The sequence below is a fragment of the Panthera tigris genome, chromosome B1 (genome assembly GCF_018350195.1).
Source record: "Panthera tigris isolate Pti1 chromosome B1, P.tigris_Pti1_mat1.1, whole genome shotgun sequence".
Taxonomy (NCBI): Eukaryota; Metazoa; Chordata; class Mammalia; order Carnivora; family Felidae; genus Panthera; species Panthera tigris.
The window spans coordinates 94,356,895-94,428,983 of NC_056663.1; the positions used below are offsets into that span (position 1 = coordinate 94,356,895).

Consider the following 72,089-nt stretch of genomic DNA (forward strand, 5'->3'; position numbering starts at 1 on the left):
GACAGCAGAGAATCTATTGCTACAGAGATCAAGGGACTAAGGAATAGTCAGGAGGAGCTAAAAATGCGATAACTGAGCTGCAAAATAAAATGGAAACGACCATGACTTGGATTGAAGAGGCAGAGGACAGAATAGGTGAACTAGAAGATAAAATTATGGAAAAAGAGGAAGGTGAGAAAAAGAGAGATAAAAAAATCCAGGAGTATGAAGGGAAGTTAGAGAACTAAGTGATGCACTAAAGAGAAATAATCTATGCATAATTTGTATTCCAGAGGAGGAAGAGAGAGGGAAAGGTGCTGAAGGTGTACTTGAAGAAATCATAGCTGGGAACTTCCCTGATCCGGAGAAGGAAAAAGGTATTGAAATCCAAGAGGCACAGAGAACTCCCTTCAGATGTAACTTGAATCGATCTTCTGCATGACATATCATAGTGAAACTGGCAAAATACAAGGATAAAGAGAAAATTCTGAAAGCAGCAAGGGATAAACATGCTCTAACTTATAAAGGGAGACCTATAAGACTCATGACCAATCTCTCTTCTGAAACTTGTCAGGCCAGAAAGGAATGGCAGGAGATCTTCGATGTGATGAACAGAAAAAATATGCAGTCGAGAATCCTTTATCCAGCAAGTCTGTCATTTAGAATAGAAGGAGAGATAAAGGTCTTCCCAAATAAACAAAAACTGAAGGAATCCGTCACCACTAAGCCAGCCCTACAAGAGATCCTAAGGGGGATCTTGTGAGACAAAGTACCAGAGACATCGCTACAAGCATGAAACCTACAGACATCACAATGACTCTAAACCCATATCTTTCTATAATAACACTGAATGTAAATGGACTAAATGCGCCAACCAAAAGACATAGGGTATCAGAATGGATAAAAAAAAAACAAGACCCATTTATTTGCTGTCTACAATGACTCATTTTAGACTTGACGACACCTTCAGATTGAGAGTGAGGGGATGGAGAACTATTTATCATGCTACGGAAAGTCAAAAGAAAGCTGGAGTAGCCATACTTATATCAGACAAACTAGACTTTAAATTAAAGGCTGTAATAAGAGATGAAGAAGGGCATTATATAATAATCACAGGGTCTATCCATCAGGAAGAGCTAACAATTATAAATGTCTATGCACTGAATACAGGAGCCCCCAAATATATAAAACTCTTGGAAAATGGAATTATTACAACCAATCCCTCAGAGATACAAGCAATTATCAGGGAATACTATGAAAAATTATATGCCAACAAATTGGACAACCTGGAAGAAAGGGACAAATTCCTAAACACCCACACGCTTCCAAAATTCAATCAGGAGGAAATAGAAAGCTTGAACAGACCCATAACCAGCGAAGAAATTGAATCAGTCATCAAAAATCTCCCAACAAATAAGAGTCCAGGACCAGATGGCTTCCCAGGGGAGTTCTACCAGACGTTTAAAGCAGAGATAATACCTATCCTTCTCAAGCTATCCCAAGAAATAGAAAGGGAAGGAAAACTTCCAGACTCATTCTATGAACCCAGTATTACTTTGATTCCTAAACCAGACAGAGACCCAGTAAAAAAAGAGAACTACAGGCCAATATCCCTGATGAATATGGATGCAAAAATTCTCAATAAGATACTAGCAAATCGAATTCAATGGCATATAAAAAGAATTATTCACCATGATCAAGTGGGATTCATTCCTGGGATGCAGGGCTGGTTCAACACTCACAAATCAATCAACGTGATACATCACATTAACAAAAAAAAAAAAGAGAAGAACCATATGATCCTGTCAATCGATGCAGAAAAGGCCTTTGACAAAATTCAGCAAAAAACCCTCTTCTTAAACCCTTTTTTTCTTAAAAAAAAAAACCCTCAAGAAAGTCGGGATAGAAGGAACATACTTAAAGATCATAAAAGCCATTTATGAAAAGCCCACAGCTAACATCATCCTCAATGGGGAAAAACTGAGAGCTTTTTCCCTGAGATCAAGAACACGACAGGGATGCCCACTCTCACCGCTGTTGTTTAACATAGTGTTGGAAGTGCTAGCATCAGCAATCAGACAACAAAAGGAAATCAAAGGCATCAAAATTGGCAAAGATGAAGTCAAGCTTTCACTTTTTGCAGATGACATGATATTATACATGGAAAATCTGATAGACTCCACCAGAAGTCTGCTAGAACTGATACATGAATTTAGCAAAGTTGCAGGATACAAAATCAATGTACAGAAATCAGTTGCATTCTTATACACTAATAATGAAGTAACAGAAAGACAAATAAAGAAACTGATCCCATTCACAATTGCACCAAGAAGCATAAAATACCTAGGAATAAATCTAACCAAAGATGTCAAAGATCTGTATGCTGAGAACTATAGAAAGCTTATGAAGGCAATTGAAGAAGATATAAAGAAATGGAAAGACATTCCCTGCTCATGGATTGGAAGAATAAATATTGTCAAAATGTCGATACTACCCAAAGCTATCTACACATTCAATGCAATCCCAATCAAAATTGCACCAGCATTCTTCTCGAAGCTAGAACAAGCAATCCTAAAATTCATATGGAACCACAAAAGGCCCCGAATAGCCAAAGTAATTTTGAAGAAGAAGACCAAAGCAGGAGGCATCACAATCCCAGACTTTAGCCTCTACTACAAAGCTGTATCATCAAGACAGCATGGTATTGGCACAAAAACAGACACATAGACCAATGGAATAAGATAGAAACCCCAGAACTAGACCCACAAACGTATGGCCAACTCATCTTTGACAAAGCAGGAAAGAATATCCAATGGAAAAAAGACAGTCTCTTTAACAAATGGTGCTGGGAGAACTGGACAGCAACATGCAGAAGGATGAAACTAGACCACTTTCTCACACCATTCACAAAAATAAACTCAAAATGGATAAAGGACCTGAATGTGAGACAGGAAACCATCAAAACCCTAGGGGAAAAAGCAGGAAAAAAACCTCTTTGACCTCAGCTGTAGCAATCTCTTACTTGACACATCCCCAAAGGCAAGGGAATTAAAAGCAAAAGTGAATTACTGGGACCTTATGAAGATAAAAAGCTTCTGCACAGCAAAGGAAACAACCAACAAAACTAAAAGGCAACCAACAGAATGGGAAAAGATATTTGCAAATGACGTATCAGACAAGGGCTAGTATCCAAAATCTATAAAGAGCTCACCAAACTCCACACCCGAAAAACAAATAACCCAGTGAAGAAATGGGCAGAAAACATGAATAGACACTTCTCTAAAGAAGACATCCGGATGGCCAACAGGCACATGAAAAGATGCTCAAAATCGCTCCTCATCAGGGAAATACAAATCAAAACCACACTCAGATATCACCTCACGCCAGTCAGAGTGGCCAAAATGAACAAATCAGGAGACTATAGATTCTGGAGAGGAGGTGGAGAAACTGGAACACTCTTGCACTGTTGGTGGCAATGCAAATTGGTGCAGCCACTCTGGAAAACAGTGTGGAGGTTCCTCAGAAAATTAAAAATAGACCTACCTTATGACCAGCAATAGCACTGCTAGGAATTTACCCAAGGGATACAGGAGTGCTGATGCATAGGGGCACTTGTACCCCAATGTTTATAGCAGCACTCTCAACAATAGCCAAATTATGGAAAGAGCCTAAATGTCAATCAACTGATGAATGGATAAAGAAATTGTGGTCTATATACACAATGGAGTATTACGTGGCAATGAGAAAGAATGAAATATGGCCCTTTGTAGCAACATGGATGGAACTGGAGAGTGTGATGCTAAGTGAAATAAGCCATACAGAGAAAGACAGATACCATATGTTTTCACTCTTGTGTGGATCCTGAGAAACTTAATAGAATCCCATGGGGGAGGGGAAGGACAAAAAAAAGAGGTTAGAGTGGGAGAGAGCCAAAGCATAAGAGACTCTTAAAAACTGAGAACAAGCTGAGGGTTGATGGGGGGTGGGAGGGAGGGGAGAGTGGGAGGGAGGGGAGGGTGGGTGATGGGTATTGAGGAGGGCACCTTTTGGGATGAGCACTGGGTGTTGTATGGAAACCAATTTGACAATAAATTTCATATATTGAAAAAAAATGAAATGAAATTAATTTACCCAGTTAGGTTCCCTGAATTTTTTTTCATCTTTTGATATAGGTACATCATAAACATAGTGTTTTAAGTGACTAATTTTAAGTGTGCAGCTCAAGGAAGAATTTGTACATGTACTTACCTACGTTATCACCACCCAGACCAAGATATGGAATATTTCCATTGCCCTATTCAGTTCCCTTGGTTCCCTTCTCAGTCTACATGTTCTCCAGGGCAACCACTATTCTAAATTTTACCATAATTAATTTTGTCCACTCTTGGACTTCATAAAGCTGAAACCATACAGTAGCACCCCTCCTTTTTTTGGCTTTTTTTTCACTTACTATAACATCTGTAAGATTAATCTATTTATATTTAGGGTTAGCAAATGTTGCCAAACAATGCTCCAAAGTGTATTTGTGTTTACACTGTTTAGACTCCTTCTAGATGACGGAATGTCCCAATTTCTCCACAAGCAGGGCAAAACTTGATTATTATCTGTCTTTTTAGTTTTAGATTTATCTGTCTTTTTAGTTTTCACAGTTTAGGTGGGTGCAGTGCTATCTCATTGTGGACTAATTTGCATGTCCTTATGATGAATCTTGATGTGCTTATTGGGTTCTTTGTTTGTTTGTTTTTGATACTCTCTCATGTGCAGTGAATTCTACTCTGTGATTGTGTGTGTGTGTGTGTGTGTGTGTGTGTGTGTGTTAACAGCATGGTTTACTTATTTATTTGTGGTTGTTCTGTATATATTCCTGATATATTTTCCAGAAATTTGTGGATATCATTCTTTTTCTATTGGCATTTTGCAATTCCCTCCCTTTTATGTGTCATTTGATAAAAAGAAGTTTGTTTTTGAAGTTCAGGTTATCCTTTGTTTTCCTTTTGAGGTTTGTTCTTATTGTACCTGACTTTAGAAATCTGTGTCTCCAGCAAGGTAAGAAAGACAATGTTTTCCTCTTAAAGCTTTTTGATTTACTTTTTTTCATTTAGGACTCTGATTCATCTTGCACTGATTTTGTGCATGATGTGAGGTTGAAGTCAAAGTCCATTTTTCCATGTGACTATCCAAATGCTCCAGCATCATTTCCCCTACTGAATTACAGAATCTCATCACTTTCTTTTTTAAAAATGTTTAATTAATTTATTTATTTTGAGAGAAAGAAAGAGGCAGAGAGAGAATGCCAAGCAGGCTCCTCACTGTCACTGCAGGGTCTCATGTGGGGCTTGAACTCATGAACCATGAGATCATGACCTGAGCCAACATCAAGAGTGAGACGTTTAACCAACTGAGCCATTAAGGCACCCTCATCACTTTTTTCTGCTGCTGCTGCAAAGCAAGTTTTCCCCCCACTTTTTATTTCTGTTGTTGTTTATAAAGAGTTGTTTTCAGTTCTTCCATCATTTCACTTACCAGCTGCATGATTTTAAATAAAGTAATTTACTTCCTTGTCCATCAGTTTCTTCTGCTAAAAAAGAAGATGCATGATTGAAGGGCATGATTTCTAAATACCTTCCATCTTTAATATTTTGTTTTTCTGTATGACCTTCAATAACAAATTGATGGCACACAAATAATTGGAAATACATAACTTCAGAATAGAATGGTTTAAAATCTCACCTTGATTTAAATAATACAAGTCCCAATTCTTTACTTAAAACCATAGGGGATAGGTGTGCTTCACAATTTAGAATTCGTCAAGTTTTGTAAGGTTAATTTGATGCATATATTGTATATTGTGTAATTCTCACAGCTGGGTTGGCATTCTACACAGTAATCAAACCTTAATATATATGCAGTAAAATGTATGAATATCCACTCTAAGAGAGACAAACACTACAAATAGCAATATCAGTTTGGGAAAGTTTTTATTAAAAATTAGCTCAAAAAATATTTGTGATAGCCATATTTTTGGATTTCAGCATTGTGGATAATATATTTTGGATCTGTAGTGTTGTAGACTCATGATGCATTTAATGAAACTATGTCATTCAAGGTATGAGTTCTGGGAATATCTTAGCTAATTTTCTTCTAATTTTGCAATGAAGATTTATTGTAGGTGGGTACCAGCACCATAGAATATTTTCTATTTGCCTATATAAATGTGTGTTAGAAAATGAGAATGGAAGCTATAAAAATATTTAACAATACACATAGAGTGACCTTTAAAATGAATAATGTAAATTGTAACAGTAGTAATGAAATCATAATGTAAATATTAGTTGTGGAAAGCATATCTGATTCAGATATGAATATCAATAATGTTATGATATTTATACTCATACATATATTTTAAAAATCTTTGCCCATTTCAGACATAGAAGTAGTAAATAGTTTCCAAGCATGCACAGATTTTCCTCTTATTTAAAGTGTTTCATTCTAATACATCCTTGTTTGCCATGCACCTGCTATCACTTCGTGTACTATTATTCAGCTATTTTCTCCCAAGACAAATACTTGTACATGAGGACCTTTCCTACCCAATCTTGAAAAAGGATAAACTTACTCCTAAGCTTTGGGAATAATAGGAACCTAGCTTATTGCCACCAGCCACCAATTGTTATTTTACATACATAAAAAAATAAAACAATTTATAAAACTGCTTAAAACCCTTCCCAGTAGGAACACTGGAGGAATTACAACAAACTCAGGAGCCAACCCCATTGGCTCTAAGGAATCCCCACAATGGTTCCTTAGAGCTCACAGTGCATAAAAATCCTAATAATTTTTTAGTTTGATCAATCCAATTTCCTTTTTATTTGCTATGGCTGCTATTAAAATAAGTTAGTTAGTCCTAAGTAAACAATTATTTCATCATTTGTAGCATGTTGATGACATATGAAACCAAGTTGTCCTCCATAAGATCAGAGCATAAAATGTCGTTGAAGATGTTCTGGAAAAGGAATGATCATACCATCATTATGGGTATACATCAATGCAAGAATAATTATTAAATATCTGAAATCACAACAATTATGCATTTAAAATACTCATTACTAAATACATAGATCTAACTTTTATCAAATGAAAATTATTTTGTTCCCAAAGAATATCTCACTTTAGAGAATTTTAAAATAAACATGGAAACACTGGAGTACTTAGTTTTCTGAAAAAAAATAGTGAGGCAGTATTAAATTTATTCATTTTATTCCCTTTATAAAAAGATGTTTTAAGTCAGAAAAAAATTAAAATTTAAACAAATTCCTTAGAAATGTAATATAATTACCACAATATGATTATAAATCAAGATATTATTTCAAAGCCAAGATATATCTTAAAATGTAAATTACGCATATTTACCTTCCAATGACTAAAATCATAGAAAATAAAAGAATTTACTTAGCCCAATAGAAAAGTCACAAGTTGAAGACACTTTGTTAACTTTCTTATCAACAAAATATATCAAAGAAGCTTTCATTAAATTCCATTCCATCTAAAAATAAGCAAAAAACATTTTTTTAAATAACAGATTTGGTTATATCAACAATTTCCTTAGACTCAGAGTTGCTACAAATTAAAACAGATTGTTACTTTTGAACGTATTCTTGGAATTATTCTCACATATCTGAGATAATGTAGTTCTGACTAAAGGGAAAAACCAACTAAAAGTTTCTTAGTATCCTTCCAACTCTTGTAAGAATAGGATTCCATTTAGCTTTCAGATTTTTAATCTTCAGCATTATATCAAATTACATCTGAAAATCTGAGTAAGTAAATCAGAGTAAGTATATGGAGAAATGAAAAAGCTTTTACTTTCACCAGTCTTATTTAGCACTCAGATATACCTGGTATAATATTTAGAACACTAAAGACATTAATCAATAAAGCTTGATTGCATGCAGAAAATATACTTGGTGTAAATCAGTGTTTAAATGTCAACCTCTTAAAAGTAATAAGTTTCACAATTGATTCATCATGGAATTTTCCAGAAGAAATAAGTATAGAAAATTTTCTGTATATCATTCCTCAAACAAGAGAGGCAAAAGATGTTTAATGCAAGTTGAGTCTCTTCCTTTAACCTTAGAGATTTTTATAATATAACATCTCTTCTGAAGACAGATTGGTAATAACTTATGACTTTGAGGTCTTAGGCCAGTCTATGATATTATTTCCAGTCTAAGGAAAATTGTCTTCTGAATGACGTCCACTCTAACCTTCAACACCTAATGATTTAGAAGTCCTGGATATTGTCGAGTTCAGATATTCAGAATACTCAGATTATACATGCTACTCCTTCACTTTCCTCTTCTTGAACAATCAAATCTATGCTTTAAGATTGATTTCCAAAGTCTATGATAGAATTGAAATTCGGTCAATGGGCTGTATTTTATGTCTCTGTATACAATTTTATAGCATACCTAGCAAGAATGATAGAAATTAGAAATGGATTAAGGATGGTTTATGGTTATTTTTTTATTTATTATAGTAAGAAAAATCTATGTTTTTAGAAGGAAGTTATGACTTTTATAAAGGAAAATTATATTTTTGTATTTTAATTGGTTTTTAACAAAATCTTGCAAAATTGAAGATGTATAACCTTCTATCCAAGCATTTGACTTAAAAATAATTATTAAAGTGTCACCTTCCAGAACAAGTTTTCTCACTCACATATATGTGATATTGGCAGATGGAGAAATATCCAATAAAACAAATGATTAAAGAAAGATGTTTCAAAAAATATATATGGTTCTCAATTATTTTAACATGTCTGCTTCCAAAGGAAATCCAAAAGTCTCTGCCTTATGTTTTCTTTGAAAAGAAGATTCTATTTTAAAAGAAAATGTACATAATTTGGGGTGTGGCTCAGTCCATTAAAAGTGTTTGCTTCCTTATTTTAAGACCTATTATACTTTCTCTGATAGCTTTCTTCTTTATGTATTGCTTGATTGCTTTATTTGAAAGTGGCATGATACAAGATGCACAATTATTTTCAATGAAGAATGAACCATCATGAAGATAAATTGCAACTATATCAATAAGAATTGGTAACCAGTATAAAAATCAGACTCTTCCTCAGAGAAATATGTAATGTTAAATTGAGTTGCTAGAAAGAAAATCCAAAGCAGGAAAATTAAATCTGAATTCTGGTTAAATACATTTGGGGAAATATAATTAAAAACAAAATCTCCCAACTTAGAATCCTTTCCACAAAGGTTGTAGAGAAAAAAAAAAAAAATGACTGAATAAGCATTACACCAAAATGTAATGAGCATCTCAGGCAATCAGCTAAGAGTATGCAAAGACAATAAGATATCTCACTCTTTTATATAGCCAAACAGACACAACCCATTACGTGAACATTGTTCAAGATAAACAATAACTGGTCTTCAGGTAAAAGGACTTGACCATACCATTTGTCACATATAATTCAACCTAACTTTTTTTGCTAATTGGAGTGACCAACTGTATTAGCTAACTAGCTTTATCTAGAAGAAAAACAAACTTCTCACCTTTATGACTAGAGGTAGTTTTGCATCTTGGAATAAGGTGGCCATCGTGAATTTAGTCTCCTATCCCCCACAGAAACTGAGATAGGAGGTCTATCTTCCTTGATGTTAGCATTCCAAAGAGATGGCTAGCAGGTTCTTGAGAAAGACTCTTAGGTCATAACGGTTAAAACAGGCCAAGTGACCAAAAGTCTTGAAAAAAATTTATATACATATCAAGGAGATGAGAACATACCACAGCTTCAAGTTTTCTAAGGTAAATGCTCTGATAAAAAGAATGGGAAGGTAGCTTCCTCCCCCATTTTCAACTGTGATAATTAACCTGTTGGTTGGATGGGTTATTTATTTATTTATAAAGATACAGAGAGAGCGCACACAAGTGGGGAGAGGGGCAGAGGGAGAGAAAGAGAGAGAGAGAAAGAGAATCTTAGGCAGGCTCTATGCTCAGGGCAGAGCCCAACGCTGGGCTCAATCCCATGACCCTGGGACTGTGACCTGAGCTGAAATCAAGAGTCAGCTGCTCAACTGACTGAGCCTCCCAGTCACTCACCCCAAGCCTCTTCTTTTTCATTTATATTTGTTCTTACTACTAAGGTTGTCAAAATAAATCATAAGTGAGAGCTACTGATCTTTTTCAAATTATAAAATAAAAAATCAAAGCAAGTTTACTATCTCCCTTATTTCTTCAGTGTATGTTAATATTAAATTGTATATTTATATAAGTGATATTAATCCCTACTTTTAAACACTAGCAAAATTATTCTTTAAATATATATCTATTTTTATAGATAGGATCCAAGGATCCTTTGTGGTTTATGGACTTTAATAGCCACATTCAAGAAGACTTCTTTTAGGAAATTATGGAAAGAAAGAATCCAGCCCTTAAAAATCCCAATTTCTGATATGTGAACTGATTAGTTCTAAGTTCATTTAGGATGGACTCTAAATAGGGTCTCAGTGATCGTAGACTGAATCAGATCCATATGTCTTGCTAATCAATATTGAGCAAAAGCGAGGCTAGAGTTTCAATCACTCACTAATCACAGCTGAAGAAACATTAGATATTGCAAGTTATTTTCATTCATTTTATGAATAAAATGGCAACCCATATAATTTAATTGACTCTCCTGGAGGTTAAACTATGGCAAGTAATCATATATTTTTTTAACTGATTAGTGCTAATCAGTGTTTCCCTGTTGTACCAGTTTCCCATTCACAGAATTCCATTCATGACACTATCTTCCTTTACCCTCATACATGCTAAAAGGAATCACAGGTTTAAGGCCCAATACAATTAAATCATTCTGTGGGGCTGAATAATATCTCTGTTTCTTCTGGTGGAATTATTCAAGAATTTTAACATATTTTTCCTTTTCTTGTAATTTCCACATTAGCCAAAACTCAAGTCCCAGAATTTCTCTCCAGAATATCTTATCCTTTTTTGGTTTTTATAACTTACAATGAATTCAGAAGCCATGGCCTCTTGAAGTATATTCAGACACCCTAAGAAGCTTTGACTTCTTAGGAATATTTAATATGGTACGTTACTATGTGAGTACTTCTATAAAACATCACTAAAAACAATAGAGGTGATTTATTTGGATCAGAAGAGAGTTGAAAGGATATAAGGAAAGATGAAAACAAACCAAAATAAAATTTTCAATGCAACATTATTGCTGAGTCTTGTAAGAAAAAGTCTACCAGTGGGCCATAGCTGGTCATAGTGCTTAAGTGAGAGCATAGTATGGATTTGCTAAAATTGCTTTAGTTTGAAATGAGGCTCCATAGTCCCTGGTTATTGATGGTATAGTTTTGTAACATTATTTTTATTCAACCATGACCAATGGAAAATTAAAACAACTTTGATCATTTTGGAAATTCTAGGCTTGACTTTTCATTTGTAACTATCAATTATTTAAAGAATAGTTTAAAATGGCTCTTGGAGCCCTTTTTGGGGGAAAATTACAGTAATTTAGGTAGCAAATGTGAATGATCTCAAGTTTTTAGTTCCAAATGGAATAAAAATGCCTTGTAAAACAGTCACATTGCCATCTACTGACAGTTTTTTGTAAGAACCTACATTTTCTCATTAGCCTAACTGTCTGACTATGCACTTTAATGATCTATTACTTGACATGTGGCAGCATAAAAAAGGGGGAATACAGCGTATGCGTTGCTCAGTGCATCTACTTGAAATAATCTCACTATTCACAGGAGCCATTTCAAGCCATTCAACATTTCACTTTTATATACTGCAATTAGATACATTTATTAATGGCATTATTGCATAGTATTTCATGGCTGGTAAAACTGTTTTCAGGAAAGTGACTACAGAGTGTATGCTAATCAATCTGCCCTGCATGTACAGTACATAGGGACTTGCTAATAGGATTTTCATAATAACAACATTTATCTCACAGCACATTTTATAATACCAATCACCATGTAACAGCAGTGTTGTTATTACATTATGTGAAAAATGGGATTTGAGTTAAGGACATGTATTATAACTTGAAATACAAAAGCACAATGGTAGTTGAAGCACCTGTGCGTTAAACCATTTCCATTCCAGTCCTTTTTTGCCTCTGCCAGAGGTAATATAAGAAAGACATCCTGTGCTATTGTAAATAAATCAAGAAGTCACGTCAGTATTTCCAATGAACTAGTGCTCTAGAGAGTAGCATCCTGATACACAGTGACTGTGATCCTATAGATGGCAATCATTAATTCTTCCAAAGTAAGTAGGAATCATCTCACACATCAAATGGAATTTATTCCCCAACTTATTTCCATGGAATCACATTACTGATTTCTTTCTGTCATGTTCTAGGACATGGAGTTTCTCTTCAAATTAAAATTTCATTTTTTGTAATGTTTATTTTTATTGGAGAGGGAGGGAGAGAGAGTATGTGTGCACAAGGAGGGAGAGGGCAGAGAGAAAGAGAGAAGATCCTAAGCGGGCTATGCACTGACTTCAGCGGGCTGGATGTGGGGCTCAAACTCACCAAATGTGTGATCATGACCCAAGCCAAAGTCAGACACTCAACTGACCGAGCTGCCCAGGTGCCCCGAATTAAAATTTACTTTTAGAGTATTTTTTTTTCACAAGTGAAAAATCACAAGTACTTGTATCAGTTTTCAGAGAACCATATGCCATGCATGTTTAAAACTTAAGCACAAAAGAAAAAAAACACGAATTTATAATAATATCTTTCAAAATAATCAATACACAAAACCTAAGCTCTGAGCTCCATATTACAATAACCAAGTAGCTCGTTTGTGACCCCTCACAAACAATAAAGAAAAATTTCAACCTAAAATTGTTTAGAAAAGCTTAACTATATGTAAAATCAACCCAAGGATATGTCATTTACCCATTGTTTTACATATTTTTGCCTGAAATAAATCAATGAATGGAGAATATACAATACGGCAGAATTGAAAGCTGTGCACTATTCAAGTAGGCACACCATCACATATTTGTCATAACTGGTTTTCCTAGATTTATTATTAAGCAGAGTAAATTAAAGGTTCCCTTGACTGGAGAGCCAAGAAAGCAGAACATTCTGCTTTCAGAACTCCAGCTGAGTTTGAATAAGAAATCATTCAAGAAGAGATGAGAGGCCTTATTTTCATGCCACCTTTCAACTAGGTCTAAATAAATGTTAAAGATTCTTGCTGTATTTCCTTGTCTTGAAAAATAGAACATTACCAAGTGATAATTCAGTTATAGCCACTATTAAAAAAAATCAAGATTGATAGGTATTTAGGTTTTCTTTTTACTTCATGAAACACACTTAAAAAAGACTGCAGAGAAATGCCTATAAGAATATGAAACATTTCCAATAATAGAACTATTATTTCATTTCACAGAAACTTTACAATAAAGTATTTATATTTGAACTATGAGCGTTTTTCACTTTACGTTTCTTGCTTCTATTATAAATTTGTGTATTGTGAGAAAAAGTATTATTTCAAGTTTTATATGACTTGAACAATAAAAGTAAGAAACAAATCAAAGAACTGGAAATATAATGTAAGAAAATCTTGTCTTGACAGCAAGAAGTTTGAACTGTCACCTGTGAGGGGGAGCTCTTGACTGAGCAAGGAGAGACCTGTGAGAACAGCAAATACGAGAGACCTATGCAACTTATTTCAGCCTCTCCCTTAGAACCATCTTGGGGCAAAGAGTGCCTGCCCAACCCCAGTGACTACTCAGAGTTCTGGTACAGGTAGGTGTCTTCAAGAATAAAATTAGAATAGCGCAGAAGCCCTGTGCTTATAGAAAGCTGACACAAAAAGGTGGAGGATACATTAGTCATCCACTTCCCCACACCGTCCCCAAACTCCTTGGATTGGCAGATTATAAACTACTGTAAGAATTGTCTGTCCTAATGCTGATTCTCCTTAGGAGGTAAAGGAGGAAGGCATTTAGCTAAGGATTTGTTTAATGGAGGCAGTCATTACTAATGGTTTATTGGTGCCTGGGATTTTCCACTCTGGGACTGACTTCATCTATCCCTCATCCCCCAAAATCCCTTTAGCACATCGGAGTTGACAGAGTCTGCCTTTCCCTCATAAGCATTGAAAGACAGAGTAGTTTATATTCCTAAAGGAAAATGAACTCACAGGTACAAACAGCCAAGACCCTTGAGACATACAACTACTGATTCTGTTAAAAGGAGAAATATTAAAACACATTTATCAAATGTAAAGTCAGCCAAACAAAAGTAAACTAAAAGAAAAAGGGAATATATTATCAAGATAAAACAAAGGAAGAAAAACATAAAAAATCAACAGAATATGTAATATATATATAAATATATAATCATGCAATCATATATATATGTAATTATATATTATATATATATATAATATATGAATATTCTGAGGAAATAACAAAGAAATGCAAAAGATTAAAAGGTAAGCTTAGATATAGAGAGACTAGAAGCAAAGGTGCCAATATATGAAAAATAATATTTATTTATCTATTTCAAAAGTAGAAGAAATAAAAGTGGAGTGATAATTATTTTCACAGTATAAATATTTTACCTCAAATATTATTACCTCATAATGAATAAATATTTTCCGGGTTGTTTTCTTACAAATGATATCTCCAGTTAAAGGCCTTTCAGAATGCTAAAGAGGAATGAGAAAGAAAAACCTACACTCATACTTTTTAAGGAAATTATGCAACATGAGGGAGTGAGGAAGGCAGAAATAGGAAGAGAATGATAAAGGAGCCTCAGGGTAGAAATGACATCAGAGCTTCAGGCAAATCATCAGGAATTGGGTTGATAATTTGGTAAAGAAAAATTATTGAAAATATGCAAATAAGGCCAAGAAACTGCAGAGACATTATTTATTGAGCTCACTCAAAGATTATTTCATCCTCTAGGGAGGATGCTTTTGTTTGGCTTTTACTGTTAATTAAGGGCTTAGACTCTGGAAGTTACACATTAACTTGTTACTGTTAGTAAAGATGTAAATGATGTCCATTAGAAAAAAATAACCTCCAGTTTTGGGTTTTTACTGCTCTCTTGGGCCTTAGCCAGTTCTAGCCCTTTAAATGCCCATAAACACCTGGTTACTCAAAATGTTCTTTGCAAAATCTTTACTCTTACTAGCTCAATCATTAATGACTTAAACCTTTGACAAACATGAATTTGATGTCAGTAATAATTTTAACTTGATTTGACACCTAGAATCTGGAAGTAGTATTTTGTAAGAAAAGATATTTATAGAGCATTCTGTATGTCTATACCATTGAATACTTTTCTTGAAAATAACTATGTTTAAGATCTAAGATATTTGACTCTGGAATGAGAAAGAAACATATTTGGATCCAGCTGAATGACCCAGGTAGGGTAAATTAAGTAATGGTACTACACCTCAGTTTGCTGAACTGAAAATGGGAATGATATTCATAACTTCTTCATGAAGTTGTGAAAATTGAATAAAATAATCCAAAGAGAGCATTTTTTTGCCACAATACATAGCTAAATATGCACAAAATAGATGTTTGTAACTTTCACTCTTGAAAACTAGCAAGATAAATATGTAGGTTAGCCTAAAAATCATTTATGTAACATAAATGTCTTAGAAGGAGACATGTCCTTGAGAATCAGCGCGAATATGTATTTATGGAAATCCCTGCCTTATATGACTTTTACTTCCTTATGCATCCTTCAATACCTGTGAAAATAATGTTGCATTTGAATTACTTACATTTGAACATTTTTAAATCATTCAGTTAACAATCTTCCAGGCATCAAAAGGAACATAATGTTTGTTATCTTTGTAATTTTCTCCTGGAGTTTAAATGAATTAATTGATGTCTTCTGGCTATCCCAGAGAACAGTTTTCTTTATTTTATTATTTCATTATTTTATTTTATTTTAATTATTTTACTTCATTTTTTGGCTTGTAAATTAGAGGGTTAAGAAATGTAAAGATTCATTCTTTATAATAAGGAGGAAATCATATTTTTAGGAAACAAATCAGAATTGTACCTCAAAAAAAAAAAAAGAAAGTTAAAGATTGCATTAGCTATTTATTAATCCATTAATAAGCTAGCTATCTATTAATATCTATCAATTATAATCTATTAATATGAATTAGATAAACCATCAGATAAGCCTGAAGGAGAATGTCCAGTTTGCTTGTTTTTATTTTCTGAAGAATATTTGAACCCTTCACTTCTCAAGTAACACAAGTATTGCTTGTCTCTTCATATGGGTCTATGATATTCAGCTTTAAATCTATTAAGTCATATGTGTAATTAAAGTGTTGCTGAATAAGTATACTGTCAATACTTTTTTTAAATTTTTTAATGTTTATTTCTGATAGAGAGAGAGAGAGAGAGAGAGAGAGAGATCATGAGGGGGGAAGGGGCAGAGAGAGAGGGAGCCACAGAATCCGAAGCAGGCTCCAGGCTCTGAGCTGTCAGCACAGAGCCCATCGTGGGGCTTGAACTCACAAACTGCGAGATCATGACCTGATCAGAAGTCGAATACTCATCTATCTGAGCCACCCAGGCACCCCACTTCTAAAAATTACTTTAATACTGAGGATACAGTGTAAATAGTACAGTATATAATGGTGACTATTATATGAAATTACTAAGCAAAAATCATGTTTGATTTTTATTCCAGGATCGATCAGTATATTTTAGTGGCTAAAAATTAAATCATTAATAAAACCAAGAAGGAACTCAAAAGGCATACAAATGGGGTAAAACTGTCTTTACAGATGAATATATATGTGTGTATATACGTATATATGAATATATATGTGTGAATAAACGTATATATGTGTGTATATACGTTTCTATTTGGTTATGAATAGATATAAGATAACATAGGACAAGTAATTGAGGTGGGTAGTCTTTTCAAGTATGTTCTATGAATTTACCCTCATAAAGTAAAAGTCTCCTTTGATTTTGATGACATATTAAATAAATGTCAGAAAGTAATTTTACCTTTGTTGCAATTAATTTTTTTTTAGGCATAAGAGTAGAAAGCATAATGGGTCATGTTTCAGAGACAGCAACAAGAAAACAAAAACAAAGGTTTAGTATCAGCAAAGTGTCTCTTCAGTTCTTATATTACCTGTGAACAGAGACCAGATTTGGCTCATCAGCTAAAGCACCACATGTCACTGTTAAAGTGACAGAGAGGGCAAATTGTTTCCAGTTGCAATCAATCCTAGAAGACCATTTTTTTGAAGGTCATAAATATGCTGTACATCTTATTTCAATAATTTATATTGTTATATTTGGATTATAATTCATTTGCATGTCTTCTTTCATCAAAATGAATTTCAGATTCTAGATAGGAGAAAAGAAATTGCTTGCTGTGAAAAAACACAACATATCTTTAGTATTTAATTGGATATATAATGATAATATCTGTAAAACTAATAGCAAAATCCAAATATGCTTTTATTGAAAAGTTCTTTAGCACTCTCTCTTATCATCTCTCATTTTCTCTGATGTACTAGACCTAAATTGCCACTTATAATGTGTGATGAACATACAGAAACTTACATGTTGCCTTTTGTTTTATCTAGGAGCAAGTAGATTGTACAAATAAGCTTGATTGCTCTGTGATAGAAAATGTGACCATCTGTAACAATTCATATTGTGAACTTATTACATAGATAATTATTATGATTAGTGTTACAATTCAGCAATCAGAAATCTGTACAGGATCCAAAAGAACACAGCAGGATAATACTCCATCTAAATGGGCTCAGGAAAAATGCAATTTATTTGACACACTCCACAAGAGAGGCAGAATCAATTGGATATATAGCATAATCATTTTTCTCTCCTTCAGTAGTTTGGCACAGGAGAGAGCATCACGCACGGAAGGGAGCTTGTGATACAGAACCATGGTTATTGCATCTGCTTAAGGATAGATCAGTCCTTGGGTACATTCAAGTTATTACTAGAGTTCCCTTTATCTGAACAGGACAGGATTTCCTAAAGACATGTTCCTGGGGTGGCTGGGTGTCTCAATCGGTTAAGCGTCCCACTTCAGCTCCAATCATGATCTTGCAGTTTGTGGGTTCGAGCCCCGTGTCAAGCTCTAACAACAGCTCAGAGCCTGGAGCATGCTTCTGATTCTGTGTCTACCTCTCTCTCCGCCCCTCCCCTGCTCATGCTCTGTCTTTTTCTCTCAAAAATAAACATTTAAAAAATGTTTAAAGAAAGACATGCTCCTTATTTTACATAGGACACCTCTTTGGCCTTTGAATGCTGTCTCTATGTCACTCAGGAAACCAAACCTCCCCATCTCTCTAACCCTACTTGGTTTCAAATGCAGCAATTAAGTTTAGATTGGACCATGTATTTTAGAAGAAAAACCCATCCCCCTTCTGAAGTTCTTGCAGCTGTCATATGAACTATTTTTTGAAAGACCACTGAATCTTAATGTGAGAATTATAAACTTATTTAAATCTTTTCTAGCACCCAATGGTTTTTTGAGTTTCAAAGACATGATAACTTTTATTACCATGCTGATAAAATCTGTAATTGTTCGATTTTAAAAAGCTGTTGTACATCTCTAGTTAATCCACATCTGCTACATTAAATAAGATATGACAGAAGGGAACTTGGCGGGAGGTAGAGAGGAAGAAGGCAAAGGAATCCTAAAGACATGCAGGTGGAAAGTTGTTATCCGAAACATCTGGACTTATTTACTAGGTAGTTGCTATCGTGGGATAGATACACGTTCTATTTACAAACTCCCTTGGTGGAATACAAATAATATAAAAAATGAATGTCTTTGAAAATGTTAATTTTTTAAAATATTGAGTTATGAAATCATAAAGATGGAGCATCACTTGTTTCTATTTAACAGAAAGCCATGAAGATAAGCAACTGTCCACTAACAATTTTTGAAGAAAGATTAATTTGGTATTTATTCCCTATTGCTAAATGTTATATTCATAATGAAATAACATTTAGTTGGAAAGAGAGAACTTTATTATATACCATTTTCTTCAAAGTATTCCATACATACTTGTTGTCTATTTTGTGACCAGTCTCTTGTGCCTATATTTCAGTCATTATTTCAGGAAAATGATGTATGTTTGGGGGCGTTATTACATATCACAGTAGTACTTGGGTTTCTTTTTTTTCCTTTTTGTATCACATTACTGATTTTTGAAGAGATTATACATGCACGGGACACGCTTTTTTTATAGGTACGAAATAATTGACAAATTAAAAGCAACACTGCTTCCACAGACATTCTCTTTCTTTACTTGAAGACTAATAAATACAAGCTTGTCTTTTGTTTTCAGGAATAAGTTATCTATTGATTTGTTTCTTTAGTTTTCATTTTATCAAAATTATACCAGCTATTGTTGAAAGAGTTCAATAATTTAATGAATCTTGTACCAAACAACAGTCTCTTTCTTGTTCTACTCTTCCATATCTCGGTTATCAGTCCCCAGAGTTATCACGTTCAACATTTAGCTGTTTCTTTTGTTATTTACCTCTGTTTTCTAAATTTCATGTGTATTCAACTGTCTCTTGATTACTCAATCATAAACAGTATCTATGGGCTTCCCAAAATGGACAATAGAAGAGAAACCCTGGGCTTTACCCTTCTCTCTTTCTACCAAAGCACATATTACAGAAACGTATGCATTAACATACATATATTTATACACACACACACACACACACACACACACACTTTCATCCAATAGAATGATATGTCAGGTTGTTACTGTTTAGTGGTTAAGTCAATAGAATTTGCATTATTGTGACTATGTAAATATTATTCATAGCTAAGCCATTTAGACTATTCCATGTAGTTTATTAAAATTACATTTCATATTTTACTCAATTCTTTGTAGCTCTAGAGTTTAATTTTTCATTTGGTCACCTTTCAGTGTGGCTATCATTAGTTCATCTTCAAACAATCTTTAAATATGTTCTCAAAGGACCTAAACACATTCACATTCAGTTTAACTTTTTCTTGGAGGCATTCATCCTGAAGTCCTCTGTCCTCCAGCATGAATCTGAACCATTTGGTCTCTAGACTCATTGCCTACTGGTCATCCTGGGACTTCCTTCCTTTGCCCATCATCTTGCAAATTCCTTTCACTTCTCTTGTGTGGGAAAGCCCTCTTTCTAGTGTTCCCGCTCTTTCTCTTTCTTGTTTTTCTCACTCAACTAACTATTCAGGGCACAAACTCCAGTAGCTTCCTGAGGATATGTATGTGCATCAAGACCTTAAATATCTAAAAAATCTTTTTTACAAACTTCACACATGATTGGTAGTCTGGCAGGATGTATACACTATCTTGTCTCAGAATTTTGAAGACATTATCCCACATGCTCCTAGCTTCCAGTGAGAAGTATAGGGGCATTCTGTATCATGAGTCCTTATAGGTGGCCTGTTTTCTTTTTTAACCCTCCTTAAGAATTTAGGATATTTATATCCACTTTTTTGAAATTTTAAGATGACTGGTTTTGGTATAGATATTTTTTTTTTCCAGTCAGTGCTGTGGATACTCTTTGAATGCTTCTGGAGACTATTATTCAATTGTGGGAAATTTGCATGACTGTTAAATACAAATTTCAATTTTTTTCTCTTATATTTTTCTCAAATTCCTGTTATTAGATATTGGTACTTATGAATCCTTTAAACTTGACAAATTTTTCTTATAGCTTTCCTTACCTTTTGTTTTTTAAACTTTCTGGAAATATTCATTAACTATATCTTTGTATCTAGCAATACATGTCCAGAGTTAATTGTTTTTAAATATGTCCTTTATTATAGAATCCTACGTTGTTTCATACAGCAATACTTAAAAATTTTCTCTCTGAGATTTCTGTTTATGAAATATTCTCTACTTCCCCCAAATTCCTCCTTTCCCCTTTCTTTGTTAAGATTTTTTTTATGTTAGAGGGTTTCTTCAAATGTCTGATAATTCTTTTTCAACTCCTTATATGTAATAGTGAAATACTAAAATTTTTAGGATGTAAACCGAGGTTTTCAACTACTCTTACGTGCAAATTCTGAAATTAAATGAAATGAACTTATTTTTATGTACCGGTCAACATCTTGCCTTTTCAAATCTTTGTGGGAAGTGGATAACTCAATGTATTTTCTGACATGAAGAGATTACCTTAGTAGAGAAAACAGAGGCATGCATAATTAACAACTACATGGGGTAAGATAAAACAAAATTTTTATTTTGTTTTGATTCTTTTGCTTATCAATTGGAAGCTACTTAGGTGCTAATCCAGAGTGCAAGTTTCCTCTTGCCTCTCAATGTAAGTATAAGAACTTCAGAAGCTTGTATTTTTATGTTAAGATTTATGCATATGATGGCAATTTACATGAGAATAATGAAACAGTGCACAATTAAGGTGATTTTTGTGATTGACTTTCCAACATCGTTTCACCCTAAATGATTTATCATAGCCAATATGGCAATCTTATTCCCATGGGCAGTGATTTGCATACAACCCTATCCTGGCAAATGAATTGTGAACAAAAGTCCTATAAGGAGTTTCAAGTCTCCATATAGAATATGGAAAGAGATAATCCTTATTTCACTGGGTATTTTTGTATCTTAATATTTCATCCGAATCTACTACAGTCTTCTTGCAACTATGAACATAAAATCAAACAGAACATGGTAGAGAAGGTGAAAAGAACCTCATGTCTTCAAGTACATCATCGGACCAATATGTCAAACCATCCTGAACCAATGGCACAATATAGTTATATTAGATAATAAATGTTCTTTTAGCAATTTGAGTTGTGTATTCAATTACAAGCATCTCCCATAATACAATAAGTTGGTTTATACTTAACATGCAGATTATAGTTATTGATAGACAACTTACTGTATGAGTATGCTTATTTTCAATGTGAATGGCAAAAGATTATTCATATGTTGTGGTACAATAAAAGTAATTTAGTTAATTGAAGAAAAGAGATATTTCAGGCTATGATAATATTTCTGATTATACATAAATTTGAAAATGTACAGTTGAATGAGCTTTCTTTCAGGGAGATTCGAAAACACAATCCTACATATAAAATCTGGGAGAAAGAACTTCTAGATGGTAGAATTATTATAAATGTAAAATGTAGTACATTATGCTAATGTTTTAAAAATAGAGCCACTTTCTTTCGTCTTTTGTAGTGTCTACCACTTTGAAATAAAGTTACATAAACTATTTTTGTCAGAGTTTTTAGAGGACTGCACTGTTGCATTTTTAAATTAATAAAAAATAGTAGTTGTTAAAATTTATTACATTATTTTTATTTTGCAAGTGTTTTTGAATATTACATATATTACACTTTTAATTAAATATTGCATATTTAATCTTCATTATATATATAAAATGAAGCTGAGGAATTATATTATGATTAATATTATATAGATTAAAAAATCATGCAGAAAGTAATTAAGATATTTATACTAAATGGAAAAGTCATGCTTCGAACCAGCTTATGTGGTGATGATCTATTCCAAAGCTTGATAAACTTCAATGATGTTTTCAGTAATTTTTAATGATTCTCCCTATAATACTCTTTTCAAATAAATCTTCATATTAAATACAACATTTTGCCCTGTATTTGCTTCTCCCTCCTCTTTTCAGGTTTAGATTAATTTTCAGAGGGAATCTGGATTAGATAGTAACCCAGCAAATCCACTTAGAGTGGCACAGGTTTTGATTGCAGTAAATAAGTTGTCTTCAAAAAAAAATCTACATTATTGTTAGTAATAAAATCACAAAGATATAGATGAATAGAAATGCTGATTCTGTATCCAGGAATCAGTCATTTTGAGGGATTATACCATGATGTAATTTCTTGCCAACCAATTCAGGACTTTACTTAATATCTTCTTAATATAGAAAAGAAAATCCAGTTTCATGAAGAAATGGCAAACATGTCTTTGTGTATTTCAATATATCCTCTATCAGTAGTGCTTTCATTTGTTTAAGCCACACAAAGTTGTCAGTATTTGACCATTTGGGCTTACAAAATGACACTCGCACTGTGTTCAAACGGGCACATTTGGGCCTTTATTTTTGCCAAATCATCTGAAAAGAAAGATACTCAGAGTATCTAAGTCAAATTATCAGCCTAATTTATACTCATAACACTTTTAAAAATAATGATATTTATGTACACAAAACCTAATTTAATTTGGCATATTTAGTTTATGAACTTCTCTCTAATGGAAGACTCATACCGCAGTCTCATAACTGTAAGTAACAAAAGCTTGCTCAAGTACTTTTACCTGTGTAGATGATAAGGTTGTTATGAGAATATCACATCAATTTTTTTTGAGAAATTTAAGGAAGAACATTAGCATCACAATTTAATAATGCAGATATTTACTTTATAGTATAATGTCAGAAAATCCATAAATAACATATTTTCTAATTAAATGGCTCATTATGTAAAGAACCCAGGAAAATAACAAAAATAAATCCAGAAAACAACTTTTTAATTAAAACCTAAGTATTAAAATTTTCTTCAATTTTGAAGGCAGAGACCTTGTCCTAATCAGCAGTATATTCCTATCCTTCTCCTACTACCTGTACTTTGTATTTATTATGCACTTCACAGAGCTCTTGTATTATGTTTTGTATAAAAATGTTATTATGTTGTTAGTGATTCACCATAAATGGAAGTTGGGGCAGGCGGTGGGGAGCCTAGATAATAGATAAATATGTTAACAGTATATTTAATACTTTGCAAGTCATAAACTTCACCCATTTGCTTAATATAATAATATGCTTTTTTTGTAGTGTTTTATGTTTCTCTATGACTTTAAGTCACATTATTTTGCTTAGTTTTATTTTAAGGTTTTATACTGCATTTACTTGAAAACTATGTCAAAATCAGTTTTAGGAAAGCATTTCAAAATTCTGCATAAAACAAATAATTACAAAAACATTTTTCTTTATTGTTCATATATCCAGACATTAAAAGTTGGAAATTAAATATATATATGTATATATATATATATATATATAATTCCTTACAATATATTTCTCACAATAACATTAAAAATTCTTCAAATTTTAAATAAAAGCTTTATATAAAGATTAATTCTCCTACCTGAAAATTCATCCTCATAATATAATTTAGTGGTTTTTAGTATATTCGCAGAATAGTGTAGATATTACTATTATCTAATTCTGGAATGTTTCATCATCCCCAATTAGCAGTCTAGGGTTCTAATTTTTTTTTAATTTGAATTTGAATTTTTGTTTTTATTTTTGAGAGAGAGAGAGAATGCAGACTCCATACAGAGCTTGATCCGGGGCTCATTTCCAAGACCCTGAGATCATGACCTGAGCCAAAATCAAGAGTCAGATGCTCAATCAACTAAGCCACCCAGGCACTCCTGTAATATTTTTTTAAACCAAAAACAAACTACACATACAGATGGTTCCCGACTTAACAATGGTTCAACTTTTGACTTTTTGACTTTATGATGGTATGAAAGCAATACACATTCAGTTAGAAACAGTACTTAAAATTTTAATTTTGATCTTCTCCTGGGCTGGTGATAAGGCAGTGAAATACTCTTCCAGATGCTGGGCAGCAGCGGGCGAGCTGCACTCTGTTAGCCACTTGATCATGAGGGTAAAGCAACCAATACACTTACAACCTTTCCATACCCATACAACCATTCCATTTCTTACTTACTTTCAGTACAGTATTCAAAAGGTTACATAAGATATTCAGCAGTTTATTATAAAATAAGCTTTGTGTTAGATGATTTTGTCCAATTGTAGGTTAACCTAAGTGTTCTTGTTACCAAAACCCAAGTTCGTCTGCCTCTCGCTGGAAAGGCCAATACTCAAGAGATGAGTTTTGATTGGGAAAGAATATGAGTTTTATTCTGGAAGCTGAGACTTCATCTGGGGAGAAGTTGGGCTCTTGTCCAAAGGCCAACTCTCAGGTTTCTGCCTGGCCCAGAGATTTTTAAAGGTGTTCAATCGGTTAAGGGAGTGTAGTGATCTGTGACATTTCTTCATTTCCTGCAGACTTAACACCAGGTACAGCATCATCTCGGTGCTCAGAGGTTGTGCAAGAAAGTCTGTTTCCTTGGTACCCAGAAGTTGTACAAGAGTACTCTGTTCTTTCTACAAAAGAGGGCAAGGTCTACAGATGTACAAAGGGAAGCCAGTAAAGTCATTTGTGCGATCTTAAAAAAGAAAAACATTTTGCTAAAAGATTATTGAGTTAATCAGAAAGCTAAGGGGGATTGAAACAGACTTGCTGGCCTCTGTGGCCTGGCAACATTCTGGTCCTTTATTCCCCAAGGCCCGTAGTCTGCAAATCTCAAAGAAAGTAAATTCAGTCTGTTACAGATCAAGGATCTTAATGCAACAAGCAAGGACTGTGTTAACATGAAGCAAGTTAACCCCTGAGACCAGTGAGGTTGCTGTAATATTCTGTGTACATTTAAGGTAGGCCATGCTAAGCTATGGTGTTTGATCAGTTAGGTACAGTAAATACATTATAAAATTGGGTCATTTTCAATTTATGATGAATTATTGGAAATAATCTTATCATAATTTGCAGAAAATCTATACTTTGTTCTGAAAACAGAGCTAATACAAAAACTTAGGTCATCTTGATTTCCTAACAGAAAGCAATTCATGGGAGTAGCAATTTTCCCTCAGATATGTCTCTTCACCAACTGTACCAGCAGTTTTGACTTCGCTTAGAAGAAGACTTCCAAGAGGTAATACTACAAATTTTTTTTCTGAATGTTTTATACTATTTGGACTTGCAATGTCCATCTCCTTAAATATCTTCCTTCTATGTGTACAATAAATGTGGTAATTTAATGCATTAATGTCCCTGACTCTTTACCCTTTCTGTGTCTAAGGATTTTGTCATGTAACTTTGTAGTGTCCTCCCACTCAGCTCTTGAATTGCCATGTTGTTTGCTTTGAACAAAAAGATTTTAGCATATGCAATATAAGCAGAGGCATGAAATGAGCTTGGACTTTAGAGATATTTTCTTTTGTTATCTGCCATTCCCATAAACAAACAAACAAGCAAGCAAACAAACTAAAACATAAGTCTGCCCTAACCTACTGTTCCTCAGAGGAAGATGAATCATATTGATCAGAACCAATCCACAGACTCATGAGTCAGCCAGCTGACCTACAAGTGTATGAGCAAATCCAGCCAAGGTCATCCTAAACTGTCCAGCAGCCTATTGACACCACCTATGAAAGAGCCCAGCCAAGATAAGTAGTCTTCTAACCTGATCAATTCAGGAATATGAGCAATGCATGCTTGTTGCTGTATATGCTCTATTGAGATTCTGTAGTTGCTTCTTATGGAGTAGTATGGTGACAGCAGGTAACTGAAACAGTGAATAACTAATGAGAAATAAAAAGAATATGATATCACTTTAGAAATTCAATAATTTCCCAATCTATGGAAACTTTATATGGATAGAATTTTCTTAAATCATCATAATCAAAATCCTTTCTTGCTATAGCCACAGCAGTATGATTCTGCTGTCAGCACAGATGGAGTGAGCTGCTTAGAGAAGGGGATTAAGGAATTCCCTTAGTAGTTGGCTTAAGAGAAGGACAAATCTTCTCCCTTCAACCAGCAAAATAGCATCGAGTGGGGATATTTTCTTTTGGAGCTGAAAGACAAAATACACAGAAAATAACCACCCTAGAATCAAAGAAGACTTAAAATAAATGAATACTGGCATGGTTGTTATTTATAAAGATAAAAACATGTAGACTACTTTGGATAGTTTCAATGCATTTGACTATACTTCTGGGTGCTTCAATTTCAGCCACATGGGATGAAACATAATACCTACAATGTTAACAATTGTCAAAGCTTAGGTTCTGAGAAATCAGAGTATGGAAGTATCTTAGGCAACCAGAAGCAGAAAAATTAAGGGGTCAATTTGACTCTAAATTACTTAGAGTATAAGCCTCAAGCTGAGGACACAATACCAGTCAAGAAGTACAAAACACTTGCAAGAATGAAAGTAGGAAGCTGAGATAGGAGTTCTAAGCAGTGGAGACCCGGAACCAATGAACGAGACTATCTGGGGTGAAGCAAGATCTCTTGGGCTATTGGCACAAAGGAGAGACTGAAAACTCCATGGCTTTCTTTCATAAAACTCTAAGTGTTTGGTATATGCTGGTCTAAAATCGCAATTATGCCAAAGTATTTCTTCAAATGACATAATTCAGTTGCAGCAATTTTCACCCATGCATATAAATATGAGCATTTAGAAGGCCTTGATCTTCACAGTTCTGGATGGTCTAATACATATTAGAACTATCCTGGCCACTGTCCACGGAAGTGGACATATGTTTATAGAGGGTCTGAGATCCTAAATGAAACAAACTCCATAGCGACAGTAAGAAAAAAATAGGAAATTAATATTATAATTCAGCTACAATGTAGGTTAATTTTTTAAGAGTCAGTTGGGGAACAAATCTTTATTGTTGCACTGTTTCAGAATCAAAAAATATGCTGGAAGCAAAATTAATATTTTGCAATGCAGCCTATTTGTAAGTTGGACTGTAAATATATAGCTCTGTCCACTAATGCTTTCTACCTTACTGAGTACATGGTGTTGTATCCTGGCTGTGTTTTCTGTCCTCTGGGAGGACAGTACAGTAATTACTAAGGCCACTTAAGGACCATAAATGAAAGTCATTCAGTTATGATATTGATTCACTCATTAGTTCATTAATGCTATGAATATTGCCTGAGTATATACTATGTGCCTACTATCATAAATTACGTGATGTCAGTATTCTAGAACTAGGAATATCATCCTATGAAAGGTATATGTAGTGGAAAGATTAATAATGGCAACATATATATAATTTAAGAAAGGATAAGTACTACAAAGAAAAACACAATGAAAGTGAGTAGGTACCTGGAAAATACAGTTTTATGCATAATGATCCAGGAAAGCCTCTCAGAGGAATTAATATTTTGACATAAATTTGCAGAAAGTAGGATAATGATGGAATTGATCCTAGAAAAATAGTATACTAGTCAGAAGAAACAGTAAACCCAAATACCCTAGTAGGAACACATGTGGTTTTTCTGAGGAACACTTAAAAAGCCAGAAAGTCATTCAGGGCCCAATATCCTCCCTCAATTTTTGAAGTACAATATTCTCATCTAAAAGAAAGGATGAATCAAAGGAAAGATTCAGACATTAAAGTATATATCCAATTTAGAATTACTTGTCTTTAAAAAAAATTATTTCTATTTTGTCCTATAATAATGAAACTATCTTAACAAGCAGTTCAATATTCAGGTCCCATTTTTCATTAAAATGATTATAATGCCAATCCTATTTAAGACATTTGGCCACTCCAATGTTTGGGAAAGCGCAATCTCAAATGCCATGCTCACCCACAACAACGAATTACTCCATAAATATAAATGTTGGATTTTTGAGCAGTGATTAACTCATAGTATGGTTCTGTATGCTTTGATTACATATACTAACATATAGCCCTATAAAAATGATGTCTATTTTCCTCATATAACCAATTCCAAATTCCTCCTAATTAAAGACAAAACTTCACAAAATGGCAGTTAAAGCAACAATTAATCCATCTCCAAAATAAAAGTAAATAGATTACTTAACCAAGAGAACAATAGATTTAAACTGAATGACAGTTCAGAGTTAACATATTTTGCTACTAGAAATATACTCCTACAAAAGGTATGAAACATGTCTTCTTTCCTAACTCTTTATTCTTCCAACCCCACCAAAATAGACAGTACCACACACTCACCTGCCCTCTGGTTCAAAGAACCAGAGACTCTACCAATCAAAAGCCTGTGCATTAGTCTTCCCACTCTATGACTAATGTGCTATGCAAAACATCCGTTCATATCCTCTTATCAGTTTGAACTCAATGATTGTCATGAGACCACACACACACACACACACACACACACACACAGGGCTTACATTGTATCTTAGGAGACATTATCTCAACAATGAAAGTACTATAGGTAGAGGAAAAGATAAAAGGGACTGTGATAGTTTTTCATATTAACCAAAAGTTCAAACTGCCAGAAAACTAAGCTATGGTTTTTGTTTGTTATTATTATTCTTTGTGTTCTTTTCTTGTTTTCCACTTCATCTCAAACAAACAAAAAAAGCTACACTAGTTGTTTGGCTATTAGACCATGTATACTGGACTAAGAAGTATTTGGGAAGAGAAGTAGATATATGTGAAAAATGATTATGAGTATCATCAAGGTTAGTCATCTTACATGCTGGTAAATGGCTGGTAAAGTGATCTCTTTTTACTAGTAATGTATAGAGAGAAACAAATACATGTGCCTGAGAAAAAGGAAAAAAGTGAGATGTATTACCCTGCAGATGGGCATAACTCTGGATAGAACCTGAGGAATATTAGACTTGAACCACCCATTTAGATGTTAAAAGACCATTCAATTTCTAATACTGTTGGGCGGAGCATCTTAAAAATAGTCTGGGGAGGATAGAGTGGTGGGTGAGAGATGAGGCAGAATGCAGGAGACCAAAAATAGTAGAAGTAACACTTACATTGTAGACAGCAAGATATGGGACTGACACTGTGGGCAATCTGAAGAGAGGGTGGAGGAAAAGCTGAGAACAATTGAAAAACCCTTCTTTGAACACACACAAAAAAAGATTAAAACCAATCAAAAGTAAACTATGTATAGAGGATGAACAAAATAAGTCTAAACTGGAAATAATTCCAGTCTAAATGGGAAAATAAGTCTAAACTACAAGAATTATTGGTCAATTAGAACAAAAGCAAAATTATAATCAAGAAGAAAAGCTTTTTCCACCCAAAGAAAAGAAAATGTGGATGAGTCACGCTAATTCTAATTTTGATTAAATACGGTGGACTAAACATACGTTTCTGCTTCTATTCACAAAGAGCCACTGATATTATAGATAATTTGGGAAAGGGAAACAACACAAGAGGAAGTGAAACCTCCAACGTTCTGAAGGTCGGAAAAAGACAACCACCTGATGTTCTGGGAATACCTGGAAATCAAAAAGCAGAATGGATTGAATAGCTGGAGAATGATCTGAGGAAACCAAAATACTAGTTGTGAGAGTCCTCCCAGTCAAGCCCAGAAAGGCAAAACATTGAAAATGGCAGCACATACTAGATTTTTTAATTTTCTCCAATTTTGAATGGATCATATATTGCCCATTTATTTGTTTTAAATGAAAATTTCTTACCATGAATTAAATCAAAATGTCCTGGGCTTTGGAACTTGAAAACTCTTTTGGGGGAGCTCTGCAAGTGCATGTGCATATTTAAATTCCTCAGGTGATACTGAAGGACATTCCTGGTTATAGTTCATTACCTTCATGAGCAGTTGGAGTTGCTTACCACCAGCCCCTATCTTGAAGTAAGCTAATTAATCATTTGTTGAGTAGTATGTGAGTTTAGGTGAGGTCACGAGTTAAATATTTTTATTTACTGTGGGGAATAAGCTTAGGAATTCCCTGAGCTTGCACCGATGGGTTAACAAGGCATAAAGAAATAGAAAGCCACAAGATGAATGCATCCAAGATTAGGCAAACAATATTAGGTAAAAATAATGGTCTGTATATTCAAAAATATACAAATAATGAAATGTACTTTGACATCTGTCAAATACAAATTAAAGAGAAACTCAGTTGAAAAATCTATATTTTATTTTTTTTTCAACGTTTTTTTTTTTTTTTTTTTTTTTTTATTTATTTTTGGGACAGAGAGAGACAGAGCATGAACGGGGGAGGGGCAGAGAGAGAGGGAGACACAGAATCGGAAACAGGCTCCAGGCTCCGAGCCATCAGCCCAGAGCCTGACGCGGGGCTCGAACTCACAGACCGCAAGATCGTGACCTGGCTGAAGTCGGACGCTTAACCGACTGCGCCACCCAGGCGCCCCGAAAAATCTATATTTTAAAAGTTTTAAAAAATAACCTTCCATATTAACAAATTTTTATAAAACATATAGTTTCATAATACAAATATAGATATTCATAGGATTTAAATTACTAACAGCTTTAGTTTTCCTTATATATGCAAAAAAATGGAATGAGTTTAAATTCCTCTTTCCCTGCCCACCCCAAAACACACACACACACACACACACACACACACACACACACAACATAGCAACAAGAAAAAACAAAGACAGATACAAGGTGAGTATCCATTTTGAACCATAAAGGAGATGCTGGCCATTAAATTACACAATTGGAGTCATGGCTAAGATATAAAAGTGCAATGCATTATTATCTTCTGTTCATTATCAGTCAGAGTTAAAGAACCCCAAAATGAACAGAACTTCAAACTGTATTTAGACATTAGGAATCCCTTACCTTCTAACTATTGTTTACAGGATTCAAATAAGGAAAAGTCTTTGCAGTGGTGTTACTGACACATATGTCATAGTTGGGAGGAAAATTCTAAAATAGCAATCCTCATTTTGCTTTAGAATTGAAAACTAATAAAAACAGGTCCACATATGAAAAATTCAAAGAACTAATCTCCAGAATTTATTGAGATCAAATCATGTGAACCCCCACCCTGGTTTTTCCAATTCCCTAGAGAATCCCCCTACCACTGGCTTTGTACCTGAGTTTTAAAATTCAAGATTTGAATTTAATTCACTGAGCTTAAAAACAAAAGCTGTTATAATCTTTGCTTTGAGGATTTTAAAGAATTTGAGTTTTGTGGGAAGATTCTTCAACATTCAAGATTTGAAAAGTGTGAGAATTGCCACCTTTATTAGTGGGACCCTTTTCCCAGTGTTGGCTTAGGACAACGTTTCTCTTTCTTGAGTATGGATCAGAATCATTTGGAAAGCTGGCTGAAACCTAGATTGCTGGCTCAGATCCTGTGAGTTTCTAATTCAGGAGATCTGGGGTGGGCCCATAAATTTGCATTTGTAACAAGTTTCAAGGGCTGCTTATACACTTGATACACAGAACAAACTTTGAGAATCACTGGTTTAGGGTATGTATCCTTTAATTTATCAGCTCAAATTACAGACACAAGAAAAATAATTTGGGCTGATTTGATCTATATTTCCATCTCCAAAGAGACATATAGGTCCACATACTCTTATATTATAGAATAACAAATTTTACTTCTACTAGCAAGTATATGTTATGGTACGTATGTGCTTCTTGTAGAAAATGAAGTAAACCTGTGAATATTATCAGTGCTATTATACTCTAAAATAAGGCAATATTTTAGATTAGTAAATTGCTAGTTTTTAATTTTCTGTGTACTTTTAACTTCAAATGAAAATCTTACCTAAGATGATCTCCTGGGACTTTCCATTGACATCCTTTAAAGTGACTCATTGGCTGAAAATGCAGAGGTTAATCATTTTGATTAATTTCTAATTAGATCTACCTGTATTCCAGAGGAAATGATCAATGTTACCATTTGAAGAGGGCAGGCTAAGATCCAGCAACACTTCTAGAACATTTGCAGTTAATTTCTGATGGTTCAGTTTATGGACCTCACTGAAAAATGGTAAAACTCTCTTATTCCATCACAACTCATTAGAAAGTTTTTTTTAATAGAGAAAGCAAATATTTAATACTTTACCATTGTATCTTATTTTTTACTTTTTTGAAAATAGTGTTTAAAATCACTCAAGTTTGTAATTACTGTGAAAATTATTACTGAATACAGTGAAAGATAATCTCAACCATATGTACCAAATTTTTGAAAAAATCAAGAATTTCACTTGCAGATTAAATTTTAACAAGTTTGGGATACTGAAAGTAGAGCTGGAATGGTTTTGAAATCTGAAATTGATTTACTTTCAAGCAACTTTCAGTTTGATTCTCCTAGGCAATTTACAACAATTTAGGGATGTGGTTATACCAAGTATTACTGCAGAGACTGGGGGAAATGCCAGAAAACAATTGAATTCCATTTTGGGGGTAAGGGGAGTATTTTTACTAAGAAAAATAAAATCAACCTAGGACAATATTGTATTTCCCCAGTGCTGCAACATGGAGAATGAGATCCCATGAATAAAATCTTGTCAATCATTCCAGTTAAATATTGTAGTTTTGATTATTTTGATTTTTAAAAAATATAACATATAAATATATGAAACATACCATAGGATACATGGTGTTTTCTAGTTTTACATAGAATTCCAAATTTAAAAAAATGAGAATAAAAATAGTTTTGTAAAATTTTACAATGTGCCCCAGTAAATGTAAACAAACTCAGAATTAAAATATGGCTTCCATAACCAGGTAATAAACTAAGCATGATGATATTATTGTTACATATTTCTACAGGAAGGAACATTGAAGATATGACTAGCAGAAATTAATTCTAAAACCTCCAAATATTAAACCCATACCAAAAAGTCTCATTTGTATCTGTATTTCCTATATATTTACAACTCTACTCTTCCATCATTTCCTTTAGTCTGGCTATTGATAACTTTAATTTTATTTATCAAAGAGTTAAAATTTCAGTTCTTGTTAACAATGGATTTAAATCCTCATCCACAAAATACTACAAAATTCTTCCAAAAATCTCAAATATAGAAAAATTGTCTACCTTTACACAATGACCCTTCTGCCATGTTGACTAAAACAGTTTCTGCACACACTTGACAAATCTGGATTTTATGTGTTGTCTATGCTTAACACAATTTCCCAGTAGAAAAATGTAGTGGTACATTTGAGTGAATTTATTATATGTTAAATTCCCCTTCCAAGGTTTCTGAGCCAGCTGATGGGTCTTGTGAAATATACTGATCAGATATGCCTTGAATCAAAATCACGATCCTCTTGTCAGATGCAATATAACTTTTTCATATACTTTGAATTACTGTGATTGAGACTTTTCTGTTTTGACGAATCTGTTTGTGCCTTTCTCAAGGAGTAGTTGGTGTCTCTTTAATTGATACTATCTTACAAACTAGAGGTCAGGGCCTCACCTTCTACCCACTGATCATAATTGTCTTTCCATCCATCAACATGTATCCTCAAGAGAAAATGCATAATTCAAGTTACTGTGACTACACATACTAATTGTGGTCTCATAAAAATCTATCCCTTTTAATGTTATTCCCATGTGATAGCTATAATTTGAAACTTCTGTTTGAAAACAGTGTTGATGGTTCTGTGATGGACCCAGTTTCTTTAAAGTGTTTAAAACATTCAAAAAGAGTTTTTGTATAACTTCTGAGTAGAATAAACTCAATTATGTTAATATCACAGGAGCCAAGAGAGAAAATAGAAAGGTAAGGTGCATATGACAAAACCAATTAGACTATTGATCCCAATCACAAGAATCCATCAGCCTGCACATTTCTAATGGTTTACAAAACATACCACAAAAAGATTTACTGAGTCCATATTTTTCTATATTATTTATTCTTTAAACCAGTTTTACTATGTTCTACTTATTCTGTCTTAAGAAATAAATGTTTCAAAATGTCCATCCTATTTCTTAATAATATCATATATGTTGAATCAATGGTCTATATCTCAAGATCAGCCAAAATGACAAATTAATTGGCCATATATATGGTTTCAGTTTTATCTTCACTTTATTTTGCATGGGTGTACATCTTTCTTCAATTACACTTTCACCTTTATTACTCATGTTTGACTTAAAGTGCCTTGTCAACCATTTGAACTCTCATTCAAAGACTGAAAGTCTTGCACACTTTCTGAAACTCTTTTTTGAAAAGTCAGGCAGAAGCATTTGGCATCATTAAGTCATTCCACTAGAAAAGCTTTCTAATTTGTGTACTTTTATTAAATTGTTCTAGGGTGGACAAGATTTTCCCGCACTCCCAACACATGAACCAACGTGAAGAAAGTCATAACTACGTATATTGTATCAGACATCCAAGTTCAGTTCATTTCCAATGACTAATATCTTAATAGATCAATAAAATTAACAAATTTCTTACTTACAAAAGTCCAAAACATTGTGGTATGTAAGGAAAACTCTACACGGCTTTTCTCATGCTTTCTGAGCTATTCCATTGGCAAATCCTATTGGTGTGTGTTTAACGCAAGTAACAATTTGATAAGGCTACTGCTAAAGCTCTTATATAATCAGAAGTACCATGGAGACTGATGTTGCTTTAGTTTTCACTGGATTCTGCAAGGTGGCATGATATTGAGCATACGCTGCTAACTTAGCAACTAGGCCTGTTTCCGAGGAAGTCTTGCTTTCTTTGATGGATGCTTACCTGTTATCTGAAGTCTGGCCAAAACTCTTGGGAGTTTGATGAATATATTCTTGAACATGAAACACTGCAAGAATACTTTGTTTTAGAAGAAAAACATTCTGTACACCAGCTATTCTACACAGTGTGCTAGCAGCTTTGCCAGATCTATCATCTGGATATGTATAGGTTGTCAGTTAATGTTTTATAATTGTGATTAAAAGGTAAAGAAGCAACTTCTTCGTCCTTCTCATCAGAGCTTGAGCTGCTACTTGAATCCTCCCACAGCTACCACATAACTTTCAAAAATCTTAGGTAAATCTCTTCCTTACAGATCCTTTCAGTCACTTTTCAAAAGGCTACAGGGGAGATGGTTGCTTTGGGTAAACTTATATAACTCTTAACATCTCTTCTGACTCTAATCCTTTATGTTTTCTGATGGTGTCTCAAGAGTAGGGATTGTCCATGCCAGGGCCACTGACCCTTCTCCCCATTCAGGGGGCAGACTCTTCTCCTCAAGACTGTATGACTTCAGCAGAGTTCTGCTGGACCCCTCTAACTTCTTTGATTGTTTCAAGACAATGAATCATATAAATATTATTTTTATATTAGAAAGTCATTTATTAGTTATCTATTGATACATAACAATTTAACCCCAAAACTTAGCTTAAGCCAACATTTATTATCTCACACAGTTTCTACAGGTCAGGAATTTGGAAGAAGCTTAGCTACGTGTCTCTGAGGTGAGTCTCAAATAAGGCTGTGAACAAGCTGTCTACTAGGGCTATAGTTACCAAAAGACTTACGTGAGGATGAGGGATTTACTTCCAAACTCACTTGACTGCCGGCAGTAGGTCTCAGTTTCCACTGGCTTTGGACAGTAGTCTCAGTCCAGTTGCCACATGGACTTCTCTGTAGAGTTTCTTATCTCATGGTGGAAATGAATCAAGAGGAAAAGGCATGAGAAAAGGCATGGCCAGGATGGAAACTGTAGTGTCTTTTATGACAGAATCTCAGAAGTGACACACAATCAATTCTGCTGAGTTCTACTTACCACTCAAACTTAGCCTAATGAAACATGGAAACAAATCACATAAGGACATGAACATAAGATGTGGATAGCATTGGGAGCCATCTTGGAGGCTGGCCATTATATCATTTAAGCATAAGTTTAAGATGTTAATATTCCCAGTTTTTAAATATAATTCTTCAACCATTCTAGGAAAAAGAAATTTTAAGAGCATTATAAGCAAAAAATAAGAACCAATAATTGATTGAATTAGATGAAGAAAAGTAGGAAATTTTAAACCTAGAAGATATAGAGATTTTGCATCTATGTTTAGGACTGTGATGATATAAAAACATCAAGAAAGCTGATTTGGACAGACATAAATGAATTCTGTTCTGACAATGGTGTCACGTAACAATAGCTACTCAGGTAATATATATTTGTATTTGGAGATTTAACACTGTGTCCTTCAGACACAAAAATGAAACTTTGGGTATTTTTATAGTATGGACTCTAAAGTGGGTGGAATATAATCTATAAACAGAGGTGGGAACCAAATAATTAAGAAACAGAAGGAAAATTATTGGAAGAAAAGAAAAGGCCAAAAAAAGAAAAAAAAAGACAACACATCTCATGGATGAGACGGAAAAAGGCAAATCACTACATTTTGGTTCATGGTGTCATGAGAAGAAAGGAAGTTCCAAGAACCAGTTTATAAACATCAAGGACAGACTCACATCCCCAAATAAGAAAACTGGTCCCTTGTCAAGCTGTCATGAACTGAGTGCTACTTACCTCTGGCATCCAGGGTTCCCACAATATTATTAACTGAGATTAATATTTATGAAGCTTTCATTCCCAGTTTGAAAAGAAAATAATTTCTCCAAACTTTTAGAGCAGTAAACAGCAAATGTAATCATAAAGCAGATCGCGTAGCATTCACCTTCTGTCAGCACGTCACTGCCTTCAGCTGTAAAACTGATTGACGCGATTCCAAATGGAAAAAGGTATGGGAGTCTGAATATAAAAGGAAAACATTTGACTGTGGATTCAAAATATATGAGATGAGAAAATATCTGAATATATATACTTCTGCTTAACATTTATTGAAACAAGCTAAGATATTAATAACATTTTGATTTAAATGTCAAGTGTCTTTTTATGCTATGTTACAAAGGGCTGCTATTTATTTTATCTTTTTCTTACCCAAAGTCAACTTGAAGAGGCAGGTGTGAAATTGTCTCTCCTCTTGGCCATTGCAGGATTACTTGTGGAATGTCTTCAAGCAGCCCTTTCCCCCTAACTCCCAGACCCTCTGGAGACATAACTGGGAGCGTGGAGTGAGGAGTTGCCCTGCAGGAAAGTGACAAGCTGTGTGAGCAAAATCCACTAGTCCCGGACAAAGGAGGGGACAACTGAGCATTTAAGCCATTCAATATCAAGATATCAAGATATCTCAGAAATCTCAGAGTTCCTGAACCTAAATACAGAGTAACTAGTAAGTTATATGGCTGGTTTCAAACCCAGGTATACCTGATTCCAAAGTGCATGCTTTTGGCCCCCACCTGACAAAGGATAAACATTTAAATAATCACTGCTAAGGGTGTCTGTGTGGCTCAGTGGGTTCAGCATCTGACTCTTGGTTTCAGCTCAGGTCTTGCTCTCAAAATTTGTGAGATCAAGCCCCCAGTCAGGCTCTGTGCTGATAGCATGGAGCCTCCTTGGGATTCTCTCTCTCCTTCTCTCTCTCTCTCTCTCTCTCTCTCCTCTCCCTTCCCTCTTACCCACCTTGCATGCTTTCACTCTCCCTTTCAAAATAAATAAATAAACATAAATAAATAAATAAATAAATATTCACTGCTAACATGATTAAAATTAAAAAGTGAAAACTGGAAAAACACAAAATTATTAATGACAAAAATAATAATTACTGCCATCATTGCTTTAATAACAATAAATATGCATTAAGTACCAGTATATGACCAGGGCTCTTCCATAAATGATCTCTTCCTATAGTCAAACATTCATATAAGGCTAGAATAACCTCATTAGGGTAATAATTAATAATCCTTATTAGAATAATAGTAATAGTTACTTATAATTAATTATCCTTATCATCCCAGAATTACAGATGAGCAAAGTGAGGTACAGAATGTCGAAATAATGGACCCACAGTCACATAACTAGTAAACAGAGGAGCTAAAATTCAAAACCATGCCTGTATGACTGCAGTTCCTACATATTTGAGCCCTAATCTGTAGAATTCTACTGCCTGCCACCACTTGAACCCAACTGTTTTCTTTCTCAACGAGGCTCTTATATTTTTTTTTGTTTCTCTGTATGTGTACTCAAATAATCGTATTCATATTAAAATATTCAAAAGTAGTATTCATAATGTACTTAACATTTTGTGCTGCTTTTTTCTTCTAGCCTTCTCTCATAAGCTTTTCCTACATTCTCCTTCAATTGTCATAATTATATTTTATTTTATTCATGCATAACATTCTATACAGTAATGTTCTAAGACTGAAAAAGCCATTCTTCTATGATTTGACATTTCATTTAGCTCGCATTCAATTTTTGCCTGACATAAACAATTCCATAATAAATTTATACATGTAACTTTTTTTAGTTATCAAATTATTTTCCACGCTAAATTTTCAGGAGAGAGTCTTAAGTTAAAGTATATGAACGTTTGTGCGACTTCTTATACATAACAAAATGCTTTCTTGAAACCTCACTGCAGCATTCTCCAACACTAACACCAAAGAGAAATATGAATAAAACAACTATTAAGAGAAGTAGTTTTGTTTTTATTCATGACTATATATATCCCGATGTTGCTGGAATGGGCCCTGAAATGCATATAGTTTGAGAGTGTGCATCCAGTAGAAATTACGGGTATATAGAGTTGCCATGTTTGCTCTGTACCCTGAGCCTGAGCAGCACATGTGACTAGCTTGCCAAGTCTTTCTTGTAATCAGAGGCCACTGAAGAGCACACCTAACTGACCCTGAAGTCAATGGGGAATACTCAACCTTGGGCTCATTAGCATCATGCCATAACCAATAGAGCTAATTTTCCAACTAATGCATCACAGCAGGTACTTAATAAGTTCTTGTTTACCATCTAAGGTCTTTTGCTCGATCCCATATGCCCACATTCTCTCCTGCTCCTCAGAGTCCCCAGTAACCTCAAACTACAAATCTTACAAACACATTTTCATTTTCTCTAAGAGCTTCACAAAGGCCCAACTCTCTTAAAGATATTTTCATTTTGGAAAGTACAATGCATGGATTTTATTTTGCCAACATTTTCTAAGCTAGTATTTTTATGATTTTATGACCTTTTATCCATGGCATTTTACCTCATCTCTCTTGAATTTCTGAATTTGAAACTAATTCTCAGTACTGCAAACTCGGACACCATTCTAATTAGTGAGTATATGCAATAAAATGTAAGTATTTCATATACTTTGACAACTTAGTTTTGGAATCAGTCTTACTTTGGTTATTTTCTTAGGTAACATCATTTTCTCTTTCTTAGTTGAGTCACTGCAGCTTTGGGGGCACAAAGAACGTGCTCTCTTGATTGGACATTGACCTTCTCTGCAGAGTGCTGATAGAGTATTGGAAAGATATTGCTGTCAACCAGCTATTCAGAGAACAACCAGTGAGGAAAGAGCCTGAGCAGAACATGAAGAGACTATAAATGCTGTTGAGAAATCGTGAAAAACTGCAGAAATAATTTAGGCATTTTTGCAGAAGGCTGAGTTCCTATATTGTGTGGGCAGATTCAGGGGCCAGGTACATTTTGTTTATTGCTGCTAACATGGGGACTCATTTGAGGTACAGACACAGCTGTAATATTAATGTAGATGTCAATATGTAGACAAAGTATATAAAAGATGTCGACTGATGACATTAAGTATACATCTGGTAGTAAGCTGAAATCTGATCTCTACTTCTACATTTGTATGGACTTGCTCATAATATGGGGACTACAAGTGCTTTTTTCTCATTGAAAAATAAAATATTTTTCTTGTTTTTGACACATGTGAACTAAATATAAGCAGCATTTAATTATGGTGAATTGATATTTTTAATACTTACCTGAAAAAATCTGATTTGAAATGGTCTTCAATGATATACTCAGACCAAACAATCTGTTTCCAGGACTATTTTATATTCAGTTCCTACAAGGAAGCAAGCAAGGTATCAATTTCAATGCAGAATCTTCTACACCACTGTGATCTTATTACATCACCTCTTGATTATCCACAGATTACACATGTTATAAATAAGTTATGACCATTTGTGGTTTAATCCTCTTACCTCTGAGTTCTGGTCTTAGGCATCTAAAAAAAAGGGGGGGGGTGTTGAGAAAAGAAGACAGAGGATAGAGAGAGAAACAGAAGAAGGGACAGGAGAAGAAATATTTATTTATTATAAATATTTTTATAATAGTTCATATGTGTTTTCACATGTTATTATATTGGCTGTAGTATAGTATTCATCTAAGAATTACTTGAAGTTCACACAGATTTGAACTCTAACATGAATTTGTGGGTATTTATTATTATATCATGGTGTGAAATATATTGGTAAAGTCTCCAAACAACAACAGAAGACCCCTAACACATGGTAGTCTGAGAAGTTGATATGCCTGCTCTCAGTATATAACAGTTACATAGAAATGTAGAAAAATTTTGGTGATCAGATTATTTAGGCTTTTGCAATTCAAAGTATGTTCCATGGACCAGCAGCATTACATTACCCAGGAGCTGGTTAGAAGTACAGAATCACAGGCCCTGTCCCAAATTGACTAAATCAGGAATAGCACTTTAATAAGATCTCCCAGATGATTCATATGCTTATTAAATCTGAAGAAGAATTTATCTGGGTGGATCTCCTTATTTCTAAGCTGAAGACACCAAAGGTCAGAGAGAGTAGATCAGTTGTGCAAGTAATGCCATTTAACAACACAGTGAAGGATCAAAATACAATCTATTCTCACGAAGCCAAACCCAGGTTCTTTCCGCTAAATTGCACTTGTCCTCTGAACTACTTTAACACACACACGGACATACACCCTTTCCTTTCTCCAAAGTTGTACCAATGAAACTGATTTATAACTGACCCCGTTTTACAGAGAAATCAGAAGCCATCCGTGGCAAACAGACTTATATTTGTCCTTACCTCTCCTCCCTCTTTTAGGCAACATTAGACCTGGTGTCTCTCTTCTTACCCAATCCACTTCACCTATCTGTATTCAGAAGCCCATCCTCCCCAACTTCTCAGGAATTTATGCTCAGAAAGTCTTCTTCATACAGACTCCATAGCTCACTCACAACAACCTCCTTCCCATTTCAACTTCCTTCTTCTTGTAACAAACTATGTCTTCATTTCCTTTGGCAACTAAGCCTTTTGAAATATGTTTTTTCCATGTTTATTACTTTCATGAGCAAGAAAACTACATGTTCATATACCAAAGTCAAGCTTACCAAACAATAATTCAATTATATGTCATTGTTTCAAACACAGAATACTGCTATCTTGTGGATGCCAATTGATAGCACAGAATTTTCCAAAACGGGTGCCGCAACACATTTGTTCTGGGAAAAGCCAATGTGTTCCTCTCAAAAAGGCCAACTACCTGCATGGTAGGTGGTAACTACCCCCAAACACCTCCACAAAATGCAACTCACTATAGCATCCATATAGACATTAACACTGACTTTAGCATGTTCTAGGATTTGTGCAGTACTGTGATAAACCTTTTAAACTTTGTTTTCTCAGCATACCCCACACTTATTTAATCATTGTTAGTTTGCTGTTTTGTTTCACTTAGCTTTTTATTTCCAAGGGACACTTCATGAGACAATGTTCTGTGAAATATCAATTTTCTAAAACTGTATTACAAGTCTATAGAATATTTTTCAAATCATATCTGTGTATAAAATGTTTGGCTTATTTGCTGCTACAATCTTTCTTATTGAATGTTGACATTGTCATGAATATATAGAAGATTTAAAAAACATTTTTTTTTACATTTATTTATTTTTGAGAGACAGAGAGAGACAGAGCACAAGTGGGGGAGGGGAAGAAAGAGACACAGAATCTGAAGCAGGCTTCAGGCTCTGAGCTGTCAGCACAGAGCCCAACGCGGGGCTCAAACCCATAAACTCTGAGATCTTAACCTGAGTTGAAGTCGGCCTCTTAACTGACTGAGCCACCCAGGTGCCCCTAGAAGATTTTCATATAGCAAATCTAAGGGCTCATTTTAGTACATATGAAGTATCAGTAATCCAGATACAGTAAAATCTTGGTTTGCGAGCAGAATTCATTCCAGGAACATGCTTGTAATCCAAAGCACTAGTATATCAAAGCGAATTGCAAAAACCAATCAGTCATTCGTGATAATGTGACACTGGCATCACATACTATTACTCATATTGCAATACAGCACTCATTTATCAAGTTAAAATTTATTAGAAATATCTGCTCATCTTGCAGAACACTTGCAGAACAAGTTACTCGCAATCCAAGGTTTTTACTGTATTTTATTTAAATTATTTACAAATAATGTAAAAATAGAGTGCATGTTAGTATCAGGTAATATGTTTTATTTACAGCTTTGTGTAATTCACTTAAACTCTTGTAAATGACTAACTTCAATTTATGAATTTTCTCACTTAGTGACACATGAGTGCATCTTTTTAAAAAACTAAAACTTAAAGCAAGCTTTATATCTTTAATGTGATAGTGTCATTTTGACTTGCTTTTATACTCTAAGGTAAAATAAATGCGCTTGTTTGAATGGATGGAAAAATACCCCAGAGTAAATGTTAATTTGATTAGTCCATTTACAGGTCCTTTTAGGTTTTACATATGACAAAATTAATCACAAGGCAAAGTTCGATCTTGTCCATGACATAGTCATTCAAAAACACTCCATTATCAATGGGTGTTTTTAAAAAAAATTTTTCAGTTCTTTAAACTCTTATTAAGGAGCTATTGTGAAGCAGATATTTGTTCCAGGTGCTGATGAAACGAGGATAAATAAGACATTGTTTTTTCCTTTAGAGGTTTATAATACAGTAAACAAAATATAAGCATCTCATCACAGCCCGGTGTGATAAGTACTAAAACAGAAGTATGCAGAAAGATTTTACAAGTGTTTCCATTGTGTCCTTTAATTACTTTCTATAACACTAGCATTTGCAATTTTCTTCAGTGTATGAAACAATACAGTCTTCCACTTTTCTATTTTTTATAAGGCCCTCTTGCTCTCCAAGCTAAGCTTATGAAAAAGCCAATGTTAAATTTTCCTTCCCTGTAATGATGTTACTATCATTAACAGAGAGTTGAGGAGAGTACATTTATTAACTTGCTTTGAACTAAAGCAAAAATAGGAGTTTTTACAAAGGCATTGCTTGTTTTGATCTAGGGACCCTGCACTTTGATCTGTCCTTACTTTGAAGATGATTCTAAAAGGAAATTTCAGATATACTCAGGTAACACTATTTGCATAAAAGACTCAGAACTCCCAGCTGAAAGATATCATTCCAGTACAAAAGAAAACAAAACAAAACAAAAAATAAATAAAACATATTTTAAACTGATTCATGTTTTCACAGACAATGATGACAACCCAAACTTTAGTCTTCTCCAAGAGGTATAGAAGTCCCTTTCCAATATGTAATTAACTGAATGTTGTTTGGCAATTTATTAAGCTTCCAAGGAGGTTTTTAGTAATGAGTCAAGAGGCAATACTTACATAGATTTGCACACTTGTTAGTTTTTCACATTGATAACTTTTTATGTTAAGAATATAGATTTATAATTGTCAATTCAGATTCTCCCGTCTAAAAACTATACAAAATGAGCTTGCCTAATTATTTTGCATTGCTTTCAGAAAAGCTTAGATACTGTTCTTGCCAGATACTTTAACTATAAAAATTATTTTAAAAATATGATGATCAAACTCAATATCCAAAAACAAATAATCCAGTGAAGAAATGGGCAAAAAACATGAATAGACACTTTTCCAAAGAAGACATCCAGATGGCCAACAGACACATGGAAAGATGCTCAACAATTCATCACCAAGCAAATACAAATCAAAACTATAATGAGATGCCACCTCACACCAGTCAGAGTGGCTAAAATTAATAACTCAGGGGACAACAGATGTTGGTGAGGGTGTGGAGAAAGGGGAATCCTTTTGGGTTGCTCGTGGGAATGCAAACTGGTTCAGTGACTCTGGAAAATGGTATGTAGTGTCCTCAAAAAATTAAAATAGAATTACCCTATGACTCACAATTGCACTACTAGGTATTTATCCAAAGGATACAAAAATGCTTATTCAAAGGGGCATATGCACCCCAATGTTTATAACAGTGCTATCAACAATAGTTAAATTATAGAAAGAGACCAAATGTCCATTGACTGTTGAATGCATTTAGATGTGGTGTATGTATATATATACCACATATATACATACAACGGAATATTACTTGGTCATCAAAAAGAATGAAATCTTGCTATTTACAACGATGTGGATAGAACTAGAGTGTATTATGGTAAGCAAAATAAGTCAGAGAAAGACAAATATCTTATGATTTCACTCATACATGGAATTTAAGAAACAAAACAGATGAACATAGGAGAAAGGAAGAAAAAATGAGATAAAAACAGAAAAGGAGACAAACCATAAAAGACTCTTACATACAGAGAACAAACAGGATTGCTGGAGGTGTGTTGGGTGGGGGGATTGACTAAATGGGTGATGGGCATTAAGGAGGACACTTGTTGGGATGAGCACTGGGTGTTATATGTAAGTGATGAATCATTAAATTCTATTCCTGAAATCATTATTATACTATATGTTAACTAACTTGGATTTAAATTAAAAAAAAATAAAAATAAATTTTAAAAAATATGACAAATCTTCCCTTACCTATAAAGCAAATTTTTATCTAAGTCATAGACCACAGCTACTTGTTACAGCAGCTTCCCAGATATCATTCCCTAAAATGAAAGCCCACACAAAGAAAATAAAGATCTTTTATCTTTACATACTTTACATATCTTTGTTAATCCTGATTTTGAAGTATGTAATAAATTTTAGCTTGTGTGGCTGCTCATACCTCTAAACTGGGCTTCAGTACTTTGCATAATACCATAGTGATTGTTGTACTGCACTGCAATGAAACTAATATATATTAATTATATTAGTGAATGAATATATAATCAAGATATTAAAATAGTAGGGGCGCCTGGGTGGCTCAGTCGGTTAAGCACCTGACTTTGGCTCAGGTCATGATCTCGCAGTCCGTGAGTTTGAGCCCCACATCGGGCTCTGTGCTGACAGCTCAGAGCCTGGAGTCTGCTTCAGATTCTGTATCTTCCTCTTTCTCTGGCCCTTCCTCTCTCTCTCTCTCTCTCTCAAAAAATAAACATTTAAAAAAATTTTTAAAAAGATATTAAAATAGTAAATTTAACAAATTTAAAACTAGAAAATCTCTTCATATCCTGTTCACTTCTTTTATGTAAAATGGGGTGATTAGAGTCCAGAAAAGGAATTTTAAGTTTAACTATAATAACAGAGGACATTTTTTTAAAGAAAGAAGATGGTTCTTTTGTACTTACTGTGATGTCATTAAATTACAAAATAAGCCAACAGGCATACAAAACCACAGAAGAAGTTCTGGGGTTTTTCTCATTAGCTTTGCTATGCTCATTAGTCTTTGAATTAGGACTTTGCTCCAGTCTTTTTTTAAACAAAGATTTAGTTGCAATTTATAGAAGTGAAGAGGAAATGGGATACAGTGAGAATTGATGAGGGAGATTGCACTGCTAAGAACCTTGGTTTATAGTGGTGATAAACATAAGTCAAAGAGTCCAACAATCTTGAAATTGATTTTTATGCAGTGAACAGATGGTGAACCACATAAAAATACTTAAAAGTAAATACTGTAATACAGAGAAATACTTATGCTATTATGTTAATTGCAAAAGGAGGATACACACTTTTATGATCATTACTCATACATGGAATGAGTATTTATCAACCCTACTATGTGCACAGTACTTTATTAGCTGTTAGGAATACAGTGACAGGTAAGACAGAAAGAGTCTTCTTTTTTAGAGTCTACAACCTTGTTGAGGGGTGGGGAGGCAAGGGTGGGAAAGTAAATTAATGCAGACAATTAAAAAGATATTCAATGCAAAATGTTTTAAGTCTTAGAAGGGGGAATTACATGGTGCCTCAAGACTAGAAATGGGTCTAAATTCAAAAACCCAAAGAAGGCTCCTAGGAGGAAAAACTCAAATGCATTTGGATTAAATTTTAAAAATAGGTGGGATGTCAAGCAACCTAATTGTGATTGGGTTGGGGAATAAGACATACAAGTAGAGAGCATTGTTTTCTTTTTTAAAATTGTATGTTTGAAATTGTACTCAGTATATATAACTTTTATAATGGGAAAAATAAATTGAAGATTGAAATAACAAAACAACAATAAGGGGATAAAGTTAATTTAGGTACAAAGACAAATACTTAAGGTATTTATTAACTGAATAAAAGATAGGAATTTACAAAGGAAGAATTTCCAGTAGAGCTAAGTTAGGTACTGGGTAAAGTGTGTATACATGTATGTTGATTTTACGTAGCAGGACAGGGTGCAACAAGGGATTTAGCCAAAAGAGAACATTAAAATAACTCCTAGATGCCAAAGTCAAGAAGTCCAGTGTCCCTCTTCACAGCTGGTTTCCTTCTGTCAGTCTATCTGCTGTCCTTCCACACTTTTAACATCTTATATTCACATCACTCCTTTTCATTTTCCTCTGAAGAATATTGTTATGGGCCAGTTTTGTGTATGTATTTCTAATGCAATTTCTTTAATAGCTCTTATTCTCATTTTTATTTGTGATATTTAGTATAGGAAATGTGCTTGATTAACTTTTTAGAAAATGGAAACTTTCCTCAAATGCTAGATGTATTTAAGTGTTTTAAAGATCAATTTCTAATTCAAATTGAAAAACAGAAACAATAACTTTCTAAATGAGAATTGTATAATTACGAAATGTTCTACATCCCTATTTCCCACTGCAATTTTTGCCTACTACATAGTAGACATCGAGTAAGTTAGTTCTTAATGACTGTGGAATACATACATATATACATACATAAAAGCTTACGTATCATTTTTACATACATTAAAACTTTTTCCAGATAAAAACTTACCCTTTAACTTCAAAATAATAATGACTCTAATGTTAAGTTTATTTGGCAAAATCATCCACAGTGATGTTGAGTTTATCTTAGTCCATTGTATATAATTATGTAAAAGATGTTTAATCTAGTTGTGTGCCCTTTGGCATTACTAAACCAATGAAAGATATTGAGGTGAAAACTTCACTACGGTACAATTTTATGTGTTTTAAAATCATGGAATCATGGTAAAAAAAATGAATGAGTTATTTTATCTCTTCAGGAATGTTGCTTTATCTGCCTATAAAGCAGGGAAGTCATCTCAGGGACTGGTAAATGAATGAACTCATTGTGGTGCATACAATTGACTTGAACTGTGGTCTCGCCTTTATATAATACAAAGATTTCACCTTTTTATGTGACCCTGTATGGATATCTGAAAGATGCTCTCTACATTGTACCATCCTTGTTAGGAAACGGAAGCAGGAAATGAATGGCTAAAGTGATCCTGAAGTCAGAACAGTATTAGAAAACTAGAGTTAAGAAGAAAGTACTCCAAAAACAAATTATGGGAAGAAGTGAGAAAAGAGGGAACCACATTTACTCAGCACTCTTTTGGGTTGTTACCTCATCATCATAGAGAAGTCAAACGCATCCAGTAAAATAAGAGTCATCATTATAGTAAAAATTAATTGGATTTTTACATTACCAAAACAATTAACAAGATAAATATCTGTATTTTATTAATTTTAGAAGATCTTGTGTCTAATCCTAATGCTTCTTTAAGGTTGTGTATATGCCACATTCATTTTAATGAATATCTGGAAGCCGTGTGATACATATGTATGTAATTAGATAACACAGATCATAAAATTATTTCTAATTTTTGAGTATTGATTTGAGCAAATCAAATTCAACAATACTTTAGAGCTTTACCTCTAAATTCAAATATTAAACCAGTACCTAACACAAATATTTTGTGTGGATATTATAAATGTGAACCATATGAAAATGCTGTTTTCATAGGTCAAAATTAGGTGAAATTTATCATTTTTATATGGCATAATGCATTTTTTAGTTAACAGACTTTTTAGTACAGTTTTAGATTTATAAAAAGAAAATAGAGTCGATAACACAGAGAGCTCCCATATACCCCTTCCACCAACCACAGTTTCCCTATTATTAACATCCTGCATTGGTGTGGTATATTTGTTACAATTAATGAACTGATATCGACACATTATTATTAACTACAGTTCATAGTTTACACTAAGGTTTACTCTTGATGTTGTACAGTTCCTTGTGTTTGATAAACACATGTCATGTATCCACCATTAGAATGTCATACAAAATAGTTTCAGTACCCTAAAAATCACCTGTGTTTCACCTCTTAATCGTAAACTATCTCTCCCCACAACCGTACCAGCAACCGATCTTTTTACTCTAAGTTTTATCTTGCCAGAATGCCATGTAACTATAATCATACAGTATGTGGTCTTTTCAGACTGCTTTTATTAAGTTATTAATATGCTTTTAACATTCTTTCATGCCTTGTTGTGGCTTGATAGCTCATCTCTTCTTTTATTGCTGAATGATATCCCACTGTGTGGATATATACAATTTGCTTTTCCTCTCAACCTGATGTAGGATATCTTGTTTGCTTCTAATTTTTGGCAATTACGTATAAAATTGCTCTAAACATTCATTTGCATGTCCAAGTGTGGATAGAAGTTTTCAAAGCCATTGGAAAAATATCTAGGAATGAGATTGTTGCATCATATAGTAAGACTATGTTTATCTTTGTAAGAAATTACCACACTCTACCAAAATGGCTGTAACATTTTTGCAATTCCACCAGCAATGAAGGAGAGTTCTTGTTGCTCCACCTTCTCATCCGCATTTGATATTGCCAATTGTTTGGATCTTTGTCATTCTAATAGATATGTAGTGATATGTCATTACTGTTTAAATTTCCTTGATGACATATGGTATTGAGCAGTGCTTTATATACTTATTTGCCATCAGTATACCTTCTTTGGTGAGATGTCTATTCAGACTTTTTGCTAATTTTTTAAGCAGGTTTTTTTCTTATAGTTCATTTTTAAGAGCTCTTTATATATTTTTTAAAGAAGTCCTTTACCTGCTCCATCAGTTTCCAGATATAAGCTAATTAAAACCCAAATTCCCTTGGTAGCAGCTGGGAAAGTATAGAGTCAAACCCCTTCAAAAGAGAATCGTGGGGCAGAGCATTTTTGCCTGTTCCCTCTGTACTGAGCTCAAAGGGATAGCAAAGTAATCAAAACAGTCTTTTCATTTTCAGTGGTCTTGGGATACTCACAAGTCAGTCATTCTATTGACTTTACAAACTGGATGATTGGGAAGTCAGCCCCTTGGGTGGCAGCCATAAAAGTTAGGGTGCTAGATGTGTGAACAGTCTCCTTGCAGGAAGAAGTCAGAGACTTAGTTTTATCTCTGGAGCTGGCCAGCAGTGGGGAAGGCATGGTAAGTGCCTACAAACTGATTTGGTCTCCCAGAATCCCATCAGCTCTCAGATGCAAGGAAATTGGAAGTTAAACCTCAGGCTACAGCTGGAAAAGTGCACAAACCTCTTCCATGGAGAAACTGGGAGCTTATCATTTTTGTCTATTCCCTGTGTGCTAAGCCAAGGGGGATAGCTATGGGAAGTGCTTCCTCATCCTTTTAAAACTGCCTCTATGTTTTCTGTTATCCTGGGAGTATTTCAAATGTTAAGCCCCATTGGCTCACATCTTGGTGATTTGGGACTCAGTCCCTCAGGTGGCAGTTGTAAAATCTGCAACACTAGATATGTGAGGCAAACCCTTCTCTTCCCAGGGAGACCCTGAGAGTTGGGGATGATTGTAAGGTGTTGTGCCAGGCGTGGGGTTTATGATGTGAATGTGTCTCAGCTTCTCCTACTCAATTTGATGTATTTTCTCAGTCACCTGGTGTTTAGAAGTGCCTTGAACAATTTCTTGACTTCCCTCAGAGGCAACTGATCTATACAAAGTTGTTTATTTGGTACATATGTAGAACGAGGAAGAGTCCAGAGCCTCCTACTCTGCCATCTTGCTCACATCCTATAACTTTCTTCAATTACACAATCTTACAGTGCCAGAGTTCCAGAAACCTACTGATCATACTTTTCACCAAAAAATGTCATAGGCATTCTCCTCAAAAAGTTTCGGATAGAGAGTTATTTTCTTAAATGTACAGATAGTGCCAATTGCCAGTAAATTTTCTTTATTATTGAATAAAATTATCATTTCTTTCTTGAGTAGTCTTTGCCATTTTCTTTGTCTATTTCACACTGCAAAGTTCCCAGAACTTACTTTACTCATACCACAATCTTGTGAACAAATTTCTTTCCCAACCTTTTTTAAGTCTGTGCATTATGTGTCTTATCGGTTCTGAAAATTCCTAGTCATTATTTCTAAAAACATTGCCTCTCTTCTACTCTCTCCCTATTCTTTCTTTCTGAAAGATTGATTAGATATTCTTATTGTGATCTTTTTCTAATTTCTCTCTGATAGTTTTCATAAGCTATTCTGTTTGTATATTTCCTTAAGATAGATATATCTATAGATAAATATATTGATATATAAACATATATAGATATATAGATAGAGATAGATCTTTACATATAGATATAGGTAGATATAGATATATAGATATATATCTATATAAGCTATTATCTATTCAGGTATATAGGTTCCTTGTAAATCTGTGTATCAAGTTTTTGCTTCTAGTAATCATATTTTTATTTCTGGAACTTCTATTTGTTTCTTTTTCAATATGCTAGTCATCCTTAATAGTCACTTGTCACATATTCATATGTTTTACTTCATCTATTTAAAAAAAAACATTTTATTCACAACTATTCTATAGCCTGTATCTGAAAGTCCCAATATCTACAGCCTGGGATGTGAATGGGGGGATATAGAACCATGTTAGTTGTCTCTGATGAGATGTACTTGTGGTGACTTCCCTTCTTATATGCTTGGTCATCTCTATAAGCTCTTTATTAATCTCAATTTTAAGAGTCTTATGAACCTAACTGGCAATACTTTCTTCTAGACAAGACTTATACAGTCTAGAAGACAAAAGTTGCCTCTGATGTGGAAGTATCCAATCCCATTTAAAGGTCCAGATCAATAATAGATGTTTCAACCTCAGCTCAAAACCCTTGTTCTGGCCTGAGGATCAGTGCTCGAATGCAGAACTGCTTTTGGAATCTGTTCCCAGGACAACTCCTTTTCTTCATGTCTCACTACTCTGTTTCAACTCAGACACCAGATCTCAGATGGTAATTATAAGAAGGAGAAGAAGAAAGAAGAATTTGAATTTGCAAGGTCCATGGAGACCTCTCTTATACTTTCATGTCATCATCAAAAGACATTTATTTTGAAAGTAGTTTTCTGATGTAGGAGGTCCTATCAAAATATCTAGTCTACCAGAAGCAGATATCCCCCAAAGATTTTTTCAGAAACCACATTGCATTATCTCATACTAGACACGTTGATCAACTACTCCCAATAATTTAATACAAAGTACCTTTAATCCTTGCATATTCCATTGCTTGACAATAGAAATGTCGATTGCCAATGTAATACTTTACATTTGAGTTTATGCTAAATTGAGTTTTGACCATTTCATCTGAGTCAACATGTTTTTTGAATTGTAATTCTTTCATAGAATGAATTGGTAATTCCTCTCAGCATTTGATCATCTGCAAAGTTGACTCAGTTAATAAAGAAAGGGGAAAACTGACTGAGGCTTCTGAGACCCTCCCACAGTTCAGCAAAAGAATGCTATAGAATTAGAAAATGAGCTCTGAAACAACTAGAATAAAGGCTGTGAAAATTGTTGGGGGAGGGTTGTGACCAAGTGCCCTCAGGCAGGGAGGGGCAGATTTCCAAGAGAGCATGGGATGGAGGATTTGATTTATGTTTTTCATTTTTTTGCCATATAGCCTTTAGTGGATTATTTTCTAGATTTATGCGACTATAATACAGAAAAAAAAGAAAGAAAACTGAATTTCTTAATATATTAAAAATGGTATACTATAGTTATGTTCAGTGTTTTTCAGGAATGTAATAAAGATTCAGCATCACCAATGTACTTCACCATTAAAAAACACTATTCTAGGCACTGGGCTTAAAATGGTAAATAAAGAGAAATGTACCCTCATGGAGTTTACATTTTGATAAATAAACTGATAATGATAGTGACATTTAAATAGGGTTTATAATGAGCCAGTCATGGTTTTGAGTGCTTTTATTTATCTGTGTGAACATAATTTTCACAGCACCAATAAGAGTTCTGTGCCATGTTTCTCCTTCACCAATGAAGATCTGAAGGACAAAGAGATTAAGAAACTTGCTCGAAGTCATGCAGTTTGTGGTGGTAGAGTCCAGATGCCAACTGTGCAGTCTCCTCTGGAACTGTGCTTGGAACAGGGAAATAAATTGATGTGTTATCACTTACTCCCATCAGAATACAAAAATTAAAGAGGAGAATGACAGTACACGCTTCTGCAGAAGAGGGGAACATAAGAATTCTAGAGCAACCAAACAGGTCCAGCCATTTTGTGAAGCTATAGTGAAGGTTTTAGGAACCTTAAACGTGTGTAGACACTGGAATTCAGAGTGCTTGAACTCTGATGTTCACACAGGGTTCTGCTAGATATTGATCATGGGTTGGAGGTGGGCGAAGGAAGTTGAGGATAACTCGGATGTCTACCCATAAAGTAATGATGATAACAATGAGCAGAAAGTTGCTAAAGGTGCATTCAGCAATAATATTCAGGCCTCAAAATCATACTGTTGAGTTAGGAGAGTGGTAAACAGAATAATGCATCATTTAGTTAATTTAAAATACATATAAACATGTAGATAGATATTTAAAGGAAACTTTTAAGGGTTTGCTTCATACATATAAGCAAGTTTTTGAGTAGGATGAGAATGGACATCAGGGAAAGAAGGAAAAGCAAAATGAAACAAAAGTATGATTTCCTCAGACTGAGGAGAACAATAAGCCATGAACTAATAAAAAAAAAAAAATGTGATTAGCTCGACTCTGCATGTGAAGACCAAATGAATCGATCAATCAACCAGTCAAGAAAATAAGATCCCTTGGCTGGAGTCAATTAGAGAATAAGTACATCAAATTTTTTTCCCCCAAAGTCGACTAGAAATTCAACATTTTCCTTTTTTTACCATAGTTCTTTTTGCAGCCTATTCCTCTTTCACACTTTTAATCCCTCCTTAAGGCTGATAGGGTTAACTCCATAACTCAAAATAATTCAGAAAGAAAGTGTCATTGAAATATAAAAAGGAAACATCCTGCATCACTCAGAATTTTTTTATGGCAATGTAAATTCTCTTCATTCAAAAAGCATCTTTTAATATTTTAATTAGGATACTGTTTTATATGAAAGGAACATCTGATTTTAGAAATGCAAATGAGGGTATGCTAGGAAACAAAGGTACAGAATTAAAAAGGTAATATGCAGTTCAGCAACCAGCAATGAAGAGAAAGAATGTGGGGAAGGATCAAGGAAATAACCTGATATTTGAAGTGAAAATTGTACTAACATTTTTCAAATTTAGCAATTTGACAAGGTTAATGACAGTTTTAATATACTTTATGCTTTAAAATGCAATAATTATCTGTGGCTAATAAACTTGAAATCAGTCAAACTGCATATATTTATTGACAGCAAGGGGAAGTACTTACCCACCCTGTACAGGTTCCTGATAGCGCCCCCCAGCTGGCTGAGTCGTCATCAACAGCCGTTCACTTAATGTCAGGGCTCCCTTTTCCCCTTTCCCTTTTTGCTCACTGCTACAAAACAAAGAAGACATTAATTGTAGACCATGCTATGAAATACAGCTGAATTTTACAGCTTTCTCATTTTAGACATGAGGGATTTGAGCCTCTGAAAGGTTAAACCAGCTGACCAAGTAACAAAAAAGAACTGGGACTAAAATCCAGGTCTTTACTCAGAGTTCATGCTCTCAACAACTAGACCACAGTGGCCAGGGACTCAGGACTACTTCACTCCTACAGGAGAAATTTAGCCGTATCTTTTCTTTTCGTTCTTTCTTTTTTTTTCAAATAAACTTATGTTGTTCTTTGTTGCTAACAGGAAAGGAAACCTGTCTAAAAGAAAAGCTTCAACAGAGCCACAAATAACTGAGACCACATTATTCAGGAGAGACATCTTAGTAAGAAGTAGCAACAGAGGTGGAAAAAGAAAGAGAAAGGCATCCTGAAGCCATAAGAAGTAAAGAAAGGAGGTTAATGGAGAGCTGCATAGCCAAAGACAGAAAATTTTCCCTGGAATGGATTCATATTAACAACAATACTGAGCCCACTGTTCTACATGGTCTGCAGATCTGTGGCTGTGTTGTTCACTCATCAACAAAATCCTTTATGCCCAACCCCACATCCATTATCCAGCCTCCATTAGCTGAGGAAAACAAGAAAGAACAGAATGGGGTAATGGAAACATGCTTCACAAGTTGGAAAGGGATGCACTCAGATAATGGGTTAAGAAACTGTACAAGTTTAACAAGGGAATGATCTATCATCTCACATTTCAGTTTCAAATTCTGAATTGCTTTCTCTCAGGATCATTGATCTTCACGGCTAACTTACATATTGAATCTTGAATTAGTTATTAAGAAAAAAAGAATTGGGGTGCCTGGGTGGCTCAGTCAGTCAAGCATCTGACTTTTGATTTACACTCAGGTCATGATATCACAGTTAATGGGTTCAAGCCCCACATCAGCCTCCACGCTGTCAGTGTGGAGCCTGCTTAGGATTCTCTCTCTTTCTTTATCCCACCCATGTGCTCACTCACTCTCTCTCACTCTCTCTCTCTCACAAAAATAGGTAAAATAAACTTGAAAACAATTTTAAAAAAGAAAAAAAAAACAATTTACTTCCACAGGAACTATTTGTAAATACAGTAATACCCTGTGTAGTGTATGACTTATAATGAGACTGAATAGTAATAGTAATAGGTAATAGTAATAGGTTATATCTGTTCTTTAGGGTCATATAGACTTTGGAAAAATACTTAGCATCCTGGAACTCACATATTTATCTGTGAAATGAAAATAACAATAGGCATCTCAGAGAATTTTTGTGAACGTTAATTTAGATGAATATAAAAAAGTACTTTGCACAACACTTGGCATATGCAGTAGTCAGTAAGCATTGCTATTAATAATGGTAGCAGTGCTAATAAAATTGTATTAGATATGTAGAATAAGGGAAAATCGTACAGTCTATGATTCAAGGGTCTTTCCCATTAGTAAGAGGTAAGATCTGTATAAACAAAAATAGGCTCAATTTACATGGAACTGAGTATTGAAATCTTTAGAATGAAGACTTCCTCAAGTGAAGAAAGGCTAGAAAGAAGACTGAGCTCCACATCCTGGAAATTGCTCAGTGTGAAGATAGGGAAACAAAAATCGGTCACCAACATTAGAAAGTCAACCTAGAGAATTTCCCTTGTCCCTCAAACTCAGCAGTATTGAGGTCAGAGCACTTGGAATTCCAGGAATCTGGGCTACAGAGTGACAAAAACATCTCCAGCGGCCCACAGAGACAGCTTGGCTGTCCATAGATGCATGATTGTGAATTGGGAGAGATAAAACCGTGGTACAGGCACAGAGGGGAGGGATCCACTTCTGTGGAGAGACAAAAGGAAAAGAAAGAGAGGCTGTGGAAGTGTGGGATTGTATTTGGACAAGAGAAAAATCTCTCTGGACCACAGATCTGGGAATGGAAAAAACGGAGAGAGCCAGTTTCTACTTTGCAAACAGCCTTGGGAGTGATGATCCAGGGTTGTGGGACTTTCTCTGGACTGGGGCAGCTTTCCTATGCACGTGCCTGTGCTGCTGCTGGTGCACATGTCTGGAGGGGAGGGGGAGCCTCCTTAGCAAGCTCAGAGGTGCATTGGTAGAAAGAAGTCCCCTCCCCATAGTGCTGTGGAAAGAGGGCATATTGCCACTCCAAAGACAAAAGACCCTGCAGGCGCCAGCCAGAGGCCCTTTGTCAATTGGGCAGAGTGGTACTACCCCAGAACCCAGGGCCTTGGGGAGTGGGATCCTTTAAGACATTGGGATTTTAATCCTAGCCAAGCCCCTGGAAGGTGTCGAAGACTGTGGAGTGGGGCATACTGGCCTGTACTTGTCCACACAGTGCTGTGAGGACTGCCTGAACATTGTGGTTTGGGACAACTGGTCCAAGGAGGAAAGAGTGGGGTGTCACCATTTTTCTCCCCAGCACCAACACAGTGGGGCTCCAGGGAAAGGACATTGGAATGGTGGAGGTGGAACTGCTTACATGAAACCCTGCCCCTTCATGCCTGTTAAATGCTTATCTACCAGAGTGAGATTAAGACTAATGAACAAGATGGCCCCTCCTCCAAACCAACAAAGCCGCTAGTTCCAATGCACCAACAGATAACTGTCTGGTGGTTTTGCATTTTCTGATTTGATTTTTGGTCAATTCTTATTATACATATATATAGATATGTGTGTGTGTGTGTGTGTGTGTGTGTGTGTGTGTGTGTATACACACATATATATATTTTTTACCTTTTATCTTTTCTTCTTCTTTCTTTCTCTTTTCTGGTTGTTGGTTTATTCAATCAGGCATTTCCACTCTACTGTTTTTACACCTCTTCTGTATGTATCTCCTTCTTCCTTATTTTCCTCTCTCTCTCTCTCTCTCTCTCTCTCTCTCTCTGCATTAAACCTTATAATTTCTTTGATTCTCTGCCTGTTTTTTCCCCTCTACCACTGTTTTTTCTCTCTTTGCACATTATAAGCTTTCTTCCAGCACCCCCCTTTTTAATTTTTTCCAGGGTTACTTCAACAAACAAATCAAAGCACACCTGATGGAAGGTCTAAACCACCACTATGAGCAACCAGAGACACATCAACAGAGAACATGCAACACACTCCAAAAACACTGCCTGACATGCCAGACCCTGACCAGTGTATGGCCTCTTTTTTAATATAGTAGTACTCACAGGTGCAGGACAAATAACAAACTGGTAAAAAGCATAAAAAGACATAAAATTAGCCAATATGACAAAATAGAAGAATTCTCCTCAAAAGAAGTTCCAGAAAGAAATGACAGCCAGAGAATTGCTCAAAAAAGATATAAACAATATATCAGAACAAGAATTTAGAATAACAGTCATAAGACTAATAGCTTGGCTTGAAAAAAACCATAGAAGACAGCAGAGACTCTTTTCTTGCAAAGATCAAGGACCTAAGAAATAATCATGACAAATTAAGAAATGTTGTAAATGAGATGCAAAATAAACTAGATGTTGTGACAGCAAGGAAGGAGGAAGCAAAGGGGAGAATAAGTGAAATAGAAGATAAAATTATGGAGAATGATGAAGTTGAGAAAAAGAGAGATAAGAAAATACTAGACCATGAGGGGAGAATTAGAGGCCTAAGTGATTCAATGAAATGTAATAATATCCATAGCATAGGAGTTCCAGAAGAAGACGAAGAGACAGCAAAAGGGGTAGAAGGTTTATTTGAATTGAGAATTTCCCTAAACTGGGGAAGGAAGCAGACATCCAAGTCCCAGAGTCACAAAGAACCCCCTTCAGAATCAACGAGAGCAGGTCAACATCAGGACATATCCTAGTGAAACTGGCAAAGTACAAAAGAGAATTCTGAAAGCAGCTAGGGAAAAACAGGTCTTAGCCTTCAAGGGTAGATACATAAGAGTAGCAGCAGAATTGTCCACTGAAACTTGGCAGGCCAGAAGGAAGTGGAAGGATATATTCAATGTGCTGAATAGGAAAAATATTCAGCTAAGAATCCTTTATCCAGCAAGCCTGTCACTAAGAATAGAAGGAGAAATAAAGGCTTTCCCAGACAAATAAAAACTAAAGCAATTAGTGACCACTAAACAAGCTTTGCAAGAGATTCTAAGGGGGACTCTGTGAGTGGAAAGCAACAAAGACTGCAAAGGACCAGAGACACTACCACAAACATGAAACCTACAGATACCACAATGACATTAAATCCATATCTTTGAATAATCACTCTGAATGTAAATGGACTAAATGCCCCAAACAAAAGACATAGGGTATCAGAATGGATAAGAAATTAATTAAGGGGTCTATTCATCAAGAGGAGTTAATAGTTATAAATGTTTATGCCCCAACTTGAAACACCCAAATATATAAATCAATTAATAACACACATAAGCAAACATATTGATAATAACATGGTAATTGTAGGTGACTTTAATGCTCCACTTACAACAATAGACAGATCAACTAGGCAAAAATCAATAAACAAACAATGGCTTTGAATGATACACTGGACCAGATGGACTTGACATATATATTCAGAACTTTTCATCCAAAAGCAACAGAATACACATTCTTCTCGAGTGCACAAGAACATTCTCCAAAATAGATCACATACTACATCATAAAACAGCCCTCAACAAATATAAAAGGATTGATATCATACCGTGCATATTTTCACATCACAATGCTATGAAACTTGAAATTAACCACAAGAAAAACATTTGGAAAGCTTACAAATGCATGGAGGTTAAAGAACACCCTACTAAAGAATGAATGGGGAAACCAGGCAATTAAAGAAGAAATTTAAAAATATATAGAAGGAAATGAAAATGAAAACATGACAGTCCAAACCCTTTGGAATGCAACAAAGACAGTCCTAGGAGGAAAATACATTGTAATCCAGGCCTATCTCAAGAAGCAAGAAAAATCCCAAATACGGAACCTAACCTCACACCTAAAGGAACTAGAAGCAGAGAAACAAAAAAACCCCAAAGCCAGCAGAAAATAAATAATAAAGATTAGAGCAGAAATAAACAATATAGAATAAAAAAAATAGTAGAACAAATCAATGAATCTAAGAGTTGGTTTTTTGAAAGAATAAACAAAATTGATAGACCCCTAGCCAGACTTCTCAAAAAGAAAAGAGAGAGAACCCAAATAGATAAAATCACGAATGAAAGAGGAGAGATCACAATCAACACAACAGAAATAAAACAGTTATTAGAGAATACTATGAACAATTATATGCCAACAATTATATAGACAACCTGGAAGAAATGGGCAAATTTCTAGACACCTACACACTACCAAAACTCAAACAGGAAGAAATAGAAAATTTGAGCAGATCCATAAACAGTGGAGAAATTGAATCAGTTATCAAAAATCTCCCAACAATAAGAGTCCTGAGACAGAAGGTTACACAGGGGAATTCTATTAGACATTTAAAGCAGAGTTAATACCTATTCATTTCAAGCTGTTCCAAAAAAATAGAAATAGAAGGAAAGCTTCCAGACTCATTCTATGAAGCCAGCATTACCTGGATTCCCAAACCAGACAAAGACCCCACTAAAAAGGAGAATTACAGGTCAATATCCCTGATGAACATGGATACAAAAATTCTCAACAAGATACTAGCTAGTCAAATTCAACAGTATATTAAAAGAATTACTCACCATGATCAAATAGGATTTATTCCTGGATTTCAGGGCTGCTTCAATAGCAACAAATTAATCAATGTGATAAACTACATGAATAGAAGAAAGGATAAGAACCATGTGATTCTGTCAAGAGATGCAGAAAAAGCATTTGACAAAATTCAGCATCCTTTCTTAATAAAACCCTCAAGAAAGTCTGGATAGAAGGATCATACCTTAACATCATAAAAGCCATATATGAAAGCCCATATATCATCCTCAGTGGGGAAAAACTGAGAGCTTTCCCCCTGAAATCAGGAACATGAGGGATATTCACTCTCATCGCTGTTGTTTAACATAGTGTTGGAAGTCAGACAACAAAATAAAATAAAAGGCATCCAAATTGGCAAAGATGAAGTCAAACTTTCACTTTTCACAGATGACATGATACTCTACATGGAAAACCCAAAAGACTCCCCTAAAAAACTGTTAAAACTGATATGTGAAATCAGCAAAGTTGCAAGATATTAAAACAATGTACAGAAAACAGTTACATTTCTATACACCAATAATGAAGGAACAGAAAGAGATATCAAGACATCAATCCCATTTACAATTGTACCAAGCACCGTAAAATATCTAGGAATAAACCTAACCAAAGAGGTAAAAGATCTGTGTGCTGAAAACTATAGAAAACTTATAAAGGAAATTGAAGAAAACACAAAGAAATGGAAAAACATTCTATGCTCATGGATTAGAAAAACAAAAATAGTTAAAATGTCAGTACTACCCAAAGCAGTCTACATATTCAATACAATCCCAATCAATAGTACCAGCATTCTTCTCAGAGCTAGAATAAACAATCCTAAAATTTGTATGGAACCACAAAAAGACCCCAAATAGCCAAAGTAATGTTGAAAAAGAAAAACAAAGCTGAAGGCATCACAATTCTGGACTTTAGCCTGTACTACAAAGCCGTAATCATCAACACAGTATGGTATTGGCACAAAAACAGACACATAGAACAATGGAACAGAATACAGAACCCAGAAATTGACTCACAAATGTATGGCCAATTATCTCTGACATAGCAGGAAGGAGTATCAAATGGAAAAAAGACAGTCTCTTTAGCAAATAGTAACGGGAGAACTGGATAGCAAAATGCAGAAGAATGAAACCGAACCACTTTCTTAAACCACACACAAAAATAAACTCAAAATGGATGAAAGACCTAAATGTGAGACAGGAAACCATCAAAATCCTAGAGAAGATAGCAGACAACAACCTCTTTGACCTCAGCTGCAGTAACTCCTTTTTTTTTTTTAATTTTTGAATGCTTTTATTTATTTTTGAAAGAGAGAGAGAGAGACAGCGTGAGCATGGGAGGGGCAGAGAGAGAGGGAGACACAAAATCTGAAGCAGACTCCAGGTTCTGAGCTTTCAACACAGAGCCCAACGCAGGGCTCAAACTCACGAACTGTGAGATCATGACCTGAGCCGAAGTTGGACCCTTAACTGACTGAGCCACTCAGGCACCCCTCAGCTGCAGTAACTTCTTACTCAACACTTCTCCAAAGGCAGAGAAATAAAGGAAAAAATGAAATTTTGGGACCTTATCAAGATAAAAACTTCCACACATCAAAGGAAACAGCAAAAGTAAAACAGGCAACTAATGGAATGGGAGAAGATATTTGAAAATGACATATTGAATAAAATGTTAGTATCCTAAATCTATAAAGAACTTACCAAACTTAACACCTGAAAAGCAAATAATTCATTGAAGAAATGGGCAGAGGACATTGATAGACACTTCTCCAAAGAAGACATCCAGATGGCCAACAGACACATGAAAAGATGCTCACCATCACTCATCATCAGGGAAATACAAATCAAAACCACATTGAGATATCACCTCACCAGTAAGAGTGGCTAAAATTAACAACTCAAGAAGTGACAGGTGTTGGTGAGGATGTGAAGAAATGGAAACCCTCTTGCACTGTTGGTGGGAAACCAACTGGTGCAGCCACCCTGGAAAACAGTGGGGAGATTCCTCAAAAAATTAAAAATAGAACTACCCTACGACCCAGCAATAGCACTACTAAGAATTTATCCAAAGGATACAGGAGTGCTGATTCATAGGGGCACATGTACCCCCCAATGTTTATAACAGCATTATGAACAATAGCCAAATTATAAAAAGAGCCCAAATTTCCATCAACTGATGAATGAATAAAGAATATATATATATATATATATATATATATATATATATGTATGGATATATGGAATAAGGAATACTACTCAGCAATAATGAAAAAGAATGAAATCTTGCCATTTGCAACAACATGGATGGAACTGGAGGGTATTATGCTAAGTGAAATAAGTGAGTCAGAGAAAGACAGACAGATATCATATGTTCTCACTCATATGTGGAATTTGAGAAACTTAACAGAAAACCATGGGGGAAGGGAAGGAAAAAAAAATAGTTACAAACTGACAGGGAGCCAAACCATAAGAGATTCTTAATACAAAGAACAAACTGAGGGTTGATGGGAGAGGGGGTGCCAGGGGGAGGAGAAAATGTGTGAGGGGCATTGAGGAGGGCACTTGCTTGGATGAGCACTAAGTGTTTTATGTAAGAAATGTATGCATATACACAGTATGAGGAACTATGAAGTGTGAACACACTTCAATGTTATCAATAAAATAAGGAATGTTTTCTTCTATGTATTTGTAAAACCTTCTGAGGGTTCTAAATTCATTCATTACTGTAATAAAAAGAAAAAGAGTACTTTTTTAAAAACACAATTAAACTACATGTACAGCAACACCGCTCACACTAAACCAGCCAATGGAAATGGCTATATGAACATAATGTTTCTCAAATATCTGCTGCAGTTCTGTGACTGAAATTGGACAACATTAGGCAAAAACGGATCTTAAAGGACAATGTGATCCATACCTTCCAAATTCCTTGCAATAGACAACCCTAAATGGCTTCCACAGTCAGTAAGGAAAGGTGTAAAGCTATTCCCATCCTGCATGTGAGTGGGGTTGGGTGTGACTATAGCATGGATAAAAGTTGCTGCCTGTTAGCCAGCATACTGGTCTACACACTACCGACTCACATATAACCATCAGCAAAACCTTTTATATGATGAAGGTGCAGAGAGAAATATTCAGATCTATAATATTGAAACCACCAAGACTTTATATTTCCCAAGGCAACAATTTGTAACTCACACATATTAATTTTTACGTCAAGTATTTAGCTTTATGTGTGTCCGCCACATTGAAAAAAATAAATTGTTCTGTGTCCCAATTTTACCACAATAAGAAGTACTGAATAACTTATAAGCCCAGTCTCCTCTGGTGAGTTATGAACAAGTTCGCCTTTCTGAAAAGAAAATTAAATTCCTATTGCATCTGGAAACTCTTGCTAAAATATTTTATTACCGTTGTTAAGCGGTTTAGAATAGTGGAGGCAGTGTTAAAGTAAATATACTATCTTCATTATCTGTCTCTTTAATTGTTGAATTGTCTATTTTAGCACCAGAGTTTCATGGTTTATTTAATGTCAATTCATGAAACAGAAGTTAAGGAAGGGCATGTACTATTAGAATCATGCAACCCAAAAAATAGCCAAGAAAATATAAGTGGTCATCTCAAATGAAACATACTTATTTTTATTTTCATAGCAGATAAGTTTGCAAGATTCAACACATGTTCAAATCTAAGTATCAGGGGAGAAACAATACAAGTTGGTTTAGACTGGGTAATAAAGAGAAATAGATATCAGTAAATATGGAGGATACTTAAAGAATTATTGAGTATATAAATTACATATCTCTCTGATTTTATCTTCAAATCAAGGTTTTACTGAATTTTAAGACGAACTAAAATGTCTCATTTAATTTTACCAAAAATACACTATTTTCAATATTAAAAGTCATCCAAATTAATTCATTCAAAAGATATGTAACATCTACTCTGTGGAAGGTGCTCACACGACATCTGTCAATGACAGGAACTTCTATCCAATATTCCAGTTCTTCAGCGAGTGGAAACAACCTCCAATATTTTTAACAGGCCCCTTAGCCAAATAGAGGACATTAATGTCTTCTTCAGGTTAGGGGGGGGAATGGTTTCTAATAAATCAAAGCAAAAGTATATCGATAGTTATTTCTGTGCATTTGTGTTCTTGGGTACTGATGTGATTCTAGATAATTCTTCAATTGCATAACCATTGGAAGAAAAATATGACATTTGTTTTTGCTAGAAAATAAATTGTAAATTCACAGAGCCTGAATTGAGTTGCTGGCTAAATTTAGTGGTGTTGATTGTTCATCTTTTATGTACAAATTACAGCCTGGGATAGAAGGGTAAGTAACACCATTCTCAGCAGCAGGAGACACTCAGTTTTTTTTGCGTGGGGGGCAAAAGTAGGGGAACAAATAAATAGTTGATCATTTTAAATTTTTTTTTCAACGTTTTTTATTTATTTTTGGGACAGAGAGGGACAGAGCATGAACGGGGGAGGGGCAGAGAGAGAGGGAGACACAGAATCGGAAGCAGGCTCCAGGCTCCGAGCCATCAGCCCAGAGCCTGACGCGGGGCTCGAACTCACGGACCGCGAGATCGTGACCTGGCTGAAGTCGGACGCTTAACCGACTGCGCCACCCAGGCGCCCCTAGTTGATCATTTTAAAAAGGATTAACCATGATTGACAGTATTTGAGGGGCAATATTTATAAGAAAATTCACTTAAGAGACTGTATATGTTTGTGACACTAGAAAAAAACCCTAATGGAACTAATGGCATTTGAAGGGAACCTCAGAGGTAAATATTTGGAGTGGCAGAAGGAAGATAAACAGCAGTGGGCTATTGTAGATGAATTATGAAGGCAAAAGAAATAAACCCAAGAATTACATTTGGAAGAAATTTTCAAAGAATTCAGGAATTAGGAGTCTCTGCAGTAGAGGAAATGGACTATAAATGGAAATGTGGGTTTAAAATATTGATGCGTTGTAAACATAGAATTTGCATTCATTCATTGCATTAATACACTAGGCTTATTTACAGAAATGAGAACGTCAATAGGAATAGCACATTATGGGAAATATTGAGAAGAAGTGAATGGATTCATTTTTCAACCTGCCACATTTCAGTTCCTTGTAGGAATCCAAGGCAAATCATCAAGAAACTGAAATGCAGATCTAGAAATACAATTTCAGGATTCATTGATGGAAATAGATGAGATTCCTAAGAAATAAAGTCCCACAGAAAGGTTAAGTTTAAAGATAGAGGAAAGTTATTTGAGAAGTAAACCTAAGGGACAATGTCTGTTAAAAGATATTAAACTATGATAATGTAAATCAATGTGATTCCATTTTTGCTGGCCAGTGCTTGCCAATGAAATTGTAGTTTTATTGATATTCAACTCAGTATGAGATAATTCAATGAGGTTTACAATTTTATTGAGAATTTCACAGCCTGTGGAATGTCCCTCAGGTGATGAAAAGTATTGGAATACAATTCTATGGTACTGATGGGGTAACTTTTATTTTCTTCTAACTTGATAGCAATAAATAAATTCTAGCACTTGTGTAGCATATCATGAAACATAAAAACTTGGAGGTGCCAAACCAATTTTTGTCCACTGGGCATATTCTTATCCAATGGCAACAATTTTTCATTGATCCAATAAGCTATCATTCATCCTTGTTTCCTTAAGATAGAACCAATTTTGTTTTACCTTAGCCTAAGCAAAAGGAATTTAGCCAGATAACCATATTCCTTTCATGAATAAAAGAATTGTCAGAGTTTACTCTTCTGTTACAACATTGAAGGTAAAACACTAATACATGAAAAATAATGGTACTTAATAGCAACAACCACACAAGCTGCAATTCCTCCCCAAACACTGGTTTAGATGAAAAGAGCCTGCAATCGCAGTAGAATTCCTCCTCTGAATTTTCTTCTCAGCTACTATGTGTCTGTACTAGAACCAGTTCTCTCACACACGAGGGAGGACTCGCATTTTCCTATTCCTCTATGTCTCATGAAGTCACGACACCTCAAAATGGGATTTCCTGCTAATTCCTGTGTTTTAATGTCCTCTCCTGCTTCTAGTTCACATGTCTAAGGTTTCTGCTTTGTTCTCAGTCTGCCAGATTTCGGGAGTACCTGCAAAGCTGGGAGAAGAAATCTTCATCCAAAGTGTGATATGTTGTTATGTAAGCAACAAAATACTGCAGTCCCATATTAAAAAAAAAATTTGTTTTAGAGTCTCGTCTAAAATTACACATTTGAGCTCACAAACCTTTCTTTCTGATACTCACGTAGAAGATCATGGGAGCTGGGCAAGATGTTAATTAGAGGACACACTTTCAAAGCTCATCTCAAAGTCCCATGTCCTCTTTGACCGTGGCACAGCATCTCTATGTACTTCTCTCTTCACTTAAAAGAAAAATATCGCCCCAAATGCTCTTTAACTGTTCATGGAAAGAAATGGAAAACAATCCTTTAAGTCTAACTTATTAGAATTTTAACATTAAGAATAAAATCTCAGGGTGAATATAGCTTAGTATTAAAAATTAAGGAAAAAGAACTTGCTCATCCTATCATCATCATCACTATCACCATTGTCATTGCCATTATTCCCAACTGTAGTAAAATGAATTATTGTTCCATCTTTTCACCCCCTCCCTGTAATAGGATTACATTCAAACTTTTTCTTTCTTTCTTTCTTTTTTTTTAATCATAACTCTGCAGTACTTCCCAGTAGAGTAGGAGGGATATCCATCCTTACCCTGCTAACTTTGGGCTGAGTCTTGTGACTTCCCTTGGTTAATGGGATGTTAATGAATTTGATGCAGGCAGAAGCATTGAAAATACTTGAGAGTTTTTTCTTGCTGCTTGTACTTTTGTCATCTGCCATAAAAAGAATATGCTCAGTAGAGCCACCAGTCTTGGAATGAAAAGAAACATGGAGTATCCCTGAATACAGTTTATAGCCTGAACCCAAGCCCAGCCGACCCCACCAGAGCCCAGCAGAGCCCAGCAGTGCTACAGCTGACCCACAAGCCCATAAGCAAGAAGTAGTATTTTAAATCACCAAGATTTTAGAATTATTAATAATACAGCATCATCACAAAAGAAATGTACCATATAGAATAAAAAACATTTGAATAGTGCTGCGTAGCTTTTTAAAACAAGACCATATGTCTTGTTTTAAGATCAATAAGCAAATATAAAAATACAAAGGAAAAGTATAAAATATATATCATAGAAGGAAAAATCTTGCAATTTTATTGCAATGAGTCAGGTTGGAAGTTGGAGCATGGCTGGGACACTTCTAGAATCTCAAGCTAGAATCTCAATCTTTTCCCAATCTAGTTCCCTACAAACATCCTATTCAAGAAATTTATGTGCCAATTTTGTCTGGCTGAATATGGAAGAAAGACATTTTTGCGCGTGCTCCCCAGAGAGTGGAGGAGGATGTAGAGGATAGAATGTCATTGCCAGACTCCACACTGTTTGGGCTAGTAGCTCAGAGATTGGAGCCAGACTAATTTTAAAGATTATCTGTCTCCTCCACTTTCTAGCTTGTATGACCTAGCAGTGCTGCCACCAGCCCCAGAAAGAGAAGAATCACTGAAATGTGGGGAGAAGTCTTTCTCCCCATCTCCATCCCTAATCATACAACCTCTTTGGCATTTGGTAGGACAACCGCTCTTGCAGGATGTCATTGCCTCATGGAACAATATTCAAATAGCAGGTGCAATCAGCAGAGATATAAATGGGGATCCTTGCCTCAGAGCAAAACAACAAAAGGTGATATTTTTTTGAGCGCATGAGAGACCACTTGCTCTGGGGTCATTGAGAATTAACAGATTTTTTAGGTAAAGGGCAGATACTGCTACTGAGTAGGTAGAGCCTCAGAGCTAGTAAAATTCATGAATTGATATTAATGTGGTGAAGCCTTGGAGAGATGTGTTACACTATATTTATCCTTGAATAAATTTAATTCATTTCAACAAATATTTATCAAGCATTTACTATGTGTGAAGTGTTATTGATGAATAAGAATGAACGTAGCAGGCCTAAGGCAGTATAGCTTATGAGTTTATGCTTGTTTTAAGTAAATTTCAGCTGATTTAAGGCTGGAAAGCATATTTCTGTCTTATCTCTTTATGCTTGGATCCTGTGTTGTTGACAGAGCCCTGGATTAGTGGCAGGTGAGATGTTTGTGTTCTGGTGAAGTTCACTCAGTTATCCTAACATCAATCACTTATTGGTTCTATCTACACCACCGCAATTTTCTTATCTGTAAATGCAAGTATCTTAAACTATTTTCAAATTAATATTCTCTCTAAATCTAAATTTCATAGTTGAACTTTAGAGTCTCAGTCTTTTACCTTTATCCTTATATTTCAAATAGCCCTGAATCTGTAAATGTTACGACACCAGCGAATGTTATAACACTATGCTAAGTAGTGATCTGGGAAAGGAAGTGAGTGGAATTTACCAGTTATACTAATCCAAATGCCAGTACAAACATCATCAAGTTGGATTATTATAATTCTACACAGCATTAATTGAGGTAAATCCTCAAATAAATCAGCCAGTATATTACTTGCATCTCTGTATTCTGTTATATGCACCCAAAGACCAACATGAAAGTCAAGAAGTGTGCTCACTGAAGAGTTAAGTTTGAGAGTGCAACATAATGTGAAACAGTCATTTATGCAGGCACCAAACTTTGGGTTTTTTTTTTAATTCTGTTAAGGATTTTCATTTCTCACACAGCACAACTAGAGTTGGAAAATCTTTAAAAGAAAAAGATTTTAGCACATTGTAAACATGACTTAGGCATAGTAGGATTCATTAGCAGTGTATAGATAGCATGGACCTAATGCCACAGAAAGTCCCTAACTGTATTAAAACTCTACATTAGAATCAGAATTAAAAGCACCTTTATATCAGGGAGTAAGTTCTAAACTTGTAGCATTTTTACCTGATCCATCCAGGCCCTGAATCTGAATGTTAAAAAAAAAAAAAATCTATTGCTAAGAGATTAATTTGAAAGCAGAAATTTCCATCATAATTCTACTATTACTAAAACTGCCAGCTGTTCTAAACACAATAAAAATAAATAGCTGGTATTTAAAAAGTGAAACTACATCTATTCTATGCTTACCGTATTGGATAGAATACACTGGAATAAAAGAATCCCTGCTATATAAAAAGGTGTTTTTCCTTCTGAGAAATAATGTGTTTGTGTTTTTATTTTTGTAAACCATTTCTAATTTAAACTTATGTAACCATTTAAAATTTCAATGTTTACCTACAAAAGGAGAATGAATAAATAATTTACAAATCAACTTTATTTACAGTTTCTGTCATAGAAGTAGTAGATCCTAATACATTTTGAGAAGCAAAAATGTATCTTCTCATGTTACCTATCATCCAGTCTTCATTTCTTACCCTGTCCTTTTAATTTTTTTTTTAGGGTTGTCGATTGTTTATTTATTTCCTTGTAGTTTCTTGACCCTTCTGATGTAGTATCGCTAGAAACGGGTCTTGAGTACACACACGCACTTAAGATCCCAGAATCATGTCATTCAAAATGTTTGATGCAACCATGAAGACATTCTTATGTTTTTTTATAGTAAGTCCAAGTGGTCAACTTTATTCTCCTAACGGGAAAAATCCAGACAAAACGGGGTGAAATGTTTAAATCTTGTATATCCCTTACCAATTAAAGGACCACGATCTTTCCCTGAGGCATTTTTGTCCTTTTGTTTCAGATTAGGACTAAATGCCAATGGCATATATCATACTATGCTACAGACCCTAGTCTCATAAGATCATATAACTGTGATTAACATTGTTAAGGAAAAATAACTAAGGACATTACAACCTAAAACGCTTAATACTCTTTTAAAGAGATGACTAAGTGTACCATGGTATAAATACGGTAAAGAACCACAGCAAATACTCTATCTTATTTGATTACCATACAAATACATAGAAGATGCTATGCCAAAAATATTTAGGTTTGCAAAAGCGGTTTTCATCTTCATAAGAAAGTATTTTTTTTTATAAAGGACTAAGATAATCAATATAGATTTCAAGTGAGTTGTCAGTCCAGGATAAACATACTTCAAAAAAACATGGTGGGAAACAAAACTGGTAACTTCTAAAACCATTTACCTACATTGATAATATAAAAACAAGGGAAAGAACTTTTATTTGTAGTTATTGGTCGATTTGTTCATGAGTCCTACACCCCACTACCCCTTAAGTGGGAGGGATGGAGGGTTTTTCATTCTTTGTCATTAGGAGAACCTTAAATGTACCCTCACAGTTTGGAGATAAAGTAGCCTGGTTTCTTACTTTTGCCTGAGAAACATACAATGCAAAGTGTGGGCTGAGTTCCTGCTTTGAAGTAGAACGCAAAAGGGGCAGCGGTGAGGAGGCAGAGTCTACTGGGGTGAAGAATATATGATTGCTTCCCATGGACCAGATTGTAGAGCCAGCATTGGATTACTTAAGTCCTGTTTGATGCAACTTCTCTGAAGGAAAAAAAAAAAAAAAACCTAGAAAAAAAAAAAGCTGAAAGATGCATTATGAAAAAGGACTAAGTGGGAGTGGGATTCATTTACTTTGTTCAAAGAAATGCAGCTGGAAAAATGTCAGGGACAGAAGGAAAAAGAGTCATTACCAGATCATCAGACCAGTACCAGTCAGTTCAGAACTTTTCTTCTGCCTCTATCTATTCTTCTGTCCCATGCACCCCAAGTCTGTTTCTGTTCTGTTTTGAAAGAGGTCAGAAAATATCCATGGTGAGATGGGAAAAAGGAGTTGAAGGGCTAGGTTAAAAAGGAGAAGATAAACTGGAACTCATGTTTGAAATTTTTTTAAAATTCTTGAAGGATGGCTGACATGCGATATTATATTAGTTTCAGGTGTACAACATAGTGATTCAACATTTATATACCTTATGAAGTGATAACCACCATAAAGCAAGCAATCATCTGTCACTCTACAAAGTTCTTAATATTATTAACTAGATTCCCCATGCTGTACATTGCATCTCTGAGTCTGATTTATTTTAAAACTGTAAGCTTGTACCCTTTAATCATCCTATAATCCCCTTTCCCTATTTCATACATCTTTCCATCCCTATCCCCTCTGGCAACCACCAAATTGTTCTCTGTATCTATGAGTCTGTTTTTTGTTTGTTTGTTTGTTTGTTTGTTTATTATTTTTTTATGACAATGAGAGAGAGAGACAGAGAGAGACAGAGAGAGAGAAAGAGAGAATCCCAAGCAGGCTCCACACCATCATCATGGAGCCTGGTACAGGGCTTGAACCCATGAACCATGAGATCATGACTTGAGCCAAAATCAAGAGTCAGACACTTAGGCAACTGAGCGACGCTGGCGCCCCAAGTTTGTTTCTGTTTTGTTTTGCTTGGTCATTTGTTTTGTTTTTTAGATTCCATAGATAAATGAAATTATATGGTATTTGTCCTTCTCTGACTTATTTTACTTAACGTAGGTCCATCCATGTTGGTTTATCTATGTTGTCACAAATGGCAACATATTATTCTTTTTATGGCTGAGTAATATTCCAATATACATCACATATTCTTTATACATTTTCCTATCAATGGATACTTTAGGCTTCCATATCTTGGCTATTGTAAATAATGCTGCAATGAACACAAGGGTGCATATATTGTTTACAAGTTAGTGTTTTTTCTTTGGTTAAATACCCCAAAGTGGAATTGCTGGATTGTATGGTAGTTTTACTATTTACTTATACTTTTGGAGAAAACTCCACATTGTCTTCCATAGTGGCTGAACCATTTTGCATTCCCACCAAGAGTCCATGAGGTTTCCCTCTTCTCCAAATGCATACCAACACTCGTTACTTCTTGTCTTTTAGATAATAGCCTTTCTGACAGGTGTGAGGTGGTATCTAATTTTGAAATATCTTGTTTTGATTTGTATTTCCCTGGTAATTCATGATGTTGAGCATCCTTTCATGTGTC

General features: G+C 34.8%; 1 long non-coding RNA gene across 7 annotated transcripts; it reads right to left on the reverse strand.

Annotated features, from left to right (window-relative positions):
- Positions 1–24,102: 24,102 nt before the first annotated feature.
- Positions 24,103–41,626, reverse strand: LOC122237954. Of its 7 annotated transcripts, none has more exons than XR_006216768.1 (8): positions 41,494–41,626; positions 40,630–40,652; positions 40,408–40,490; positions 37,502–37,648; positions 37,239–37,312; positions 35,311–36,214; positions 32,382–32,434; positions 24,103–26,711 (listed from the first exon to the last, which is right to left on the reverse strand). It is a non-coding gene; the product is annotated as an uncharacterized LOC122237954 (long non-coding RNA). The 7 variants fall into 7 exon arrangements; XR_006216771.1 differs by having other exon boundaries at positions 35,311–35,374; positions 36,124–37,312; XR_006216770.1 differs by having other exon boundaries at positions 35,311–35,374; positions 36,093–37,312.
- Positions 41,627–72,089: the final 30,463 nt, after the last annotated feature.